Source organism: Schistocerca serialis, chromosome 6 (assembly GCF_023864345.2).
Source record: "Schistocerca serialis cubense isolate TAMUIC-IGC-003099 chromosome 6, iqSchSeri2.2, whole genome shotgun sequence".
NCBI lineage: Eukaryota > Metazoa > Arthropoda > Insecta > Orthoptera > Acrididae > Schistocerca > Schistocerca serialis.
The window spans coordinates 252,745,787-252,817,875 of NC_064643.1; positions in this window are offsets into that span (position 1 = coordinate 252,745,787).

The following is a 72,089-nucleotide window of genomic DNA, read 5'->3' on the forward strand; positions in this document are numbered from 1 at the left end:
ACTGATATGCATACAGACTGCCGCATCATGTATGACGTTTAAACAGGCCTCGAATTTATGTTTGGTAGCATTAACGGTGTATTTGATGTACAAAAATGCCGTAGTAGGAAGAATTCATTGAATTATATAACCAAAGCAGATGCTGAACCTATTTCCAACTGTAATGAATCGTCATTGTCATTTAATGTACGATTACGTCGTTGGGCGGAACGTACCGAGTTTATAACATCATAAACAAAGAGACAGGTCAAAAACTAAAAACTACTGCGTTCTGCATGATGTTTAAGTTTATTACGTCATTGCTGCCAACTCTATTCGCAACACATTTTGCAGAGAATATCCATATACTCCGCTGAATGTACCCTCAGTATTATACCATTGTATAAGACATAGATCAGGAGATGTGACTTCATAAACACTGATATGCATACAGACTGTCGCATCATGCATGACGTTTAAATGGCGTTTAAATGTATTACATCTCTACAAATAACTCCATTTGCAGTTTATTTCGCAGGCAAAATCCGCATGTGATGCTGAATACACCTACACAAATATATCATTGTGTGACATGTAGTTCATGAAATAAGACGTTATAAACACTGCAGTGCACATCCTGTATGTAGTTTTTATATGTTTATTCTTTACTGATGAGACAGTCCTATAGTCGAATCAGTTTAAGGAAATCTTTGTCACCTGATTGCACTTTTAACAGCTTTTAACTACGAAGCGCAAACGGCTGTAGATGAAAACGATAGCCGTCAAATGAGCTATGATGAAGCGTTGTCATAGAGTAAAGTTCCATACCTTACATGTACGTTAGCGTTTCGACACATCGATGTTGAAACGCTACTTATGATGGTTTCAAGATGGCGGCAAGTGAAGTTATTCGTAGGAAGTAGCTAGTATCTCTCGAAATTACCTGTAAGCTTCGCACCAAACTTACGAATAAACTTCGGGTGAATCTCACTTCTCCCTTATTCGTGCAGTAGCTAACCCGATGACAAGGCTTTTGGCAGGAGGGTGTATACTGAATATCGGGTGAGGAAACAGACACCCGAATGTTGGGTACAGAAACAAGTATCTCTTATTAATCGTTTACAGACATCCAAAACGCTAATGAGGGAGCTATCTGCTGGGATCGGAAATGATATTCGAATGTAAAATCAATTTCGGATTACTTTTGTGCCACTTTTGAGGTCTATACAAAAATGTAACACGTGTATGCGTGCTGCTACCTCAAACTGACGCGTGCAATTCTCATACTTGTATTAAAGTACAAGATCCATTGCAAATATCTGGCAACTGGAGACATTACCATCACTGCAATACACGTATCGCATTCCGAAGATAACTAATTCTAAGCTTTTACTTTAAGTGCTTCGATGCTATCTACAGCATCTACTCTGTTTACTTTATTAAAAATAAGTGAGTACAAGGAATTGATGAATGCTAGAATGATATTTCTATGGAATAGTTTAAGAAAATTTTACCGCTTTAAAATGCTTTAATTTACTTACTTTCAGACTAAGCCCAATATTTCCGCATAAAGCTAACTTAGCACTCACATAAAATAGAGATTGAGAGACTGTTGAGCGAACCAGAGCAGCGTGGGAGCCGATCCACCTAGCGAAACTTGCTGAAACTCGTAGGTAATGGTGATGGAAGTGACAGAGAGCAAGAAAATTAATCATTTCTTCGCCTTCGTAACTTAAGTGTAGGTTAGCACAAAAGGGTATTTTCACTAGTAAGTTGACTTACGAAAATGGTGGTGGTATAATGCAGATGTAAATAATTAATCCCAGTGAAAATCCAGTGTAACGATATGTTCTGATTAATCACGAAAGAGGCGTGCAATGAAGTTTAAGAGGGAGAGAGATTTATTTAATTTATTTAATCGTATGGCAAGGCCCCCCCGTCGGGCAGGCCGATCGCCGGGTGCCTGTCTTTCAATTTGACGCCACTTCGGTGACCTGCAGTCGGTGAGGATGATAGTATGATGATAACAGCACAGCACCCACTCCCTGGGCGGAGAAAATGCCCCGACCCAACCGGGAATGGAACCCGGGCCCAGAGGATTGACAATCCGTCACGCTGACCATTCAGCTAACGGGGGCGGACAAAGAGAGAGAGAGAGAGAGAGAGAGAGAGAGAGAGAGAGGTGTGTGTGTGGAGGGGGGGAGGGGGGGGGGGAACAGGCGGTAGGGAGAAAGTGGCTTACGGTGCAAGCCAGTATATGGACTTTCCATGACTTCTGCACATATCGTTCTCCCTATACAAAGTGAAGACAAAAACTAAATAGTAATTCTTTTCTACGAGTTTGTGGGTGATAGCGACTGGTTCTGCTGATAATTTTCTATTCCAAGAGTTCTTGACTCAAATTATCACCCAAACAGCCAAATGCCGTCCCTGCAGAAGGATCATTAAGGTCAACTTCCTAATATTTGTAGACGCTATTCATCAAATGGTTCAAATGGCTCTGAGCACTATGCGACTTAACTTCTGAGGTCATCAGTCGCCTAGAACTTAGAACCAATTAAACCTAACTAACCTAAGGACTTCACACACATCCATGCCCAAGGCAGGATTCGAACCTGCGACCGTAGCGGTCGCTCGGTTCCAAACTGTAGCGCCTAGAACCGCACGGTCACTCCGGCCGGCGCTATTCATCCAGTCGGTGATTTAGCAGAAGCAAAGAGTCAATGTTCGAACGTCAACATACGTTGCAGAGTTGTTACAAGGAACGAGAAGTGGTGTTATGGCTATGATCTCGAAACTAAAACAATTTAAATGATCTTACAGAGAAAAACAGGTGATAACCAACGTGGTAACAAAGCTGATTTGGTTTCTCAAGGTGCAAATAAATTACGATTAGTTTTGCCTAAGTTACATTTCTTCCAGTTGGTATCCTTGCCTTGTTTGGTGGTGGGGCTTGCATGGTGAAATGATATTGAGATCTGCGGCGGTAGTAATTTTGCAACTGGTAGGGTCTTCCAATTCAGGCAGGTAAAAGGATCCAGGCTAAATGAGATACCCTGGTTCTTCAGGTTAGGAGTTCGATGTGGGGTCAACTCCCATACACCGTAAAAAAGACAATCATTACGAAAAGCCAAGAGACAGCCTCGGATTCGACATCGAACAACAATGTAAACGACCCCATCAGGCCAAAAGTGAAGTCTAGAATAACAAGCACCAATTACATTGGAATGTGAGATCACCCTACACACCTGGAGCGGTAAAGTTGCTGGATGTAGATTAGAATAGTTACAGGATAGACATACTGCCAATAGATAAAATGGCCCAGAGGAGGGACGCATAAGGATAAGTTTTATAGCTGCGTCTATAGGCCAAATAGAGAAGGTAAACATCAATTTGCAGTTGGTTTTACTGTAGCTAACTAAATAAGGTACATTATATGTATTCGCAGCTGCGAATATGGATAAGCGTGAGCTGTGTAACGGAAAGACGACAGTAAAATTTGTAATTTTTGATAACGTTTTTGGAGAATATCGATATTCTTGTCATAAAATTATTTGAAAACAGTCTTGATCGCACCCGATATTAACTTCTGACCGGTTTCGGCCTTTTAATAACGGGCCAGCATCAGAGTTTGCACCATCTGGATGACGGCGATGGCGCCTGATCCGCTGTGGATGCCTCAGTCACTATAACTGATCAGTTACAGCGACTGAGGCATCCACAGCTAATTCGCCCGTTACCAACAGGAGGATTGGCCAGAGTCCACCATAGGGTTCACGATAACTTTTCTCATATACGTGCATCACATTTTATGAATCAGCCATTATTGTGAGAAGAAAGGAAAATCTTTTAGCCACACCAGAACATATAACTGCAGACTGAAATGTCTTTTCTGCTCTTTCTTTTGGGTTCATAATGGTATAAAGTTGCCTTGTTTCCGAAAGTGCAGCCAATAAGCGGCATCTGGTAAAGTCAAAACGTGTGAAATCTTATTGGACTTAATTGCTAAGGTCATCAGTCCATAAGCTTACACACTACTTAACCTTAACTATCCTAAGGACAAACACACACACCCATGCCCGAGGGAGGACTCGAACCTCCGCCGCGACCAGCCGCACATTCCATGACTGCAGCGCCTCAGACCGCTAGGCTAATCCCGCGCGGCGGTAAAGTCAACTAATGGGTCATGGCCTGCCTCCTTCCGCCCACGCAGACTGGTTGAAGTCCGTCTTCGCATAAGACAAAGTGCTATGACGCGTAGCTTCATGCTTCGTTGAAACTCTCCATTGTGTAGTGCCTGTAACTTACAGATTTTAGTATTCAGTTTTCGTATCCAGACAAGAAGGCAACAGCTATTTTACCTTCAGATTTGCCCCTATTTTAACTGACAATAATACGAATATGGTACAATTTTTAACGTTTTGTGAAATATCTGATTTGCTCCGTAAAATTTTAGAGATATGTTTGTATCATGTTCATGTGTGGGTGGTTTATCACAGTTTTTGGTAAGTCGTCAGGCAGCTTGACTCTTGTCCTACTTGGGTTCCAATTGAGAGATATAGACCATTTGTTCAAATTTATCGTGAAGGATGTATGCTAGTGAGTCTTAGCGGTAACCGTGAGTGAGAGATGGAGAGTGGACACAGTTTTACGTAATACTGACTTTCAGTTGTTTTATATTAGGTTACACATTTTCACCGGATTCGTTTCTGCTGCATTTTGTATGAGCGACGATAACTTCGTCGTTGAGCGCCCATAAGCCACCACACACACACACACACACACACACACACACACACACACACACATACTCGAAGGGGCATTTGTGTAACTCTGTTATTTGCATGTACTCAACTCGAATCCTTCATCTCGGTCGAGGGAACAGCGATTGCTACGCGACGTCAGATGTGTGTGTTAAAACTACGGAATTCATCCGCTTAAATGTAGCATCAGTTCGCGTAATGACCACCATGTGAGCGATTAATCCGGCGAGAGGATAGCGGTTTGAAGAGCTTACAATCGTATCCTGTATTATCTCATGAAGCGCTGTTCCGCACAGCACTGTGTGAATCGTTTTTCTGATTTTGGTTCTCAGTGTATGGAAACTGAGAAATGTTCCGCTACAGAGACTTCCAATTTATCTACACTCGTTATCTTGGAAGCATAAACACAATTTACAAAATATAAATTACACAATTAAAGTATACACTAAAAATGAAGATCCACTTATTGCGTATTGCTGCTCTCAAAATTTCGCAAGACATTCCACCGCTGCATTTGGGAAACCAAGTCTGAAAGGTTCGTGTGTAACCCACATACGTCAAACTCCACGAAGTGTTGCGTGAGTTGCATTTGACCCTATAATACGGCCATCTTGTAGGCCCCACATCAACTTGTATGTGTCAACTTCCTTCACCACTCCATTCAGTGGCATTCGCATTTTCCTAGTTGCAACCACTTTGGTTATGAGAAATGATCGTTTTGCAGTTACGAAGCTTTGTGTCTGTGTCGTTTTTTAAACTGCACGTGCTCCGCCTCATGCAATACTGTAATAAGTTAATTCGATATGTTTAACTCAATAACTAATTGTATCAAGTATCATTGTCACTATTTAACATTAGTGACGTATTTTCGAAGGTCAGGAAAAAAGAAAAAGAAAAAAAAAACTGAGGCATGTATCGCCTCCTGATATGGATTGATTTGCTTTTTTTACTGCGGTCAATCGAATTTCTTTCTCTGTTTCTATACCCGAGATTTAATTACATTGGGATGCGACTGATTTGGTGGCGTGTCGTTTTGCATGCCATCCACGCGTCATTATCTTCAGATATGCACTCAATGAAAACTCGAATTTTACAGGCAAATTGCTTGTCGCGAAGCCCAATCAACGATTTTAGTATAATGAAAATCATTCTGTCACGTCGCACCTCATATTATCGCTGCCTGCCGTCACAAAATTTATCTGCCCCCCAACAACGACTATGAACCAGACAACTACGAAAGCAGATAACGCTAGACCAGCAGTAAGAATATTAAGGATTGAACGTCTTATACAATATACTCCCACGTTCTATTTCTGCTGTGTTCACTGTGATGTATCCCACGTAGGACCAATTAGCTGTAGGAAGAATGTAACATTAGCATTTCTATTACATTCATCCTTATTTATTTTATGGGATATATTACACTACCTCGTAAATCCATGATTTGATTTTGACATCTGTAGTTCAGTGGACTGCCTCAGAAGAATCATCTCGATAACCAAACACCATAAAATCTGGAATCTCTAAGGGGTCAGCACCAGACCCTTTGGCTTCTTCCAAGATGTAGGTGGTAGCTGCATGATTATAATTCTTGATTTATTCCATCGACCTAAGGACGTGCACCAATCAAGCATATGACAGACTCGACTCTAAAGCACATATAACTAGCCCAAGTCCGTACAGAATTACTGCAATCACTTTTGCTGACCTAGCTGTAGGCATTATTAACCACTTATTTTATGCTGATATCCTGACACACATCTTACTCACCACATCCTATATCATCAATTACTATCTGCAAAAGTCTGCTTCCTTGACGGATCCTACATGCACTAAGGGATCCAAGAACATTCTCTAGTGGTACGCGGCAGTCTATTGACAGACTAGTGAGTTTCATGTACAAATCATAATTTGATTCATAATCTTGTAAGGACACGTTTAAGTCAGAGGAAAGGGAGGATTATTGCTAAGAGGACATTGGAGGCCTCTATGAGCGGGATGACTTGGCGTGATAGAAGAAGAAACAAGAGTCGAAAGGGAAGAGGTAGGGGATCCAGGATTACAGGCAGGATTTACGAGTAAAAGAGCTGTGGACGACTTAGGCTCATATAAGACAGAAGGGATAGATAAAATTCCATCAGAATTTCTAAAATCATTGGGGGAAATGGTAACAAAACGATTATTCACGTTGGTTTGTAGAGTGTATGAGACTGGCTATATTTTGTCACTTTCTGAAGAGCATCATCCTCACAATTCCGAAGATAAAAGGAGACAACAGAAGCGAAAATTACAGCACTATCAGACTAACATCTTATGCATGGAAGCTGCTGACCAAAATAATTTACAGAAGAAAGGAAAAGAAAATTGAAGGTTTGTTACAATTTGGCGTTATTAAAAGAAAAATGCTCCATGGAGGAGGCTCTGATTTTGCGATTGATAAGGGAAGCAAGACCGAAGTCTCATTCACACTATTTGCAGATCTGGAAGAAGCGCTCGACAATGTTAAATGGTCCAAATTGTCAAAAAAGCATGGGTAGGATATATGAAAAGAGGAGGTATACATAATATGTAGCAGAACCTACGAGGAAAGCAAAACAGTGTTCGGTTTTTAAACTGTGTAGGACAGTTGCGTAGCCTTTTGCTGTTACAGTTCAATCTATACATCGAAGATGCAATGACAGAAATAAAAGAAAGGTTCAAGTGAAGAAGAGCTACGTGATATGTTGAAAGGAATGATCAGTCTGATGAGTACCGAATGCAGACTGGGAGTAGACGAAATTAAGGAATTCTGCTACATAGACAGAAAAATAACCCATGATGGATGGAACAAGAAGAACATCAAAAATATCCTGGCACTGGCCACAGGGCATTCCTGGCCAAAAGAAGACTACTAGTATCAAACGTAGGCCTTAATTTGGGGATGAAATTTCTGAGAATGTACATTTGGAGCACGGTATTGCATAGTGTCCTGGAAGAAGCATAACCAATCACCAATCAAGTGTGTACTAGAATCGCAGATGTGTAGCATTCACGTAAACGGTGTACTGTCTCTCCGTATTCTCCCCCCCCCCCCTCCCCACTTCCGTCTTCAGCGCCTTTAAACTTGGTCGTGATAAGAGAATGACCTGCTGCAGCGTTACTGGAGACCCAGTTAGGTTGAAAAGCGAGAAACTGATTGTGAGTTGACGGAACCTACGAACATGAATGCGAAATAAAGGTCGTGGTAACAGATAATACATTCGTCTGAGCATAGCCCGGTATCTGTGTTCGCTATATGTTAGACATACTTTTCTTCACAAAAGCTAAAACTACATAATTAATTCGGGAAAGTTGTATTACATGACAAACCCCCGGCGAATACTTTAGTGTAGTATAACGCATCAAATATGAAACATGTTGGCGGTGTAGTTGGGGGGCGGGGGGGGGGGGGGGGGGGAGGGGGGGGGGCCCAGTCGTAAGGGGGCGAGTAGCTAATCAAAAGTTTTACTTGTCTCTACAGCTAGAAAGTATCGTCTTTGGGTTTCTTCTTCGCTTGCTATCATAGAGTACGAAGCGCAATACTATAATTCTTTCCAATCACATCTTCCACATTTCCCAGTATTCGTAGGTAGTAGGTAGTGCAGTCTACCTAAATTTCCTTTCCACAGAACCCGCTATATAAGAAAACATCTATTTTGTACACCTATAATTTCGTTTTACGTCTGCCACTATCATTATTATTATTACTGCCGTTATCATTATTATCACTATTACTACTATTAGCGCCAGCAACAGTAGTACAAGTAGTCCCAGTATCAACTTTCATTTCCATAGTCAGTATTAGCTACTCACCCTGTCAATATAGGCACGACATAATTTAAATAGTATTTGTCGGATTAAAATGGCAACCTCTTAGGTAACTATGATGTAAAAGGTACTGTAAGTGTAAAACCTTGGCCCTATGTAAGAGAGGCTGTCGTGGCCCTAATCAGATCAAGTTAAAACATATATAAAAATATATTCTTACACCTGAGATTGATTTGGTGATGACGTGGTGTTCCCTTTGACTCATCATTTCAGTTTGTTAATTTTTATTTATTCCTCCTCGTTGTCAGCTAGATCAACAAGCCAGAAGATCGGGACCATGTATGGTCTGCAATTTAAGCAAACTCGGTCCCATGGCACGTATTTTCTTGTTCAGCAACATTCAAGTTTTCTCGTGGAATGCGCAGGGTGTAGCCTGGAATCTCAGAGTTTGGCTGCTAGACAATGTAGGTCCCTTGAGCGGAAATCCGGGGACAGAATTAGGGTGAATGTCTTTGGGCGGTTTTAGAGGTGTTGGGGACAAGCAATGCAAGTTGCTCCCTCCTCTCCCCCCCCCCCCCCGTCCCCCCGAGATGTTCTCGACATGACGACGCCCTCACTGCCGCTAGGGCGGTGCTTTTCCAGTGTTCTGCTGCACTGTTCCGGCAGTCATCTGGGTGTTGTCTGCTGCTGGCTCGACATCTCGTTGTCCAGCGACTCGCTCTCCCTGCGGTACTGTCCAGCTTTATCGAGCGAGGCTCGCCTGAGCTGGTGCCCACGTTACGCGTCACTGGCGCTCTCACTAGTGGGATCTTGTGCTGCTCGCTGGAGGCGCAACTTCAGGACTGTGAGTGTCTTTCGGATCGAATACCGAACGACATCGGGCTGAGATTTTACTTCTAGGGCGTTTACAGGTCACGAAGTAGGTAATGATAATAATAAGAAACCAAGCCTGGAGCTGCTTAGAGTATTCTTATGTCGTGAGAGATCAGTGATTATTGTGTAAGTTGTGAGGTTGCATCGGCAGGCAGCAATGAGGTTTGAGCTGACTGTTAACTCCTGTTTGCAGCAAATGCATGTATATGTTTGTCGGTAACTTATTTCAGATATTAATGTCTGAACATGTCTTGTACATCTAAATTGTGTGTGATAGTGGCACTAGAACGTGGGACCTTTACCATTTCAGGGCAAGTTCTCTACCGATTGAGCTATCCTAGCATACGTTAAGATACTGCTTTTTCCAAGAGTGGTAGTCCCGCAAGGCGTGCATGGGGAGTTTTGTGAAGTTAGGAAAGCTAGGAGATGAGGTACTGCTGGAAGCAAAGCTGTGCGGACAGATTATGTGTCATGCGAGGATAGCTCATGCCTGCATACCTCAGTGGGTAGAGGACTGGCCCACGAACGGCAAAGGAGACAGATTCTAGGTACCTTCCGTCACACGGGTTTAATCTGCCAAGGAGTTTCAAATCATCACATCATCTGCTGCAAAGTGAAAATTCCTTCTAGACGGTTAAAACTGTTAATTATTACTTCAGTACTGTTCCAGGTTTATGAGAGAGTAATGAAAGCTGATTTTAAATGGAACTGTGAACGTTTTTACTAGTGTACAGTCTCTAAATACCTCCCACCCTGAGACTGAAGTTCGCTCTCGTGTTCGTGTTTGCTTACCAATAAATTCGTTTGTGGGTAGGTTCTGTCATGAGCAAACAAAGTTATTTCTTCTTTAACCATCAAGACAAGTCGATGTAGCAAAGTGTTCCGTAGCAAGTTGTCACAAATGACAAATAGTGAAAGAAAAACAGCTATAATGCAAAGTATAGTAAGCCATACAAATCACCCCATGTGTTAAACATCATCATCATCATCATCAGTGTTCTGCCAAAAGGCAGGTTTTCACATGGTAGTTCTCCAGGCTGTCCGGTCTTCTGCCATCCTCTTCAGGTCTGCATAATTTCCTCTTCCTTTCATGTTGTCTATTATCTTGTATCTCCATCTTCCTCTCAGTGTTCTCCTTTCTCTTACAACCTTCAACAGACATTTTCTCTCACCAACCCCTTCCAGTACTCTTTCATTACTCACTCTTTCCACCCAGCTTATTCTCTCCATTCTCCTCCACATCCATATCTCAAATGCTTCTAACGTTTTTTCATCCTAACGTCTCAGCGCCCATGTTTCTGCCCCATGTAGTGCCACACTCCAGACAAAACATTTGCCAAGCCTTTTCCTTAGTCCTTTACCTAATTTGCCACATAAGAGTCTCCTCTTTCTGTTGAATGCCTCCTTCGCTATGGCAATTCCTGGCGACATTGCAAGTCTTCAGTTATTGTGCTTCCGAGATATTTAAATTCACTTACGTGGTTAATGGTAGATTGTCCTGTTTTAATATTGGACAGTCTGCGTCGTGTACTGATGACCATACTCTTTGTTTTTGCTGCGTTTATTTGCATCCCATATTCCACACAAACTTCGTTCAGATCTTTGAGCATGCTATTCACTGTCCGCTCACTTTCTGCCACTAATACCATGTCATCAGCAAATCTTATACAATCTGTTCTCTTTCCACCAATACATATTCCTCTTTTCCCATCTAAGCTTTTCGCAATAATCTCTTCAAGGTATACGTTAAACAACTGTGGGGAAAGGCAACAACCTTATCTAACACCTCGTCCAATGCTGCTTCCCTCTGACATTTCATTTCCAATACATATCCTTACATTCTGGTGTAAATACAGATTCTGTATTAGTCGTCTCTCTTTCCTATCTACTCCTTTCCTCTTCAAAAGCCGGCCGGTGTCACCATGCGGTTCTAGGCTCTTCAGTCTGGAACCGCGCGACCACTACGGTCGCAGGTTCGAATTCTGCCTCGGGCATGGATGCGTGTAATGTCCATAGGTCAGTTAGGTTTAAGTAGTTCTGAGTTCTAGGGGACTGATGACCTCAGATGTTAAGTGCCATAGTGCTCAGAGCCATTTGAACCTCTTCAAAATATCCATCAGCTTGTTCCACAGAACTCCGTCAAAAGCCTTTTCTCAATCTATAAAAGCAGCAAAGATTTCTCTACCCTTTTCCATATATCTTTCCCCTATAGTTCTTAGCAGGCCAGTAGCATCTGTTGTTCCTTTTCCTCTTCTAAATCCGAACTGCTCATTTGAAATCCCTTTATCCAGCTTGCCATTTAACTTGCTATTCAATACTCTCAAGACTTAAGCTGCGTGAGTAATTAGACTGATGGTCCGCTGCACTTCACATTTTTAGTGTTTCTCTTTTTCTCTGTTGGTATCGTAACTGTTGCAACTAAGTCCTCAGGCCATACCCCTTTGTCATATATCTCGTTACAGAGGTAGACTTTTTTCTTTTCTTGCCTTGTTTTCCAGACTCTTCAACAATTCAGCTGGCAAATCATCAATTTCACATGTCTTCCTATTCTTCATCTCCTTCAACGCCTTTTCTACTTCAGCTTCCAAGATGTTAAATCGCTTTCCATCTTCCAGCACATATTGCTCCTCTTCAGCCTTAATTTCCCTTTGCATTCCATCCCCCTTATACAGACATTCAATATATTCTTGCCATCTCTTCAAAACCTCCTGTGGTTCTTCTGCTAGAGTACCATCCGCTCTTTCTGTTTCCTCGTTATTCCTCTTTCTTTTACGTTCAGAAACTATCTCACTAGCCAGTCTATACATCATTTCATACTTTCCCCCTCTCTCCATTTTCTCTATTTCGTCGCATTTCTCTCTCATCCATTTTTCTCTTGCTTCTTCAGTTTCTCTTCTTAATTCATTATTCAGTTTCCGGTACCTCTTTTTGCCTTCTTCAGTTTCTACACTTTTCCACTCTTCCATCTTTTTCAACATGTTTTCTGTTATCCATTCTTTCCTGGTGCTTTGGGATACTAGTACTTCTTTGGCAGAGTCCATGAGTCCTTCCCCCATTTTTATCCACATGTCATTAACACTTTCATCAACACTACCTCTTTGCCATTTTTCCATAAATCTTTTCTCCAAATATGATGCCTTTCCTACCTCTTTGAGTCTTTCTATGTTTAGTCTTTCCTTTGATTTACCTCTCCAGACTTTTTTCAACTTCATTTGTATTTCTCCCATCACAAGGTAGTGGTCTGAATTTATACCCGTTCCTGGATAAGCTTTAGCATTCTTCAAACAGTTCCTAAAACCTTTTTTGTATCATGGTGTAGTCCAGCTGATATATTTCCCTATTCAAATTTGATATCCATGTGTAACATCTCGTTTTGTGGTGTTCAAATAATGTGTTACCTACTACTAATGAATTTTCTTTACAGAAACTAATTAGTCGTTCACCTCTCTCATTTCTTATTCCTAATCCAAATTTTCCTACTGTATCTTCATCTCCTCCTTCACCCACCACTGCATTCCAGTCCCCCATGATGATAACGCAGGCATTTCTATTTTCCTTCTCGATGAGTTCTTGTATTTTCTCATAATATTCTTCCACTTCCTCATCTCTACGCTGGCTGGTTGGCATATATACCTGTATTAATACCAAATCTTTGAACTACCCTTCAGTCGTATCATCATCAGTCTTCAATCAATATATTGTACCTTCATTACCTCATTTTTCAATTTTTGCCCTATCAATATTCCTACTCCGTTTTCACCTCTCTTCATTTCCCCTGAGTAAAAGAGCTTATAATCTCCTCTTCCTATTTCCTCATTCTCTCCCCATCTCATTTCACACAAACCGAGGGCATCTAATCTGTTCCTTTTCGTCTCCTGTTTTGCATTCTCTAGCTTGCTTGCAGTAGTTTCCTCACATTCCATGTTCCAATCCGTATCTTTCCTCCCTCCACTATCCCTTTCTTCCTTTCAAAAACGTCTACTCTCAATGTGTTCTCCTCCCGGAGATCCGAATGAGGGGAAGTTTTAACTCCAGAATCTTTCACATGGAGAGACATACCACGTACTGCTTGGGAATGTAATGTGGTAGTTCCCCGTTACTTTCCACATAGGCAATAGGATGACCAGCCTCAAGTCAGCCGCTCACCATGAGTCAGACGCTGTCTGTAGCCGCCCCTCTTGGGTTCTGTTGTTACTTGTACTGTTTTTGTACCCAAAGAGAAAAGATGCCTCTTCCACCTTCTCCGCCGTACCGAAGTCCATCTTCTCCGCCTTCGCTGCCGTTGAGGTCGTCACCATATCCCTGGCAAGGGACCCTCAGGAGATACTATCACCCGGGCCTGGTGAACCAAGGTTTTTTAACGAGGTGTTACTCATCCCCCTCCTTCTTTTTCAACCGAGCATCTGTTAACAAGGTGTGTGAAATATTTTCAGTTTTCCAGTTTGTGAATATCTGATTAAAAACTGAAATTATGTATGTACGAATAGTAAAAAGCCATTTTTCCTTCTACATCACAGAAATTAGATAAAAAACCACTGATGATGCTATAACTTCAGCTAAACATGTCTGGACGGAAAAGAAGAAAAAGTTGTGCTTGCTCAAAACTAAACATAAATGCCTAGGCTTCCGCGGCCAGAGTCAGTCGACATAAAAGTTTTCTGGGTTTGGTACCGCGTCATAATGTATAAAAATACTGCTGTTGGAGAAAAACCAACGTTTCGGCCACGGTTGCAGCGGCCTTCTCCAGCAGTAGTATTTTCATACATTATGACACGGTACCATACCCAGAAAACTTTTATGTCAAAACTAAACAATTCATAAACTAGTGTACACCAGCTTCTTATTTGGAGAGGCGTATTTCAACCGCTTGAAGTGCTTCATTAGGCGTCGCTGGTGATTAAGCACCTATCTGACTCGTCTACACTCTTAAAACTCGCAGACAGAGACCATGATATTGATTCCGTCAACAGTATACTAAAAAAATATTTACTGTCCGTCTTCATTCTAGACGTTAATCAGTCCAGAAAATTGAACATTTCAGGATGAATGCTGTTTTTATTAAGAGACTGTCTCATGCTTTCTGTCAAATCAGATTGAAAGAGTTCAATCATTTCTGCTGATTTATTAAGAAATTTCTCTTAATGAAAGTCACATCAACTTAAGAACAAATCTCAGTCTTTAGTAACGGTAGCCATTGTTCTCATCATCGATGAAAATACATAGGCCCATATTTACTTACGATGCAAGTAATAATGTTCTAATGTAATAATGTTCTAATGCTAGGGACTTATCTAAAATCTACCAGAAAAGACGTACCAATTTATGTGTATGTATATCGCGCTCCTGTGAATAAACGGATAAGCAGATCGTCATGAAAAGAGCAACGTCAAGTGACTGTAAAGAGAGCAATGGAAATAGCTTACCAATAATTCCATCTGTTGAGAAGTTACATAAATTACTAGCAAGTACAGCTCTGGTGTAAAGTAAACAAGGTTCGACCTTATTTACCCAGTCATTTATTGATCATATTACGACCGAAACAAAGAGCAGTACGGAAATGCGAAAACGGTTATTTCGATTTCCAAATTTTAGTCACTGAGGAAAATAGTATACTCTCCCTTCCGTCAATCATCTTGTGAATGCCGAAATGATAGATGTTGCGACAAGTGACAGCGGAATATGAAAGTAACTAAAAATTCCTTAGCGGCGACTAAACCGGTGGGAAATCCATACGAATCTATACATGAATGGATTATTTGAAAGAATTTTGTCTCCTACTAGCAATGATTTACCGCAGGGCGCTGAAAGAACTAAGCACCCCAAATGCTCATACAAATCCCTCAGGTAAGTGTGTCGAACAGTTGTGCTTTACTGTAGGCCAATACTGTTGAGGTCAAAATATTCTGTGGCTGCGGAAAACTTTTTATATTGCCATGCTTTGATCGTATCAGACACATACTGTAAGTTTTCTTATGAGGATTCAACACGTGCGGACACACTGTCGGGAATATTATATAGCCATTACTTTCCATACTTTTTTGAATAATCAGGCGCTGTGTGTAGAAAATCTACGTGTCAAATTATTTCAAGCCAATGACGCACGACGACAAGCAACGGCCGTACTTATTCTCATTCAACGTTCATTTTTATTAATTGGGAATTATAAAATTACAAAGTTACACTTAAATCAAAATGATCTCACTAATGCATTTATGTAAAATATTATGTAGCATTTCACTGTAATCAGCCCAAGATTTTTTCACCATCACTATATCGTCTACATACAACATTACTCACCTTCCCAAGTGTCCAGAAAGTTAGTATTTACTCACGAGTGGAAGCAACAATTGAAAAATTTAAATGAGATGAAATTATTCTGCACTGGTGACAAGTTCCTAAACATGGACATGCAGGTTGTAATTCAGTGTGCCAACAACTTAAGCGTATGTCAAAGGAGGAAAACACTTTCTTTGCATGAATTTCTAATGTCGATTTGTTTCAGCCAGGATTATAATATTAAAATTCCTGAGTACAGCCCTAGTCTAATCAGCTTATCTCGAAGTAGGATAACCAATGGAGTGTTATTACAGGAGATAATAGAATGTTCCCCTATACCTTGTTACAAAATTAAGATAACTTCTGCAACTTTGATTATGTGACCTATTGGAATGGGATAATGTCTGACGTTAAATTCTTGTGTCCCTTTACCACAATTTAAATATTAAAAATCTGGAAACGTAAGCATGCACCTTGTACTCTCCCTCCTCGTTCCTGATTCCATCTATTGTCCATTTTAAACAATGTCCAATACAAGTAATTAATAAGAAAAGTCTTTTATGAAGACTTGAGAGGAGCGAAAATTATAATAAACTTTGAAGTCAACTTAGCTTGTCATGCTGAGACGGCTTCAGTTCTTCTTGTCTAAGGGTCTGATTCTTGAAGTGGAAATGTCACATCAGGTCCGGACGGTTGATTTGAACTTAATAAATCTGAAGATTGTAGTAGCAGAATAATTTTTAGGTAAATGTATTTTCTCACATTTTAGTATATCAAACAGTATTTTGATTTTTCACATTAACAACGAATAGATTACATTGTTCGCATGAAAATACATAAATACATCCGATCACATGAGAGGCATACTTACGATTCACACACTCTGCGGAAATAACCATACCATTTTTCTTAACAAATGAATTTCTACTAATTTCCATTCTATTATTGATTTCGATTACTATTTCATAAATGAATCCAGAAATAAACGCAATAAACAGTACAGAAATGGGTAATTAAAATTTTAAGTGTGCCAATAATTCGTAATTTCAAATGTTTCTTCTGTACATTCAGAAGTAGTACTAATAGATTCTAACATCGAGATTAAAATATTTTATAAAATAACTCCTTTTCATAAATTTTTATTGAAATATAGCATACTTTTTATAAAATATATTAAAATTTTCAGAAAAGCAACGAGATATTACTAACCTATTCAAAATTTGTAAAATAATACTGATATCGCAACTACTGCTGAATAAAGGTAATGGAAGAGGACGATGCCCCTTTACAACCTACAATATTTCAATCAAATCCACCTTATCACTATGGCTAAGTCCTCCACACTATCAAAACACTCTCGAATAATTCTAACAACAGCCTCAAGTCATCCAGATGCTGACAGTGAAACACCTGGCGTACTCACCCACTTAACAATGGTGTCTTATTCAACTTGAAGCTCTCATAGAGAATTGCTAGGCAACTCATTTGTAGAAAACGTTTAATAAATCAGTAATCGAAACTGAATCCCACAGAGATTCATTCTATACAAAGAATAAGCCCTTTAAATTACTTCAGCCTTCAGTATTGGCACAATCAGTAAATTAAATTCAAGTCTATATCCCTGACACATAATATCACTCTAGTCAGCTTTTTAACCTAGGCACTTTTACCTAAATCCTCCGTTTCGCCGTGGTCCATTACAATGGTAGTACAGTCTATGTGCTCAGTAACTCACATTTTCGAAATGACACCACGCTGATTACCGACACAGGGCTGCCCATGTCTAGAATGAACGACATTGACACTGATTCAATAGAAACTGCAATTACGGGACTCACAACCGAAATTTCACTTGGCATAAATCTTCATAAGACATACATCTGCAAACAAGTGGCCTCATTCGCAAAGCAGGATTTCCTCCGAAATAGCCACACACGAATTCAAGTCTGTGGCCAATTGGTCACTCCGATGAGAGTGAATAGTAAAACTATTCAAGTCAGGGTGAGGGACGGATGCCACTGGGGTAAACTTTAAGCTTTAGCACTGACGAAAAATGTTTGTATTCAGCTACTGTCGAGGAGATGAGATCATTGACATTCCTGTCACAATCCTAATCACCCATTGTGCAGTACTTATTTGAAATATATACAGGTTTGCCTTCGTGACCTGAATCATTTCAACAATGACGGTACTCATGAGAGGCTTCTCCACACATACCACCTTTATCTTTTCGTTTCGCGTATGTGTGCCGTTCATGTAAATCATGGCCTCTGCTCAACTTCCACAATTGTGATCTCATCATTTGTTTTCGCATTTTTTTGACTCGTTTATCAACTTCATTTCATCACAAACGCGAGTTGATAAATTATGAAATTTCTGTTCAGTACTAATGCTTATTTCATCAATTTATTGCCTAGATTATTTGCTGTCCTCCAGCAGTATTTTGCCTGGATCTCCTATGTATTAGCAAGTTCCTCAACTTTCTCATATAATCTTTCATTTCATTCTTTAAAAATTTGGTTTCATTGTCCTGTTGTTCTCTTCTATGTTGGCAAAAGTTTGTTCAAGCATGCCACCTTAAAATCAGTGTTTATAACGCACTATAAGGAACAGTCTTCACACACAGTTGTGTCTTCACAGGAGTTGTATTCATCGCTGACTTCTGACATGGGCGCTGTGCACTATGATTTTCAGCAGACCGTATTATGAAATAGCTCCGAAATGCTGGTAGTGCCTGGTACCGCAGAATCTCTTATAGTAGCTCACTTTCCTGCTGCGTAGAGGGAGACACCATCTGAGACAGCCGGGATATCTGACAATACTAACTCAATGTCACTTTCACAATCCCTTAATTTTGCTACTGAAGAACTATCAGTTCCTTCGACCTTTACTCTCGTGTGTGCAGAGAGTCGTCTTAATTGCTTAAGAACACACACAAGATTGACGCAATAACCCACAAAACACTAATAATACCCAGCGAAACTGTTAATAACTAAAGCCAAGAGTTTCGTTCTAGGATCACTAATATGATCGACAACGTAGTTACAAGAGGACGTAAAGTAGAAAACTGGTCATAGTCAACCACTGTAGTACCAATATACTACAGTACAGGACCAAAAAATCAAAAATGAAATCACAGATCCAAATGCGGTGAAGTCGATTGTGGAGAGCGGCGCAAGATGTATCGACCACCACAGAGATACTGCACAGTAAAGCTGTATCACGAGGCGCCAATGAGACGCTAGGAAGAACCCCTGCCTCCCATAGCTGCAAGGCGCCACCGCCGCGCCTCTGCCCCGAAATAGCGTCGGCAGAAGCCAGGAGGGCAGTTGCATTCGAGGTCGGATCCTGTTGACTTCGAGGAAGTTCCTGTCGGCGTAACGTCCTCGTGCTGCTTGCTCGCCGTCGGCGAGTGAAGAGACTTCCGTATCCAGTGAACTTTGCCTATGCACCAGCGCTATCAGCACTGTGTCAACAAGTGTCTACGAACTTATGTCTTCTTCTGATTGTAGTGAAGCCACAGTACGGTCATTCTGAATTTGTATCAGTCCGCTACTGAGTATCCGTGGCTCATTTAGAGTGTACTGAACCGCAAGTCCACGTCCGAAGTTTCATAGTTACACCACAACCTGGCAAGAAATGTTAAGTTTTGTAGTAATTAGAAAGGTATTGCTTATTCAGAGTGTTCTAGTTGATTGTACTACTGTCAGCTTCATCAGTCAGGCAGGAATCGGACACAAGAAGCAATGCGACGCCGGTGATGCAGCTCGCGATTAGCTGACTGTGGCATGTTGTGTAACTAACCCTCTCTTGCAACATTGCTAGTTTTCTGTTTGTGCGTGTTGTTATACTGAGTGATCACGATCTGTCGTCCGGAAGTGTGTTTAACGCAAGCTATGCAACTGCAGGGACCCATGACTGAACAATTATTACAAGCATTGCATGGAAATGCTGCAGCCGGCCGCGGTGGCCGTGCGGTTCTAGGCACTTCAGTGCGAAACCGCTTGACTGCTACGGTCACAGGTTCAAATCCTGCCTCGGGCATGGATGTGTGTGATGTCTTTAAGTTAGTTAGGTTTAAGTAGTTCTAAGTTCCAGGGGAATGATGACCGTAGAAGTTGAGTCCCATAGTGCTCAGAGCCATTTGAACCTTTATTTTTGAAATGCTGCAGCACCAAGTCCCTCACCCCAGGCTGTGCAATTGAAAACAAATTAACAAACAGATCAATTCAGAGAGCTTCTGGGACAAAGCGATGACTTGGCTGATTGTGTTGCGTAGTTGATGGCGCACTTCAACGCCTACGGCATAAGAGCGATCCAGGGTATTTACTATTTTCTCTCCACAATAGGCTCAAATGTATTCCGGTTGGTAGTAAAACAGTTTCCAGATCGCCAACCTCATGAGATCATCTACGGCAAGTAAGTTGACAAATTGTCAAATCATTTTAAATTACAAGTGCATGTAGCAACTGACCGTTATCTGTTTATCAAAAGATTGGTTTAAATGGCTCTAAGCACTATGGGACTTAACATCTAAGGTCATTAGTCCCGTAGACTTAGGACTGCTGAAACCAGTTAGCCTAAGGACATCACACACATCTATGCCCGATTCAGGATTCGAACCTGCGACCGTAGCAGCAGCGCGGTTCAGGACTGAAGCTCCTAGAACCGCTCGGCCACAGAGGCCGGCATGTCTGTTTTGCAAATTAAAACAGCAACCAGGACAGTCTTACAAACAGTGGATAACAGAATTTCGTGGCCTTACCCGACAGTGTAAGTTTCAGTGATCATGTGGGTTAGTTTCAGTGACATTATGATGAGAGACGCTACAACTCAGAACGTGTCTGATTCACGTTGTCACGCTGCCATACTGAATCATTCAAACCTTGTCCTCAGTACATTATTGTCAATTGCTGAATGACAGGACATTTTCGATGTAACTGAGCATGAAATTAAATCATCTGCAATGTCTATTCAGGTCAGACGCCATCCGTCGTATGGGCCGCGTGCCGCGACGCAGACCGCGCTATCGCTGAAGTCCTGCTCGGATTGATTTCAAATATGTGATAAGGGCACAGTGCTTGTGCCTTAAAGCTAAGTGTTTGTCATGTGGCAAAGAAGGCCACGTACAGTTGGTAAGTTTAAGTATAGATGACGTCAAGCAGCTTTCACATTCCATATCAGACAGCGATTCAAAGAGGTGCTGCACAACAGTCCGTCGATCCTGCTGTTGTTTCATCATATTGACAGTACACAAACTCTGAAGTTATTAAATTAGCAATCCAATAAATTTTATGTTCAGTTCCGTGTGTTAAAAAAGTGTGTTAATGTCCAGTTAGATACTGGTGCTACTGTTACACTGCTCAACCGCTCTACTTATGAATGATTAGGTCGCCATCAGCTTCATCAACAGCTTAACTCGCTGTCAGCATACAATGACAGACCTATTCCAGTGCTTGGAGTGTGCAGTTTACCAGCCACGTTCCTCGGTGCTACTAAAACAACGTTATTCCGTGTGCTGCGCTCTCGCGAGGCATGAATAGCTTTGACCTTTTCGGATTGTCCGTTCACGGGAAGATGTATTAATTCATCAGCGTTTCTGGTCAATTTATTTGTTAAGTACAGTTCTCTGTTCCGTGGTAAATTTACCCAGTGGCCAAGTGTTCGAGGCCTTTAACATTAATAGACAATGCGAATCCCAAGTTTTTTTCTTGCTCGTCCTATCTCTTATGCTTTACGCGACCGGGCTGCTGCAAATTAGCGACGTTTGCAGGACAGTGACGTCATAAAACCAGTGTCAGCCCGCAAATGGGCGTCACCCCTGCTAGTCTTTACTAAATTACTATGCAGGTTGAAACTTTTTAAAAATATTAAATTCATCATCAACCCACAAACTGTTGTTGATTCTATTCCGTTGTCCCGCGCTGCAGATCTGAAGGACAAATTACGTCAGAGTGTTTTTTTCAAAAAATTGATCTCCAGGAAGCCTACATTTTTTTGTTCGTCCGTCTTCTGACTGGTTTGACGCGGCCCGCCACCAGTTCCTCTCTTCCTCTTCATCTCAGAGTAGCAGTTCCAACCTACGTCCTCAATTATGTGTTGGATGTACTCCGGTCTGCCTTCCTCTACAGTATTACATTTCTACAGCTCCCCCTGCTGTCGTGGAACTCATTCCCGGTGTCTTAATACAGGTCCTACCATGCTGCCCCTTCTCCTTGCCAGTGTTTTCCACATATTCCTTTCCTCTCAGATTCCACGCAAAACATCCTCATTCCTCATCTTATCAGTCCACCTAATTTTCAACATTCGTCTGTAGCACCGCAAATGCTAATGCTAGGAGTCTCTTTTCTTTCAGTTTTCCCACAGTCCTTGTTTTACCACCATACAGTGCTGTGCTCCAAACGTACATTCTAAGAGATTTCTTCCTCAAATTACAGGCTATGTTTGATAGTAGCAGACTTCTCTTGGCCATGAACACCCTTTTTACACTGTTAGTCTGCTTTTGATGTCGTCCTAGCTTCGACCATCAATGGTTATTTTGCTGCCTATATAATAGAACTCCTTAACTTCATCTACTTCGTGACGATCAACCCCGATGTTAAGTTTCTCACTGTTCTCATTTCTGCTATTTCTCATTCCTTTCGTATTTTTTCGATTTACTCTCATCCCATATTCTGTGCTCATTAAAGTGCTCATTCCATTCATCAGATCATATAATTCTTGCCCGCATCTCGTGGTCGTGCGGTAGCGTTCTCGCTTCCCACGCCCGGGTTCCCGGGTTCGATTCCCGGCGGGGTCAGGGATTTTCTCTGCCTCGTGATGGCTGGTTGTTGTGTGATGTCCTTAGGTTAGTTAGGTTTAAGTAGTTCTAGGGGACTGATGACCATAGATGTTAAGTCCCATAGTGCTCCGAGCCATTTGAACCATATAATTCTTCTTCACTTTCACTCAGGATGCCAATGTCATCAGCGAATCGTATTATTGGTATTCTGTCACCTTGAATATTAATTTCATTCCTGAAACTTTCTTTAATTTCAATCATTTGCTTCTTTGATGTACAAATTGAACAGTAGAGGCGAAAGACTACATTCCTCTCTTACATCATTTTTAATCCGTGCACTTCGTTCTTGGTCGTCCACTCATGTCATTCCCTCTTGGCACTTGTACATGATGAATATTATCTGTCTCTCTTTTATAGCTTACCCCTATTTTTCGATGAATTTTGAACATCTTACACCGCTTTACATTGTCGCACGCTTTTTCAGGTCGACAAATCATACGAATGTGTCTCGATTTTTGTTTAGTCTTGCTTCCATTATCAACCGCAACGTCAGAATTGCTTCTCAGGTGCCTATACCTTTCCAAAGGCCAAACTAATATCTAACAAATCCCCAATTTTCTTTTCCATTCTTCTGTACATTATTTCAGTAAGCAATTTGAATGCATGATGCGTTAAGCCGATTGATCTACACTCCTGGAAATTGAAATAAGAACACCGTGAATTCATTGTCCCAGGAAGGGGAAACTTTATTGACACATTCCTGGGGTCAGATACATCACATGATCACACTGACAGAACCACAGGCACATAGACACAGGCAATAGAGCATGCACAATGTCGGCACTAGTACAGTGTATATCCACCTTTCGCAGCAATGCAGGCTGCTATTCTCCCATGGAGACGATCGTAGAGATGCTGGATGTAGTCCTGTGGAACGGCTTGCCATGCCATTTCCACCTGGCGCCTCAGTTGGACCAGCGTTCGTGCTGGACGTGCAGACCGCGTGAGACGACGCTTCATCCAGTCCCAAACATGCTCAATGGGGGACAGATCCGGAGATCTTGCTGGCCAGGGTAGTTGACTTACACCTTCTAGAGCACGTTGGGTGGCACGGGATACATGCGGACGTGCATTGTCCTGTTGGAACAGCAAGTTCCCTTGCCGGTCTAGGAATGGTAGAACGATGGGTTCTATGACGGTTTGGATGTACCGTGCACTATTCAGTGTCCCCTCGACGATCACCAGTGGTGTACGGCCAGTGTAGGAGATCGCTCCCCACACCATGATGCCGGGTGTTGGCCCTGTGTGCCTCGGTCGTATGCAGTCCTGATTGTGGCGCTCACCTGCACGGCGCCAAACACGCATACGACCATCATTGGCACCAAGGCAGAAGCAACTCTCATCGCTGAAGACGACGCGTCTCCATTCGTCCCTCCATTCACGCCTGTCGCGACACCACTGGAGGCGGGCTGCACGATGTTGGGGCGTGAGCGGAAGACGGCCTAACGGTGTGCGGGACCGTAGCCCAGCTTCATGGAGACGGTTGCGAATGGTCCTCGACGATACCCCAGGAGCAACAGTGTCCCTAATTTGCTGGGAAGTGGCGGTGCGGTCCCCTATGGCACTGCGTAGGATCGTACGGTCTTGGCGTGCATCCGTGCGTCGCTGCGGTCCGGTCCCAGGTCGACGGGCACGTGCACCTTCCGCCGACCACTGGCGACAACATCGATGTACTGTGGAGACCTCACGCCCCACGTGTTGAGCAATTCGGCGGTACGTCCACCCGGCCTCCCGCATGCCCACTACACGCCCTCGCTCAAAGTCCGTCAACTGCACATACGGTTCACGTCCACGCTGTCGCGGCATGCTACCAGTGTTAAAGACTGCGATGGAGCTCCGTATGCCACGGCAAACCGGCTGACACTGACGGCGGCGGTGCACAAATCCTGCGCAGCTAGCGCCATTCGACGGCCAACACCGCGGTTCCTGGTGTGTCCGCTGTGCCGTGCGTGTGATCATTGCTTGTACAGCCCTCTCGCAGTGTCCGGAGTAAGTATGGTGGGTCTGACACACCGGTGTCAATGTGTTCTTTTTCCATTTCCAGGAGTGTATAATTCTCGCACTTGTTGGATCTTGCAATCTTTCGATTTGTGTGGATGATATTTTTCCGAAAGTCAGATGGAATACCGCCACACTCATGCAATCTACACACCAACGTGAACGGCCGTTTTGTTGCCACTTTCTCCAATGATTTTAGAAATTCTCTTGCAATGTTGTCATCCCCTCTTCTTTTACTTGATCTTAAGTCCTCCAAAGCTCTCTTAAATTTTGATTCTAGTACCTGATCCCATGTCTCTTGTAAATCGACTCCTATTTATTCTTCTATCACATCAGACATATCTTCCTGCTCATAGAGGCCTTCAGCGTACTCTTTCCACCTATCCGCTCTCTCCTCTGCATTTAACAGTACAATTCCCATTGCATTCTTAAATTTACCACCACCGATTTTAATTTCCCCGAAGGTTGTCTTGACTTTCCTATATGCTGTGTCCGTTCTCCAGCAACCATTTCTTTTTCGATTTCTTCACATGTTTCATGCAGCCGTTTCATCTTAGCATCCCTGCACTTCAGAGTTTAGAACAGTCGTCTCTAATTTTTTTATTGTTTGCAGGAGGAGAATGAAATACTTTGTGAACACACTTGGAACATTTAGCTATAAGTTGGTATATAAAAGCATTTTTTTTTTTAATTTACAGGTGAGCCATAATGCACCGTGAAGTAGATGTCAGGTTGTGACAACGGTCACTGATGGAGGTCCTCTTCAAGACCGGCGATGACTCTGCCACATCGATTCACAGGAAGTTGTTCTCTGTTTATGGGGAGGACACAGTGGATTGCAGTAGTATCCAGCGGTGGTTGCAGAGGCTTAAAGGAGGTGGTTTCTCTCTACAGGATAATCCACGATGCGGTAGACCATCAATGGCAGTGAATGATGTGAATAAGGAGACCATTTATCAAATCATCCAAAATGACATATGTGTGACGAGACGACAGCTTGCAGAAATGATTCGTTTGCCATTGGGTAGTGTGGTATTGCTGGTACAGTCATTAGGGTACAGAACAATATGTGCACGGAGGTTGCCTACATCATTGACATGAGAAATGAAAACGATGAGGAAGAATGTATGTGAGGGTCTCATGAAGACGTTTACTGAAGAGTGGAAACGGTGTTTTGACGGCGTCGTTACTGAGGATGAAATGTAGTTGTTTTTGTCCGAACCAGAGAGCAAACCCAATCCCCGGAGTGCCATTATCCGGGTTCCTCTCGGAAAAAGAAATCAAGATTTTCACGAACAGCAAGCCGAAAGGTGATGGCCTCCTTCTTATGGGATCAGTGTGGTGTCATTTTCATTGACTTTTATGAACTGCCTCCACAATTAACCAGAACCGTTACTATTTGTCATTGGATAAGATGCGACGTGCCATCAAAACCCATAGACCACAGCTTCAGGGTCAGCTCCTTAGACTACACCATGACAATGCCAAACCCCTTACAGCCCTTATGACGTAGGAGAAAACGAGGACAATGGGCTGAAAAACTGTTCCTCATTCTCCCTACAGTCCGAACTTGGCTCCATCTGATTCTTACCTCTTTGGTCGTCTGAAGGCCCACCTGCAAGATAAAGCATTTGACAGTGAGAAAGACCTTATTTCCAGTGTCAAGCGGTGGTGTAATAGTCAATCCCCAGAATTTTACATCACGGAAAGAACGTTGGTCCAGATGCGTCACAGCTGATGGAGGCTACACTGAGTAGGCTCAATGTATAGCTAAATGTTTCAAGTATGTTCACAAAAAATTTCATTCTCCTCCTACAAAAAATAAAAAATTAGAGACGACTGTGCAAAACTTTTTGAACGCCCGTTGTATTCCTGTATTCCTGAATTTCTTGTACTACGTTCTTTCATCGATTAACTGAAGCATTTCTTCTGTTACCCATGGCTTCCTGGAAGTTACCTTCGTTGTAACTGTGTTTTTCTTTCCAACTTCTGTGAGTCTCCTTTCTAGTGGTGTCCATTACTCTTCAACTGTACTGCCTACTAGGCTATCATTTATTGCTACAGCCTTAGAGAACTTCAAGTGTATAACGTCATTCCTTAGTACTTCCGTGTCCCACTTCTTTGCGTATTCATTCTTCCCGCATAATTTTTTTTTTAAACTTGAGCCCACTCTTCGTCATTACTACATTATGATTTAAGTCTATATCTGCTCCTGAGTACGCCTTACAATCGAGTATCTGATTTCGGACTCTCTTTCTGGCCAGGATGTAATCTAAGATCTTCCATATCACCCAGTATTTTCAAAATATATCTCTTCCTCTTGTGATTCTTGAACACATTATTTGCTATTATTAGCTGAAATTTATTACAGAACTCAACTAGTCTTTCCCAAGCCAATATTCTCCTGTAACCTTTTCTTGTACTCATTCCCCTACAACTACATTCCAGTCCACCATGACTATTAGATTTTCCTCTCTCTTTACACACTGCATTCCCCTTTCTGTATCGTCATATACTTTCTCTATCTCTTTTGCTACGTTGGCATATATACCGGAACTATCCTTGTCGGTGATGGTTTGCTGTCTATTCTGATAAGAACAACCCTGTCAGTGAACTGTTCACACTAACACACTCTCTGCCCTCCCTTCCTATTCGTAACGAATCCTACTCCCATTATACCATTTTCCGCTGCTTTTGATATTACCTTACACTCATCTGACTAGAAATCCTTGTCTTCTTTCCATTTCCCTTCAATGACTCCTACTATATCTAGATTGAGTCTTTGTATTTCCCTTTTCAGATTTTCTTGCTTCCCTACCAGGTTCAAGCTTCTGACATTCCACGTTCCAAGTCGTAGAATGTTATCATTTCGTTGTTTACTCATGCTTTTCCTCATGGTCATCTCCCCCTTTGCAGTCCCTTTCCATAGATAAAAATGGGATCTATTCCGGTATCTTTTGCCTACGGAGAGATATCATGACACTTTTTCCAGTACAGGCCACATGTTCTGCAGATCATATTATGTGTCTTTAATGCAGTGGTTTCCATTGCCTTCTGCATCTTCATGCCGTTGATCATTGCTGATTCTTCGTCTTTAGGGGCAGTTTCCTACCCGAAGGACGAGAGATTGCCCTGAACCTCTGTCCGCTTCACCGCCCTCTTCGACAAGGCCGTTGGTAGAATGGTTGTGACTCCTTACGCCAGAAATCTTCGACTGCCGATGCTGATTATTAATCAAAATTTAAGTAGACGGCGCATTTCGATCCAGAGACCGAGGATGTTCTGATAATTAATCAAAGACGCTACTTTTTTTTTTTCTTTTTTTCGTCGTTGATCGTTGTAGTTGGTCGTTGCGAATGTTACATGACATCCGTTGAAGTTTATTGTTGATCCTTTCACTCATTTTTTTTTTATTACAGAGGCTAACCAGCTCACTGACCGAACACGCTGAGCTACCGTGCCGGCGACCCTTAGACCACCGGTGCTGCCTGTGAGTGCATTTGTATGATGACTTAAAGAATATTTTTGTAATCACCACACTCAAGGGATTATGCTAGTTTCAGCGGTTAGCATTCAAAATTGCTTCTGCACCAGCTGTTTTCCAGAGATATCCAGAGCAAATGACGTCTTTTTGTTCTAACTATTTTGATGATATTGTTGGCTCTGATCGTACGCCAGCAGAAGACTTACACAATTTAGAGACATTGCTTTAATTGTTGTCCGAAGCGGCAGAATCTTGCAAACGTTTTAAGCGTTCCCTCTTTCTCACTGAAACTGATTATCATGGCCACGTGATTAATACGCACGGCACCCGTCCGTTACAGTCACACTTAGTGGCCATACGCGACTTTGGGTCAATCAACGTTTCAGAATTGCGAGCTGTGATGGGGAAGCCAACCTATTGCATCCGATTTATCCCGATTGCCACTCAGATTCCGACACCTCTCAATTGGTTTCGCTGCATTCATATCGTCCGCGGAATTTCAGATCACTGTCGAGTGGCTGAAAGACTCACTACTAAGTGCTCGGTGTTTGGCTCACTTTGACCCCAGCAAGCCCGTCATCTTTCAGTAGACACCTCATCTTGTGGCACTGGGGTGGTGTTGTGACACGGAATGGACTCCAACTGTGTTTGCGTCAGACACATTGACCAAGGCCCAACGCAACTACTGACAACTTCAAAATGAGGTGTTGGCTATCCTTAATGGGGCCACGCACTTTCATCGATAACTGTGCAACCGCTGATTTTCTCTAGTTTTAGACCACAGACCATTGACGACGCTGTTCGAGCGTCTCAGCTTGTCCCAGCACATATAGCACGTAAGTTACTGGAGTGGGACAACTTATACTGATAATTGGACAAGAGAAGTACAAGTTGTCATAGCCGGCCGGTGTAGCCGAGAGGTCCTAGGCGCTTCAGTCCGGAACCGCGCGGCTGCTACGGTCGCAGGTTCGAATGCTGCCTCGGGCATGGATGTGTGTGATGTCCTTAGGTTAGTTAGGTTTAAGTAGTTCTAAGTTCTAGGGGACTGATGACCTCAGATGTTAAGTCCCATAGTGCTCAGAGCCGTTTGAACCATTTTTGAACAAGTTGTCATATCGGACCACTACCAAACACTCTAACACTTACCTCCCGCCAAGGCAGCCTATTTGGCTGCATTGCTGCACTTGATTCGTCTGGGGACTCTTGTCGTCCCAGTGACTCAGAAGAAATCCGAATTTGGGGAGAGTTTCCCGTCATTTGCCTTCACGTGAGGCAGTGGATGGCATTGAACCTGGTGTTGCAGATGGTGCTCATCTTTGCGCTACGGAGGTGGCGATGAAGTCTGAAAGAGAGCTAACGCCCGTTGTTCCATCGCCACTTTGCTCATCGGCGTGTTGTCTCTGCACAGTTGGGCACCCTCCTAATGCAAGTTGAAAGTGGTAATGTAAGAGGCATGGTCCGTCAGTTCCTCCAACTCGAAGTTCTTCAGCTGTTGCACGAAGGACATTGGAATATCGTCCACACCAAGCAGTTGGCGACCCCATACTACAAGGCAGGGAATGGATGCATAAGTATAGGCCATCACTCCTCAGTGTGCAATGTATGCAGACTACCAGTCCACTCCCCCATAGTGCTACTTTGACTGGCCACGCCCTGACGGACCTTGGTAATGCCTGCACTGGACTTTTGCTGGGTAGTGGTGTTCGAAGTGTACACCAAGTTTCCCTTCATCGTTCGAATGAATTCTAGCACATCAGTCAGTATAGTACGAGCTCTTAGCCGATCATTTGTATTGAAGATTACCTGAGACGATAGTGTCGGGTAATGAGCTGCAGCTCACGTTCCTGGTGTCTGAACAATTTTGTGCAGACAATGGTGTTCAGCATGTCCTTACAGCGCCCTTTCATCACCAGTCGAATAGGGAAGCCGAACGCTTCCTAAGGAACTCCAAATCACAAATGGACAATATGCACACCACCCACACATGCAAACCTTACGATGTTTTTCTGTTGTCGTTTTGCTCCCTGTCCAAAGATGGAAAGTCTCCAGCGGAACTCCTGATTGGTCGCCGTCATAGGAATCTCCATTTCACACATCCGCCAGAGAGACCTTAAGCCCCTCTGTCTCAGTCACAGTTTCGGTCTCGGCACCCAGGGTTCTTTCGTGCATTTGGCAGGGGTCGAAAATGGGAAAGGGGTGTGTTCTCTGAGGTGCCGTACCGTTCCACGTACATCAGCCACGGTCCGACGGGTTTGCGCCGACTGCATCGTGACCAGTTTCGGCCCGTCCACTTGTAAGATACTGCCGTCCCCATGTTATTCACAGATCGAGCACGTGGCCAGGACATGCAGCAGCCACCGTCACAGTCGCAGACGTCGCCTCCGGCAGCACGGTAGTCTCCGCAGTTGGAAGCGTCCACGGACGTTGACCTGGCGTCGCTGCCAGCGTCGCTGGCAGCCATTGACGCAGCCAGAAATAAGGTCGCACTGGGTCGCTCAGCCGGACGCCCCGGCGATCTCAGACAGCCCACCGCATTGTCTGCCTGCCGTGAAGCGTACCCTATGGTTGATATCCGGTTGGTTGGTTTAAAGGGGGTGGAGAGGGAGTTGGTTTCCGGTCGGCGTTTCCAACCACGTGTAGGGTCGATACAGTGGTAGAGGTGGGTGCTCGGCGTCGACTGAAGTTTCGGCACCTACCTGCGCAATTTTGTCGGCGTCTGTTTCCTCCCTTCTGCTTCCCTCGCTGGGGTCCCCAGCACTATACCCGACGCCAGCTACCACATTCGGAAGTAGCGTGCCTAACTGATAAGCCTCTGTTACTAATATTAACAGAACTAGATAATCAGCTTACTTGCATTTCATATGAAATCATCTCTCACTAGCAGGCTATCATTCCATTATTTCATAAGTGTTAACTACCAGCAGAGTAATAAACAATAGCTAAACGAAAGGGCAGGCGAAGCACTTCGAAGATCTTCCAATTGTGCCTAACCTGGATGATGGGCGAAGTGGTTCGGCAGTAAGATCAGAGATGGATCGGAAGTCTCAGAGGACAGTCATGCTGTCGGCGCGGTCGGTTTCAGTTAAGACTTAATTAAGCAGTGTTTGGATTGTAAAGATAGTGGCTCGATAGGTAGTCTCGGAGGACGAACATTTTGTTTTCCGCAGTCAGTTTCAGTTAAGACTTAATTAAGCAGTCTTGGGTTTGTAACGGTAGTAGCTCGATCGGTAGTCTCGGAGGACGAACAAGTTGTCCTCCGCGGTCTGTATTGGTTAAGAATTTAACTAGCAATCTCTGCTATTTTTACGTATAACAGGATTAGCCGAGCGGTCTAAGGCGCTCCAGTCGTGGACTGTGCGGCTGATCCCGGCGGAGGTTCGAATCCTCCCTCGGGCATGGGTGTGTGTGTGTTTGTCCTTAGGATAATTTAGGTTCAGTAGTGCGTAAGCTTAGGGACTGATGACCTTCGCAGTTATGTCCCATAAGATTTCACACACATTTGAACATTTGTGAAATAGTTTGATAGTAATTACACCAACAAGCAGTTAATTCTTTTGTTTATTCTCTGTGAGAGTGTCAATAATGGAAATTATTTCCGATTCGTAACTGTGTCGTCTTTCGTATTCTGCTACCAAAGACCAATTCAAAATGTAATTATTTCTGGAATACTAGTTCCTCGCTAACAGCTCTTTACACCCTCGTGACGGCGGACTACCTATCTGTATGGTGTTTCCTGCGAGTGGGACAACCATTCTAGAAAGCTGCAGGTTTGTTAACATTATTCACAACTAATGCTTTACACTTTGGGTGGTGGAAGCAACCAGGCACTCCGCGTGTACTGCAGTCTTAGTACAAATGAGATCAGATACACGACATCTGTGGTAGGCTGTTGAGGGATGAATGGAGGAAATTTTTGAGGAAAGCGATTATAGTACACACATAATTTCCTCTAGCCCAGTCTCTCTCTCTCTCTCTCTCTCTCTCTCTCTCTCTCTCTCTTTCACTTGCCATACATGACATCACTGACGGAAAATCTTTTAAGCCGATATGCTTCTATCTCTTATCGGTGAGAGCTGTAAGTAGGCTCGGAAACGTGTTTGAACTGCTCCTGAGCTTTAGTTTTTTGTTACCTTGAAAGTATTGTCGTTATTGCAAGAGGCGACCGTTGGGAGGGCGTGAGTATAGTTGGTTCTATGTCAGGAGGCACTACACCACATCGCTCCTTGCCAGTTTCCTCAGAAGGATCGTAGTGACTGAAACCTATAATTATGGATAAAGGGGTGAAAGCCGAAATGTTAAGACCCTTATACCATCATGTGTCATTACATGTTACTACCTTATTCACATAAATACATCTGAAATAGTTAGGTCTTTCGCAGTAACAATTTCAGTTAATTACAACACAGATTGAGCAAGATATCAGATCTCAATAATAGAGTAATAAAAAGACAGTAGTTGGTTAATAAGAATTTCAGCTAACACAAATCAGGAAAGAGTTCTTAATATCATTAAAAGGGAATGGCCACGACTTCAATAATAACAGCTTCAGTTAAGTATAATTACCGAACAAAAGACAGGCAGGCCGTCAACAGTAACAGCTTCAGTTAAGAAAAGTCACCAAAGTAGAAAAAAAGGCTTTAAATTATGAAAGCTTCTGCTAAGGAAAGTTACAAAATACAAAACAGCCAGGCCTTCAAGGACAAGAGCTTCAATTGAATGAAATCACCATATTTAAAACAGGCAGGCCTTCAATAATAACACCTTCATTTAAGAAAAATTACCAAATACCAGTTTCAGTTAAGTAAAATTACCAAATACCAAAAGGCAGGACTTCAATAACAACAGCTGAAGATAGTTAAAATTTTCAAAATTGGAAACAGCCAGGCCTTCTTTATCAAAAGGTTCCATTAAGTAAAATTACCAAACAGATAACAGGCAGGCCTTCAACGATAACAGCTTCAAACAACTAAGACTTCCAAACAAAAAACAGGCAGGCCTCCACAAACAACTGCTTCAGTTAAGTAACCAAGAGTATGAATAGCCTCCTCACAAGGTCTATGAAGACGGGTCGTGAGTGGTGCTGGGTAGCTGTTGGCAGAGCACATCCCCGCAAAAGGCAAAGGTTTCGAGTCTCGGTCTGGCACACAGTTTTAATCTGGCAGTAAGTTTTAAGGGGAAGGTTAACTAACGGGTTTAAGCTGATGAAGATGAATCCTGAGGACCTAACCAGTGGTCAGATGCCCGATAAGCAAGTTATCTGGACCCAGAGTTTTGATGATAGTGCATGATCCTATGAAACGAGGAGTGAACTTCCTGAGCTTAGCACCACCATCACCCAACTGGCACAGTTCTTCACGAAAACTACATCTCCTACCTTGCCCTGATAAGGGCGTCTATTCGTATTATATCGTCCTGACTACCATCCATGGCCTAACCTAATGGTATTCCAGGTCCGTTCCCAATTTCCCCTAAGATCTTAGGGAGTAACGGAGGAAATCAGGAGGTTTTTGAAATTCCATAAGTAGGTTAGAGGATAACTGAGAGCGAGAGGAACTGCCTTCCATGTTTCGTGCTGCGCAGTGTAAATGCAAAACTGAGCTAAGGCAAGGTGGAGACTTATGATGGTAAATAATCAAAGCTGACTTCAGGCTGCAATTCACTCTCTAAAAGATGCGTGGGGGATAATTTGACGTGGTAGTTAGGTGCTTAACAGTATTACTCAAGCAAAACTGCATAAAGTGTATGGAAACAAACGCCAACGAGAGCCTTAGAGGGTCCAAACCTGGTGACGATGTTGGCCAGATGCGTAGTGATGATAGCCACTGTGGCCCCACGACTAGGGATTAACAATACTTATCTGAAAAGTGGACCAACAACCACCAGAATATATCAGTTCCCCTTCTTGGTACATGGAAGAGGCTCTACGTAATTGATAAAGAGTTTGTCTATAGGGTTCGCCTCATGACTGGATTGTAACTACTCCTTTGGAGCACTATTACTTTGTTGAACCTCCCTACAGGCTTTACACTCACCCACTAATCGCCTAATATACTTGTAGAACGTGGGCAATGTGAGGTGAGTCATAATCTTTTCGAAGGTTCTATAGAGGCCCAGCTGTCCTCCCATTGGAGAATTATGAAAATAATGGAAAACGGGGTACACCAGCTCCTGAGGAAAACAAATTTTGAAGTCCCTGGCATCTTCAAAGCGTTTAGATAGAATGCCATTCCTGATGGAGTAGTCGCTAACCCGACCACCAGATGAGAGTTGTTTTCTTAACGGGCACCAAAAGGGGTCTTGAGGTCCACAAATCACTGGATAACTTCAGCTAAAACGGTACACACAACCGATTGAGACTCACTAACGGCCTTATTGTCAACAGCCCTCTTCTCCTGAAACATGTCACGGAGAGCGTTAGCGGCTTGGTTGTCAGATCATTGTATAGGTCGCAACTTGAAATGAAGCGTGAAATTGAGGACCGCCCGCCTAGCAATCCTACCTGTTTTCCTGGGTCGAACTAACCCCCAACATAGGGTATGATTGTCCATCTTGAGATCAAACTCCCTATGCGGAAGATAGAGCTTTTCTTCTGTAAGGCGAAAATCGCAGCTAACGCCTCGCATTGATGAATGGAGTATTTCATCTCGGAACCAGACAATCTTCTAGACGCGAAAGCTAATGGGCTTTTTATACCTTGATTCTTCTGCAACAACACTGCAGCAATACCGGCATGAGGCATCAGCTTGAACGATAAATTTTTTGCCGAAATCAGGGGCGACTAAGATCGGCGGGCTGGTGATAGCGATCTTGATTGGTTCAAAAGCCGTCTTTTGGCTCTCAGACAAAACTTTCTCCTCCTTCCTACATAGTTTATTCAGGTGAGCGGCAACCTGGACAAAATCAAGGACAAAACGGCGAAAATAATTCACCATCAAGTAAATCTGGCTGTCTCCTTCCTATGTCTGGGCTAAGGAAATTTTTTCAACAGCTTACCTCGTTCCTGGTCAATCCTAATGCCATCCTCGGAAATTAAATGGCCCAGAAAGGTCACCTGTTTCAGAGTAAGTGTAATCTTGGACGACTTAAATAATAACATTAAGGTAATTAAAAACACGAGAAAACTTGAAGACACCGAGGATAACACCTAAAAAAACGATAAAAAACATCCGCCGCAGTGGACAAGCCGAACGGCACCCGGCTGAGCTCATAAAGGTTCGAAACAACGGAGAACGTGGTGACATGTTTAGAATTCGAGGTAAGAGGAATCTGGCTGGTTGAGAACAGATGAAGCGAAATTACCAAATAGAAAACAAGCAGTCATTCTTTAATAGCAGCTTCAGTTAACTAAGACTACCAAAGAGAAAACAAATAGGCCTCCATGAATAACGGTTTCAGTTTAGTAACAAAGAGTTTCAACTGCCTCCTCACAATGGGTGCACCAGAAGGCATATATGCAAGCAGCACAAGGCTACACCAAATAGGAAGGTTAAAACGAGAAGACCAGCCTTCCAAGGCCTTTTCTTTGGATACAGACGCGCAAAACCAATATTAAGACAGTAAGCTTAATTACGTTGAAGCAACAATAACTAGCCATCAACACTAGACATGATTGTCTTAATGGGATTTCCGCGATCGTTCTTTTAATAAAAATATGGCATTTCAGTCTTTCATTACTACTTTTTATTTTCGGTGACCGGTTTCAGGCTAGCTGGCCATCTTCAGATCATATTTACACTTACAGAGTAACTTGTCAGTACAGAACTATCGGTTCACAGTCATCGGTTATGACAGTGAACCGATAGTTACCTACTGACAAGTTACTCTGTAACTGCAATATATGATCTGAAGATGGGCAGCTAGCCTGAAATCGGTAATTGAAAACGAAAAATAGCGACCAAAATTTTATATGCCATATTTTTAATTTTTAAAATAACTAGCCAGTCGGTGTACCCGCGTCGCAGCACGATGCCGTGTCTACAGCGACGGCAAACGTCCGAAAGAAAACTAGGATGGCAAACTCCATTACAAAGCATAAATTGCAAATTTTGAGACACAGGAACCTCCTAAGCCAATATAATTAACAGAGTGATTATATGTGCAATTCCTGAAGGTATCTCGAAATCGGCACCTGGTTGTATTACAAGAGAAAGGTACCTATCTCGTGTTCGAATACGTTAGGCAGGACGGTCAGCTAAAGTCCAGCCATCAAGGTACCCTGTGACAACGGGTGAGTGTTGGGGGAAGGGGGCGGGGGGATCCGGCCATATCATAGGAGAAACATGTTATTGCTCCGGCTCAGGAGACACTATCAGCTCATTCAGTTTCAGGTATGCTGTTAACATACAACCAACGCCAGTAACGACTCAGGAAAAGCAAGCAACAGCCATAATGCAAGGAACCAATTGGTGGTGAAATAGATCAGCTAAGAAATCGCAAGGGTCGCAACAGACCTACGGGTATCAACTAGGAAATAACATTTAAGATCTCCAAATCCAAAACTTAAGTGATGTTCATGAATCTAAACTAAAGCTTGCGGTTCCAAATGGGACCCATAATTCAGCACAACGAACCTGGCTCTCGTCAGAATGCCACGTGCCAGAGCCGACTGGTCAGGCTACGCTCGAAGACGGCACTTGAAGTCAGCAACGGATTCAAATCTCCCCACAAATATGCCCAGCAGCCACTCGCCGTAGTCCGTGCCCAAGACGTCCGCGCGAATGCTCGGCTTTCTCGCCGGGCGGACTTCTCACACAGTCTTCCTTGGTCCGTCACCACTCCCCATCTCGCCACGCCACACCACGACCTGTCTGCCATCAACCACCTCGGGCGAAGGTCTTAGTGACCTGAAACAGGAGGGCCATCAAAAGACAGATCGAGCTTCTGGCGCCAGGAATTCGAAAGGCGACGGCAGCAACCCCGCCACGGCTCGATGAGCTGTGGTCTATGGCAGGTGCAGTAAAAGAAGATTCAGATTAGTTTTTTATTACCATACAACTACAAGTAACATATTTCCTCGGTGTTGGCATCGTATGTGAGGAACTGCATCGTAAGCAGCCTTCAGCCTGCTCATGGCAGCTGACACTGCACACTTCATTCCAGCCGTCTGCTGCACTGGCGGTTCGCCGCTTGGGGTGGACCTCGCTCTGCCCATACCACGACGCAGCAGCAGTGTATGACGGGACGTGCGTATTGAACCTCTACAGACCAATCCGGAAGGTGCTCTGTTCGCTCTCGCACACCACCATTCTTCGTCATGCATCATACAGCAATGCTGGTTGCCGTGTAGCCATACTGTTCGACGGTATTGGCTTGCCGTCCAGGTAGGCCCTACTTAGTGCGCTAGAACTTCAGGAACATCAGTGTCGCGATCCTGGTGGAACGAAAAGAATATATACAGTGAATTTTCTTGCATTTCATGTAAAAGCAGCTCACACTAGCAGAATTCACTCCATTATTCCAAAAGTGTTAATTACCAGCAGAATACTAATCAACAGCTAAACGAAAAGGCAGATGAAGCACCTCGAAGATCTATAGATCGTGCCTACCTTGGATGGCGGGAGAAATACACACATCATACGAAATTTTTCATCACTCTGGTTCCCAGAACTCCAAAAGATAAACGTTGACTGTGGATACTGTATGACAGACACAGTCCCTTTGGCTGTTCAGAGATGTCACTAAGCCGGCCTGAGTGGCCGTGCGGTTCTAGGCACAACAGTCTGGAACCGAGCGACCGCTACGGTCGCAGCTTCGAATCCTGCCTCGGGCATGGATGTGTGTGATGTCCTTAGGTTTGTTACGTTTAATTAGTTCTAAGTTCCAGGCGACTGATGACCGCAGAAGTTAAGTTGCATAGTGCTCACAGCCATTTGAACCATTAGATGTCACTAAACCCGCCCAAAGATGTCAAAAACTATGCATGAGCAGCGCCTATTAGACGGAGGGGGTCCGATAGCCTATCAGTTCCAGTCATTCCACCAGGAAGGAGGTACACGGCTCGTGTCGTCTGTAGTTCAACCATGCCTAGACGGTCAATTCCGCTGTTTCGAGCGCGTCCGCATTGTTACTTTGTGCCAGGAAGAGCTCTCAACAAGGGAAGTGTCCAGGAGTCTCGAAGTGAACCAAAGCGATGTTGTTCGGACATGGAGGAGATTTAGAGAGACGGGAACTGCAGATGACATGTCTCGCTCAGGCCGCCCAAGGGCTACTACTGCCGTGGATGACCACCACCTACGGATAATGACTCGGATGAACCTTGACAGCAACGCCATCAGGTTGACTATTGCTTTTCGTGCAGCCACAGGACGTCGTGTTACGACTCAAACTGTGCTCAATAGGCTGTATGATGTGCAAGTTCACTCCCGACTTCCATGGGGAGGTGCATCTTTTCAGCCACAACACCATGCAGCGCGGTAGAGATGGGCGCAATAACATGCGTTCAGGATTGGCATCACGTTCTCTTCACCTGTGAGTGTCGCATATGCCTTCAACCAGACAGTCGTCGGAGACGTGTTTGGAGGCACCTGGTCGGGCTGAACGCCTTAGACATACTGTACAGCGAGTGCAGCAAGTTGGAGATTTTGGGGTGGCATTATGTGGGACAGACTTACGCCACGGGGGGGGGGGGGGGGGGTAATGGAAGGCGCCGTAAGGGATTTACAATACGTGAATACCATCCTCCGAGCGATAGTGCAACCATATCGGCATCATATTGGCGAGGCATTCGTCTTCATGGACAATTCGCGCCCCTGTCTGTAATGTGTCTTTCTGCTATAAGTTATATGAGGATTCTATTAAGTTCGTGAAGTTAAATTTCGTAAAGCTATCTTTCATAAAACCTCGTAAGCAACAATTACATAGAAGCAATATTATATTGCCAGGCTGCCAAATTAATCTTTAAATTCTGATCGAAAACGAGCGCCGGGCTCCCTACAAATATCAGATGCGTTAGCGTTATAAAATTCATGCAAAGAGGCACCTGACCTATAATAAATTGTGACACAAAAAATCTTGCGATTTGTTGCTAATTAATATTGATAGTATTTTTAAAAAAGTTAATCTGCTCCGTCTTCGTCGTATTTCCTGTGGAAATAAAAAGTTTAAACGCGCCGCGTAATGGCGGTCAACTTTCTTAGTCAAAGATGATAGCAGCTAGCTCCGTAGCAGCTGCAAAAAATGCTACACGAACTCTTACGTTACAACAAATGAGGAGTGGGTTCCTTAAATGGATTACTCCAGATTAGCTTATTATATTTTCGTAAATCTTTTACATATCAATTATGTTCTAGTAATTAAACGAGAGCAAGACAAAAGCTATCGCAATACAAACATACCTTCTGGACTCAAACAATAGCTAAGACACAAGAAAACATCAGAAGACGACTAAGTTCACTGTCTTTCAGTCCTATTATAATACAACAAAGATTATAGTGCGCAATTCATTAGTTTACACATATGATCTTATATCACGGAGAATAACGTCTTTTTTCTATTATCGGAATCGATAAATTGTCTTTAAAGTCATGTCGTCTCTTTGTTCGTATCACATTTAGGCATTAGAAAGTTCACACAACATTACGCATGTATAGTTCTATTGTAGTTATTTATATTGTTAATGTCAAATGTATGGAAAGGGACACTTCATCGCCCCCTGAGCTACATGGAGTATACTTATACATTTTTGGTCCTTGTAGACCACAAGTGTCACTTTTAAGTTGTTCATTTCTCACATTCGCTTCACATTACAGTTTCTTTTACATATCATGGCTGGGGACAGGTATATTACATTCAGCTCTTCCATTTGGACAAAGGCCGCAGGGAAATCCCAGAAATATCTCGGCAGAGCTATTGATCTTTACACACTACACGAATTTCAAAAGGTGATCATACATATTACATCATTATAAATATGTACATTGAAAAGAAATAGTTTTCCTGCAAAAGATCACATACACAGTGTTGTATATGAGTGTTCTTTGAATTTTATGCTGTTGTTTTTGAAAATAATTAAAAAAAAATAATCATCGAATTTCTTGTTTCATTTAGGTGGTGTCACTGGCGTTGTATTGTGCCGTTGCGATGTCTCCTGCCTGTTGTCACGCATTATCGCCTGGGAACGTTGTTCCTTTTCTTGCCTCTTGAGCTTGATGTTTCGGCATTGTTGCATGGTTACGCATCGATCGCTCGCATGGTTAGGATGGGAGAAGACGTTGTATCGTACTGGGCATGCAGCAGATGTACATACGTTATAGTCGTGGATTTTACTTAGTGTTATTGCTGTGGGTAGAAATTGGTTAATAGACAATATTGCGTCATCGAGGCAAAGGCTCTGTCACTTGTTAGTATCGGTGTTTTTGCTCTTAACGTGTGCTGCATTGTGTAGGAGACGTGATGCCTAATAAAGCACTAAATATGCCTGTTATCACAATTTCGCATGAACTGTTCACGCTTCTCATCTTTTGGTTTGATGATGATCCACCGTAGCCGTTGTCATATGAACGTTCTACTACGCTGTTCACGGTATCGTATATTTATTGGCGCACTGAGACCTTCATTTATTTCTCGTTTGTTGTTCGGGTTATTGTTGTTGTATGTGAGTTGACCCCTCTCGCCGGCCGAAGTGGCCGTGCGGTTAAAGGCGCTGCAGTCTGGAACCGCAAGACTGCTACGGTCGCAGGTTCGAATCCTGCCTCGGGCATGGATGTTTGTGATGTCCTTAGGTTAGTTAGGTTTAACTAGTTCTAAGTTCTAGGGGACTAATGACCTCAGCAGTTGAGTCCCATAGTGCTCAGTCATTTGAATTTGACCCCTCTCTTCCCATGCCTATTTCTTGTTATATGGCGTTTTTCCATTTCCATTTTTCCTGTTTTGTTCGGTGTATTGGTCTGGTTTTCCGTTACCATTATTTCCAAAATTGGTATTGTTATTAGTATTGTTATTGTTATTACGATTTCCAAACTTACAAGGCAAAGGATTTTCATTTTCACGGTCCCTATTTGACCAATTTCCCTGATGTGAAAGATCAATTTCATCCAACACAGATAGGTGTCGTTCCAAGTCATCATCTGGTACAATTATCAATTTGTCACGAATATAGCTGGGTAATCGTAATTTTAATATTCGGATAACATCCCACGTTGATATTGGTTCATCCCAATATCGGTTTTTATTAAGGTTTTTCTCAAAATACTTGCAAAGTGTGCCTTGTTTCTGGTTATAGATTTGTGGGCTATACGCTTCAGTTCTCAATCTTTCCTGAATTGCTTTCGACCAGTACCGTTCCAAAAAATTTTTCTCAAACTTCGGTACACTGTGGCAATTATCTACGACTTCATTGGCCCATATTGCAGCGTCACCTTGAATGTGTGTGATTATGAATTGTATTTTCATCCGTCATTCCAGGCAGTCACCAACACATTACGGAATCCTTTGATAAAAATTACTGTATGTTTGGTTTTCTTTTCGGCGTTGAACACCTGAAATTGTCGGTGTTTGATTAAGCTTTCATCAACGTTGTTTACGGAAGAAGAAGACGTTGCCCCCACCTGATTATGAATCGGCAAGCTTACCTCTACTGGTACATTCTCTCTGTCCGAATTATTGGTTTGTTGATACGCAATGTACATATTACGTTCATTAGCGTACATGTTCCGGATGGGAGCGTCTAACTCGCTTTCGATTACGCACAGTATTTCGCTTCGCTTTTTTAACCTGCGAGAGGTAGCGTTTCGATGTAGTTTGCTTGCCTACCGCTGCTCCGGTAATAGCTTGTTGCATTGCAGCCTGTACCTAGCTTTCTACTTGTTCGGAGATTTGGTTTTCCTTTTCGATTTGCCAGTCTTGGAACTACTTTTCGACCTTTTTTGCTTGTTCGTTTAAATGTTGTTCCATTGTCTCCTTCTGAGCTCTTTCTAAATTATCCATGCGATTAGATAGTTTCTCCACGTCTTCCTTAATGACTGTCTGCGTAGTTTACAGCGTTTGAACATCTTGCGCTAAGTTGCTGACAATCTTAGGTAGTTTGGCATGGGCATTCTTTCTTTTGATCATCTCCAATTGTTTCTTTTCAAATTGGTTATTCGAAATATTAATACTCTCCATTAAGATTCGATCTTTTTTTGCCAATTCCTGTTCCCTTAATCTCTCTCTTTCTTCTAACTTCCTAAGAAATTCAGCAAATCGTTCCGGTATTGGTGAACATACCGGTGTGGTAGTCATCCTACTCCTTGAAACATGAACACTATCCCTCCTGGTAGTTGCTACTGGTTCTAAAATTTCAGTACGCTGGCTACTTATTTGCATTTCACTGGAAAATATAGTGCATATGTTCTCTACTCGTTGCTCACTATTAATGTCTAACATTTCGTTACCTCTGACCATTTGAGGCAATAACTGAAAATTATCTACAAGACTCGTCCCAACATCTGGTTGCAGCTCCAAAACTTGTCCAACATTCCCCATAATGATAATATATTCATTTATCTAACTACTAAACCTATAGTGAACTATAAATGCGTACTATGTTCACAAATACGAATGTTACTACTTCAGAAAATTACAAAACTATCACTTGGTTACTATGGTTGTTACCAACACAAAATATATTCTATCTCACTAAACACCATGTGCCATCTATGATACTGCACTTTGATGATACTTGTCTGTATAGCAAGATAAGATTTTCTCATCTTATTGCTATCTGCATCGTCTGAGGTTATAGTCAGTTCTTCTCTGCTGCTGTCGCTCAGGATGTTTATACAGGAAATGAAATTTATTTTCTACTAGAACACAATAATAGTTAATGAATACCTAAATACATACATGCAGAATTATTAATATTTCCTCTTCTCGAGCCCCTCGTTCCGGGGCGACATTTATTTGCAATGTCTCTTTCTGCTATAAGTTTTGTGAGGTTTCTATGAAGTTCGTGAAGTTGTAAGTAGGCTGTTTAGGTTTTTTTATTGGTAACGCCACCTCTGTATGAAAATCACTGGCTGTGCTGTGGGCAGTCTGTGTCTGCTTTGCATTGTTGTAATACTCGCCATTGTAGTGTTGGGCAGCGGCAGCTGGATGTGAACAGCGCGTAGCGTTGCGCAGTTGGAGGTGAGCCGCCAGCAGTGGTGGATGTGGGAAGAGAGATGGCGGAGTTTTGAAATTTGTCATGAACTGCTATATTTATATATGATGATATCAAGGTAAATACATTGTTTGTTCTCTATTAATATCTTTCATTTGCTAACTATCCCTATCAGTAGTTAGTGCCTTCCATAGTTTGAATCTTTTATTTAGCTGGCAGTAGTGGCGCTCGCTGTATTGCAGTAGCTTGAGCAGCGAAGATTTTTGTGAGGTAAGTGATTTGTGAAAGGTATAGTTTAATGTTAGTCAGGGCCATTCTTTTGTAGGGAATTTTGAAAGTCAGATTGCGTTGCGCTAACAAAATATTGTGTGTCAGTTTAAGCACAGTCATGTATAATTGTTTAAAGGGGACGTTTCAAAGTTAAATTACGTAAAGCTATCTTTCATAAAACCTCGTAGAAAACAATTACAGATAAGCAATATTATATTTGCTGGTTGCCAAATTAAACTTTAAATTCTGATAGAAAACGAGCGCCAGGCTCCCTACAAACAATATCAGATGAGTTAGCATAATAAAATTCAAGCAAACAGTCACCTGACCTATAATAAATTGTATCACGGAAAATAGTCACTTTATGATAAAATAAATCTTGTGATTTGATGCTAATTAATTTTGATAGTATTTTTAAATAAATTCATCTGCTCCGGCTTCGACGTATTTCCTGTGGAAATAAAAAGTTTAAATGCGCCGCGTAATGGCTGCCAACTTTCTCAGTCAAACATAATCGCAGCTAGCTCCGCAGCAGCTGCAAAAAATGCTACACGAACTCTTGCGTTACAACAAATGTGGAGTGGGTTCCCTAAATGATTACACATCAATTATGTTCTAGCAATCAAACGAAAGCAAGACAAAAGCTATCGCTAAGACACAAGAAAACATCAGAAGACGACTAAGTTCCCTTTCTTCCAGTCCTTTTATAATACAACAAAGATTATAGTGTTCAGTTCATTAGTTTACACATATAATCTTATATCACGGAGAATAACGTCTTTCTTCTATTATCGGAATCGATAAATTGTCTTTTAAAGTCATTTCGTCACTTTGACGGTATCACAATTAGGCATTAAAGTTCACACAACATTACGCATATACAGGGTGAGTCACCTAACGTTACCGCTGGATATATTTCGTAAACGACATCAAATATTGACGAACCGATTCCACAGACCGAACGTGAGGAGTGGGGCTAGTGTAATTGTTTAATACAAACCATACAAAAATGCAAGAAAGTATGTTATTTAACAAAAACCTACGTTTTTTTAAATGAAACCACGTTAGTTTTGTTAGCACATCTGTACATATAAACAAATACGTAATCAGTGCCGTTTGTTGCATCGTAAAATGTTAATTACATCCGAAGATATTGTAACCTAAAGTTGACGCTTGAAACCTCCGACGTTCAGTTGCGTGTTGTAACAAACACGGGCCACGGTCAGCGAGCAGCATCTGCAGGGACATGTTTACGATGACGACCGTGTTTACGAGTGTGGCTGTAGCGCACTGTTGTGGTTTGGTCTAGCTGTCGCAGTGTCCGCATGTAGCTCTTGCTGCTATTGTTATTCGTCTCCGCACGCAGATCAACTGTAGTACACCGTGTTACCAGACGTCTGTGATAGTGTAGTGTTGTAGGACCATGGTGTATTCGAACTCTGAAAAGGCGGAGATGATACTCATCTATGGTGAGTGTCGACGAAATGCAGCTGAAGCCTGCACGGTGTATGCAGAACGGTACCCGGACAGAGAACATCCAACGTGTCGCACATTGCAAAACATCTACCGCCAACTGTATGCAACAGGTACGGTCGTAGCACGCAAACGGGTCCATAACATGCCCGTCACAGGAGATGCGGGTGCAGTTGGTGTGTTAGCAGTTGTTGTCTTGAACCCACACATGAGTACACGGGACATTGCGAGAGCCGGTGGACTGAGTCAAAGTAGTGTCATGCGCATACTGCATCGTCACCGCTTTCACCCGTTTCATGTGTCACTACATCAGCAATTACATGGTGATGACTTTAATCATCGATTGCAATTCTGTCAATGGGCATTAACAGAGAATGCGTTGCAGTTCTACCTGTTTACCGATGAAGCGGGTTTCACAAACCACGGGGCAGTGAATCTACGGAACATGCATTACTGGTCCGTGGACAATCCTTGCTGGCTCAGACAGGTAGAGCGACAGCGACCGTGGACTGTAAATGTATGGTGCAGAATCATTGGCGACCACCTCATTGGTCCTCATTTCATTGCAGGGACCCAAACAGCTGCAACATACATCTCGTTTCTACAGAATAATCTGCCAACGTTGCTCGAAAATGTCCCACTGGAAACGCGTCGACGTATGTGGTATCAGCATGATGGTGCACCTGCACATTCCGCAATTAACACTAGGCTGACCCTTGACAGGATGTTCGACGGGCGTTTCATAGGACGTGGAGGACGCATAAATTGGCCAGCCCGTTCTCCTGATCTTACACCTCTGGACTTCTTTCTGTGGGGTACGTTGAAGGAGAATGTGTACCGTCATGTGTCTACAACCCCAGAGGATATGAAACAACGTATTGTGGCAGCCTGCGGCGACATTACACCAGATGTACTGCGGCGTGTACGACATTCATTACGCCAGAGATTGCTATTGTGTGCAGCAAATGATGGCCACCACATTGAGCATCTATTGGCCTGACGTGTCGGGACACACTCTGTTCCACTCCGTAATTGAAAACGGAAACCACGTGTGTACGTGTACCTCACCCCTCATGGTAATGTACATGCGCGTCAGTGAAAAAGACCAATGAAAGGGTGTTAGCATGTGGACGTAATGTGCTGTTCCAGTCTCTTCTGTACCTAAGGTCCATCACCGTTCCTTTTGGATCCCTACGTAATTCGGTGCTCTCCGATACACACGATCGAACAGCGGAGGAGTGGTACTCAAGCGTCAACTTTAGGTTACAGTATCTCCGGATGTAATTAACATTTTACAATGCAACAAACCGCTCTGATTACGTATTTGTTTATATGTTCAGATGTGCTAACAAAACTAACGGGGTTCCGTTTAAAAAAACCTAGGTTTGTGTTAAAAAACATACTTCCGTGCATTTTTTTGTGGTTTGTATTAACCAATTAGACTAGCCCCTCTCCTCACGTTCGGTCTGTGGAATCGATTCGTCAGTTTTTGATGTGGTTTACGAAATATATCCAGCGGTAATGTTAGGTGACTCACGCTGTATAATTCTTTTGTCGTTATTGTTCATGTCAAATATATGGAAATGACACTATATGTCCTGCACATCTTGTGAATGACTTCCTACAGCCGGCCGGAGTGGCCGAGCGGTTCTAGGTGCTACAGTCTGGAACAGCGCGAACGCTTCGGTCGCAGGTTCGAGTCCTGCCCCGGGCATGGATGTGTGTGATGTCCTTAGGTTAGTTAGGTTCAAGTAATTCCAAGTTTCAGGGGACTGGTGATCTCAGAAGTTAAGTCCCATAGTGCTCAGCGCCATTTGAACTTCCTGCGGGATAACGACATCACTCGACTAGAGGGGCCAGCATGTTCTCCAGACATGAAATCTATCGAACATGCCTGGGATGGATGTAAAAGGGCTGTTGATGGACGACGTGAACCACCATCCTCTCTGAGGGACCTACGCAGAATCGTCGTTTAGGTGTTGGACAATCATGACCAACAGTGCCTTGATGAACTTGTGGGTAGTATGCCACGACGAATACTGGCATGCATAAATGCAAGAGGACGTGCTACTGGGTATTAGGGATACCGGTGCATACCGCAGTCTGGACCACCACCTCTGAAGGTCTCACTGTATGGTGGTACAACATGCAATGTGTGGTTTTCATGGTAATAAAAAGGGCGGAAATGATTATCTTGATCTCTATTCTAATTCTCTATACAGGTTCCGTAGCTCTCGGAACCAAGGTGATGCAAAACATTTTTTTCTTGTTTGTAGTTCTGCTGTAACACCAGAGCTGGATCGGCAGTCTCGCAGGACACATGTTGTCTGCAGCGGTCGGCTTCAGTGAAGACTTCATGAGAAATCTCTGGCTTGTAAATGTAGTGGCTTGATCGGTAGTCTCGAAGGAGAGACATCTTGTTTTCCGCGGTCTGTATTGGTTGAGAACTTAATTAGCAACCTCTGTTTCTCTCAGACATGTAATTGAGTACTAATTTGACAGTAATTACCACTGTCTAATACATACAGTCATGACACTCTCTGGAGCGAAGTTGTTACCGTTTCACAGCTGGAACGAGCGGAACGCTCCTAGCAGTGAGAAAGCAGCCACATACGTCGTAAGGATAATGTTTGCTTTTAATCATTTGCTGCTTAATTAACGCTACAGTTGTTATATTTTTGCTTTCCAAGCGTTAATAAGTCACCAGAGACATGAAGTAACATGAAATACAAGTGAAAACAGCAGAATCATAGTGATTTAGTGGTATAAGCTACAACTCATTCGTGAAGAAAGACTTTGGAATAAGCCTATATTTGTAGCTTGTTCCGTTTAGAGCAAGGAAATATAAACACATATCATGCATGAGTAGCTTGTATTTTTGTTGTTGTCTCTTGTTATTGTTATGGGAACTTTCCTTGACATGAAATTTTTTTATTTGGAGACCAATGATTCGACCTTTCTTTCACTTCACTCGACTTCCTAATACACGAATATTTTTGTAAATGTAATTACCTTTGCGAATATGTTGAAGATTCTTGCTGCATGTGGCTCGGATTTAGAACTTTATAGAACAGTTTCTCCTTTGTTGGGAGCCAGTTTTATTGCGGTTGACGGTTTATTATCAAGCCTGTGTAGCTTTCCTTTGAGCTGCGGTTGTTGTGGCTTATTTGATGCGTTAAATAATGTAGGTATCACATTCCATACAGGTTTCCTACATACCACATTCACGGCTATGTAGCGAATAGATTTCCGCTTTGTTGGATAGGTACAGGGTTATTACAAATGATTGAAGCGATTTCAGAGTTCTACAATAACTTTATTATTTGAGATATTTTCGCAATGCTTTGCACACACATACAAAAACTCAAAAAGTTTTTTTAGGCATTCACAGATGTTCGATATGTACCCCTTTAGTGATTCGGCAGACATCAAGCCGATAATCAAGTTCCTCCCACACTCGGCGCAGCATGTCCCCATCAATGAGTTCGAAAGCATCGTTCATGCAAGCTCGCAGTTCTGGCACGTTTCTTGGTAGAGGAGGTTTAAACACTGAATCTTTCACATAACCCCACAGAAATAAATCGCATGGGGTTAAGTCGGGAGAGCGTGGAGGCCATGACATGAATTGCTGATCATGATCTCCACCACGACCGATCCATCGGTTTTCCAATCTCTTGTTTAAGAAATGCCAAACATCATGATGGAAGTGCAGTGGAGCACCATCCTGTTGAAAGATGAAGTCGGCGACGTTGGTCTCCAGTTGTGGCATGAGCCAATTTTCCAGCATGTCCAGACACACGTGTCCTGTAACGTTTTTTGCGCAGAAGAAAAAGGGGCTGTAAACTTTGAACCATGAGATTGCACAAAACACGTTAACTTTTGGTGAATTGCGAATTTGCTGCACAAATGCGTGAGGATTCTCTACCGCCCAGATTCGCACATTGTGTCTGTTCACTTCACCATTAAGAAAAAATGTTGCTTCATCATTGAAAACAAGTTTCGCACTGAACGCAACCTCTTCCATGAGCTGTTGCAACCGCGCCGAAAATTCAAAGCGTTTGACTTTGTCATCGGGTGTCAGGGCTTGTAGCACTTGTAAACGGTAAGGCTTCTGCTTTAGCCTTTTCCGTAAGATTTTCCAAACCGTCGGCTGTGGTACGTTTAGCTCCCTGCCTGCTTTATTCGTCGACTTCCGCGGGCTACGCGTGAAACTTGCCCGCACGCGTTCAACCGTTTCTTCGCTCACTGCCGGCCGACCCGTTGATTTCCCCTTACAGAGGCATCCAGAAGCTTTAAACTGCGCATACCATCGCCGAATGGAGATAGCAGTTGGTGGATCTTTGTTGAACTTCGTCCTGAAGTGTCGTTGCACTGTTATGACTGACTGATGTGAGTGCATTTCAAGCACGACATACGCATTCTCGGCTCCTGTCGCCATTTTGTCTCACTGCGCTCTCGGGCGCTCTGGCGGCAGAAACCTGAAGTGCGGCTTCAGCCGAACAAACCTTTATGAGTTTTTCTACGTATCTGGCGTCGTGACCATTTGTCAATGAATGGAGCTACAGTGAATTTATGAAATCGCTTCAATCATTTGTAATAGCCCTATATACGATATGTTTCTGTGAAAGGTCAAGTCTGGCTTTTACTAGCAATTTTTTGTTATTAAAGGAAAACGACGTTATTTAGTAAATATCTGTATGTTACAAAAGAATCGTAAATAAATTGTCCTGTACTGCAATGTTTCGCGTCTCCTAGGGTCTTTAGGAAACTAAATAATCACAAATGTGGTCTAATTTTTCAGTTATTGTCGATTTTCATGGAATTAACTGTAAAAACTATGTTAAAAGTGAGTGTAAAGGTTAGTACAAGCACTCATTCGAGATCGTGGCTTGCTGGCTGCTTGAGGCACTGCAATCGCTGGGGTAGCGTAACCTTGACGTAGTGTCGCGACTATTATGTTAGACGGTGATAATTATGCCAACACGCAGTTCATTGTTTGGAAGAATGGAAATTACTTGTTATTCATGAAGTGGACTATAATTGTGCAGTTTCTCCTACTTTGCTATTAAAAAGCGAATTGCAACCCGTTTAAGCAAACCAGCTAAAAATTTACTTATTCTTACAGTACCAGTTCCTGACTAACAGTTTACAGCCTCAAGAATCATATTCACGACCTACGTGTCGTTTCTGCGCAGGAAGAACATCTACAGAAACCTGCAGGTTAGTGAACGTTATTCATAACTTACGCATTCCACTCAGGGCCGTGGAAGCAACTAGCACCTTGCGTGTACTGCAATCCTAGTACAAATGAGATCAGTGACACGTCATCTGGGGTAACATAGAGATAGTGTGAAGGGAGGAAATTTCTGAAGGAAGGGGTTTAGCATGTACACGTAAGTTGTCTCTCTTTCACTTGCCGTAAGCCAAGCTTGGCGAGCAAAGATAAGTTTTGTTGTAATTAATAAGATATTACTTATTCAGAATGTTGTGATCAACTGTTTGTTGCTAGTCATCTCTCTGTCCATGAGGTTGGACACAACACCGAGCACAAATTTTCCACAACTATTGGCCGTAACCAGTAACGGAATAGGAGAAAAACTATACAAAGAGAAAACGCAAAAAGTTTCAAGACGCACAGAGAAAACGAAATGTCCCTCACTAACCACAACTATTGAGCAATAAAGACATACAAATAATCTATACTTATTACAGCCTACGTTTCTTTACAGCATTCTACACAATAAGTATTTCAATAATAACAGTCTCGTTTACAGTATTTCGAATAATCTAGGAACAGTAAAACAATAATAGGGGAGTCATTATAAGACTACAAATTTAGAAAACGTTCTTATAGGGAGTGCCAAGAGAAAACCTTAAAACATTATGGGTTAACTAATGAAGTTTGTTTCTTATGCTCATATGCCTAATGAATGATAGAGATGTAAGTTGACTAATGCTGACTGCAAAAAAAGGTTTGAATAAGAATGATAGTTTAAGCACTTGTGACTCATGGAAAATATGCAGACGCAATGGACTGATATACACCGCCGACTAATAATTTATTTAGAAAAGCAACGGACTGCTAATGAATATACATCTAACTTGACGAATATTTAGATTTAGTTTACTGTTATTTAAACGAAAGTACACATACGAATAAAGTTTCTGACTACACTAGAGACAACTGTAGTATCTGTTCCATAGTTCTCTATCCACCCAAGCTTTAAACACTATCAACACTTTTGGCGTTATCAGATAAATTACCGCTTGGTTGTGGTCTTGATCAGAGAGGATTCCATACCAGAACATAATGCAGAAAGAAAGCAATGTTGTGGAATGCCTATGGTAGGAAGTAATCGTGTAGAGGACTTACCTTGTCCTGATCACGAGGTCATAAAAATTTTTGCAACGCCTTGTGTACATCATCTTGTACTAACTCTCTGAGCATACTGTCTTACTATTTAGAAAAAAGGTCTGTTTTAATAAAAAAAACCTGGGCTGTTAACACAGGCCACACATAATGAACAAATGTGTAACAAAACAATATATTCAGGTTGATAAAACACAAGAGGAAAATACGTGTACTTTATTCTCAAGAAGTGAGTTTTCTACTCAAAATAATTAAAACAAAGGCACACATGTTCATCACATCTGGCTCATTGATTGCTCCTCGACAAACTTTTTCACTTGTATAGTAAACTCAAATAAATTGAATTAACAATGGAAATTGCACCGTTTATAATATCCAGATAATACTCAACGGAGACCCTTCAGAATGTCTCATTTTATTCACACTTGCCAGGAATGCCTCGGTTTTTCGAAGTTAACCAAATGAAAACTCCTCGAAGCTGACTCAAGTAACCACAATTCCTGAAACCATATGAATGGGAATTCTTACCACATAAAAATCATTCTGGCCTTATTAATCAATAACTCATAAAACAAAGGACTTGCATCTCAGTAGCCACCACAAGGCACACAAAATCTCAAGTTCACCAAGAGTGCAATTACTTGCACATCGCGCATATCAACATAACTAATTCCCGAAACAGTTTCGATGTGCATGACCGAGAAGCGACTACAGTAACAGAATGTGAATTCATACATATGAACTAAAGTCTCGGTATATTAATTTACGAAACGTTTATGTTCGGGAACACATAAGGAAAAGTAAAGCAGTAATTAAATAAATGTGCAAGTTATTGATGTATAGTAATTCGGCTTGGCACTAATTGATTCCTTGTTGGATATTGTGATAATATCTGTCCAAATGGCGTCTTAAATTGTCCAAATCCCGAACCTAAGGAAAGCACTGCCCTAATGTTCCAAGCTCTGTCGAACTTGCTGACCCAGGCAGGGTTTGGAAAGCACGAAGACAGCCAATAGAAACCCTCGCAGTGTATGGGTGGACATTACCTCCTGATCAGAATTTCTCTTGACATTCCTCAGGAGGATATCCAACAATCCGTCAATCAGTGGGAAGCCAAATACCTACCTGAGCAAGAGCCAGATATGGATCAACATGTTATTGACTTGTACAATGTGTGAAACTCTTTCTCTTGAATGAAGCAGCAAATTTTCGTGAAATTGTAATCATTTGTTTGTCTGTAAATGTACATCACATCAAACAATTTCTGTCGCGTTCGGTAATTCCTTCGTTGTGCGTCATTTCTTTCTGTCGTGGAATGTATCTGGTTTGCGCGGCATATTGGTCGCAAGTACATTTACATCTACATGGATACTCTGCAAAACACATTTAAGTGCCTGGTAGAGGGTTCACCACCTTCACAGTTCTCTATTATTCCAATCTCGTATAGCGCGCGGAAAGAATGAACACCTATATCTTTCCGTACGAGCTCTGATATCCTAGTCCATAATTACCTTGGAAGAAACACTCCGTAATTCTATAGAGTGAGATGGATCCAATAACTGGATTATCGTCCGATTTCAAGTTTCTTATCGACAGCTTTGGGTGAATTCTAAGAATTTTAATCTAGCAATGTCGTGAACATCTGATTTGTTATTTCTGAAATTTCGTATATGTGTAGGCTCATCCGGCTCGGAGACGTTATTCTAGTTCGTGTAAAGCCTACCCTCTTGGGTTGATTCTCAGGGAATTCCATCCACAGTGTTTGGCGTTAAGGTGGCAACATAGTAAAAGTCTGTCGTACCAAATATTCTAAATAAATCTTCTTCTCCTTCTAAGGGGCTATTTGGACAGATATGCTGCAGGTAATGTAATTTTCCCATGTGAAGCGTGACATGTAGTAGCTTTCACCGCAAGAGCGACAGCGGTAGTAGTGTCTGTTGAATGTGGGTGATGTAATTTTCGTACGAAAACTGGTGCACCGTCAACGCGCCGTTTATGTTGTCAGTTCTATAGCTAATCAAGTGCTCAAGTTTGAAGGTTTGCGTTGGTCTCAGATGTGTTCCCATTAGAAGAAAAATGTTAACCATCCGTGTAGCTGTATTTTATTATTATTATTTTTTTTAAGTCCTCCGTCTTCTGACTGGTCTGACGCGACCCGCTAAGAATTCCTCTACACTGCCAAACTCTTGATCTTAATGTAGCACTTCGTACCTGCGGTCTTAGTTATTTTCTGCATCTGTTCTATTCTCTATTACTTGTTACCCTCTACAGCCTCCTCTAGTAGCATGGAAGTTATTCCCTGACGTAGTAATAGCTGTCCTATCATCCAGTCTATTAGTCTTGTCAGTGTCTTGCCACATATTCCTTTCAAGTCTGATTCTGCGCAGGACGTCCTCATTTCTTACCTTACCAGTCCACCTAATTTTCAACATTCCTCAGTAGTACCACATCTCAAATGCTTCGATTTTCTTCGCTTCAGGTTTTCCCAAAGTTCATGCTTCACTACCACATAATGCTGTGCTCAAAACCTACATTCTCAGAAATTTCTTCCTAAAATTAAGGCCTTTGTTTGATACCAGTGGACTTCTCTTGACCAGGAGTGCCCTTTTTGCCATTGCTAGTCTGCTTTCGATGTCCTCTTTGCTCCGTCTATCATTGGTTATTTTACTGCCTGGGTAGCACTATTCCTTAACTTCAATTACTTCGTCACCATCAATCCTGATGTTAAGTTTCTCGCTGTTCTCATTTCTGCTACTCCTCATTACTTTTGTCTTTCTTCGATTTACTCTCAATCCATATAATGTACTTATTAGATTGTTCATTCCACTCAGCACATCATGTAATCATTCTTCACCTTCACTCAGGCTAGTAATGTCGTCAGCGAATCGTATCATGGATATCCTGTCACCTTAAATATTAAACTCATTCCTGAACCATTCTTTTATTTCCATCATTGCTTATTCGATGTACAGATTGAAAAGTAGGCGCGAAAGACTACATCCCTGTCGTACACCCTCATTAATCTGAACACTTCGTTCTTCGTCGTCCGCTCTTATTATCCCCTATTGGCTCTTCTTGTACATGCTATATATTACCCGTCTCTTTGAGCACCTTACTTCATGTTTCCTCAGAATTTCAAACACCTTGCACCAATTGATATTATGGAACGCTTTTTGCAGGTCTACAAATTCTATGAACGCGTCTTGATTTTTCGTTACCCTTCCATCCATTAAGAACAGCGATGTCACAGCTGCCTCTCCGGTGCCTGTACTTTCCTAAAGCCAAACTGATCGTGATCGAACACATCCTCCGTTTTCTTTCCCATTCTTCTCTATATTATTCTTGTCAGCAACATTGATGCATGCACTTATTAGCTGATTGTGCGACAATTCTAGTCCCTGTCAGCTCTTGCAATCTTTGGAATTGTCGTGATGATATTTTTCTATCAGTCATATGGTGTAAATCCACATATTAGTGTGGACAGTCGTTCTGATGGAATGTTATCTATCCATTCTGCCCTATTAAAATCTAATTCTAATCCTGGACCCCCATCTCTTCTGAATCCACTACTGATTCTTCTTCTCTCACGTTAAACAAATCTCCACTCTCATGGAAGCTTTCAACATACTCCTTCCATCCATATCCTCTCTCCTCTGCCTTTAATAGTGGAATTAACGTTGCACTCTTAATGTTACCACCGTTGCTTTTCATTTCACTGGAGGTTTCTTTCATTTTCCTATTGTACTTCTTTCTTTCATCTGTCGACAGAGAGTATTTCTACTGGTATCTATGGTTTCTTCGCAGTTACCTTCTTTGTACCTATGTTTTTCTTTCCAACTTCTGTGCCTTTGACGGCCACTGTGTCCGACCGGTTCTCGGCGCTTCAGTCTGGAACCGCGCTGCTGCTAAGGTTGCAGGTTCGAATCCTGCATCGGGCATGGATGTGTTTGATGTCCTTAGGTTAGTTAGGTTTAAGTAGTTCTAAGTCTAGGGGACTGATGACCTCAGATGTTAAGTCCCATAGCGCTTAGAGACATTTGATTTCCTTCTGTGCCTTTTCAGAGATGTCGATTCCTATTCAACCGTACTTCCGACCGAGCTATTGCTATTGCAGTATCTGTAGCCGTAGAGAATTTGAAGCGTATCTCTTCATTCCTTACTTCTGTATGGCCCTTCTTTGCCTATTGATTCTTCAGTCTACTCTTCATTACTACTCTGATGTGATGTGAGTCTATATCTGCTCATAGGTACGCATTACAGTCCAGTATCTGATTTCGAAATCTTCGCCTGATCGTGATGTTATCTAATTGAGATCGCTCGCATCTCCGGGCCTTTGCCAATTATACCTCCTCTTCTGGTAATTCTTAAACAGAAAATTGGCTATTACCAGCTGAAATTTTTTACAGAACTCACTTAGTCAGTCTGATCTCTCATTCTTAATACAAAGCCAAAATTCTCTAGTAACCATTTCTTCTACTCCTTCCCCTACAGCCACATTCCAGTCCCCTATGAGTATTAGATTACCATCTCCCTTTGCGTACTGAATGACCCTTTCGATATCCTCGTTTACTTTCTCTATGTCTTCATCGTCAGTTTACGAAGTCCGCTCGTATACCTGAACCATGGTTGTCGGTGTCGGTTTGTTATCGATTCTGATGAGAACACCCCTATCATTGAACTATTCCCAGTAACACACTCTCTGCCCTTTCTTCCAATTCACTACGAAATCTGCTCCAGTTATAAAATTTTTCTGTTGCTCTTTATATTATCCTAAGCTCTTCGGATCATAAATGGTGTGTGGTGTTTAAATTTCACCTCAGTGACCTTCACTACATCTAGACTGAGTATTTGCATTTCTGTGTTCAACTTTTCTAGCTTCCCTATCACGTTCAAGCTTCTGACATTCCATGTCCTGACTGTCTGGTTATGTCTTCTTACTGTATACACCACTAGCGTTTAGCATGCAAAATATCAGGCTCTGCGCCCTGCAATGCCTACTGACAATTAGTTGGAGCATACGCCTTCATAAATTGCTCAAAGCGAATCATAACTTGTGTCAAAATGACTGGGGCGTTGTTAAATTTTGTCACAGTATCTATGAAATATGCAAACATATTTTCTTGTTGTTCTGTAGCTGAAATGTCATTACTGTTGATATGGCATTTATAGCTTCTGAATAACCGAAGAACATCTGTGTTGCTTATGACGTGTCATTTTGTTTTTGTTGCTGAGTTGTTCCACTATTTTTATGCTATTTGACTGGGTGATTTGATTAGCAGTGTAAGTAAAGGGATTTGGCTGCGTTCGTAATGCTGGGTAATGTTGTTCGTTAATATTGATTGTCTTGGTAACGGTTGCTCTTTGGTTTTTATGATTAATGTTTGCCTACACCTGGGATTTATCCATAGTATAGCGTACTCAAATGCACTGCATCCACTCCATAAGGTTGAATGCCTCGTTATAGTTCACTCGAGTCTGTGGATGGTCACGAGGTTTAGTGCTACTTTGCGATATGTTGCGTACAAAATGGATAGGTGAAGCGAGAATTGTGTTTTCAAAGGCACACTGATACCCTCTAATAATTATTAACAACTGAATTTACACGAGGTGATTACAGATTATCAAATATACTAAGTATGCACTTCTCAGTTTTATGTCTTAGTGGACGAATTAAGGAAATGTCAAATTATAACAATTGACAAAGGCCTTGGATTCCAAACTACGACTGATCTCTTCAGGTTTCTTACAATTCTCTGGTAAGGAGATTTTAAAACCAACAAAAACCATTTAAACATTATCAGTATAACAGGTCAGGGTATGTGACTAGTGAGAAATTAAATAACATCAGTAATTAGTAACACTATTTAAACAACTTTCACATAAGGAAGACAATTACTTTAAGTTATCCTGGTGTCAAGTAACAGTGACATAATTAAAAGCTTTAGGTAAAATGACGAAAACTTAACAGTCCGATGTGGCCGAGCGTTTCTAGGCGCTTCAGTCTGGAACCGGGCGACAGCTACGGTCGCAGGTTTGAGTCCTGCCTCGGGCATGGGTGTGTGTGGTGTTCTTAGGTTAGTTAGGTTTAGGTAGCTCTAGGGGACTGATGACCTCAGATGTTGAGTCCTATAGTGCTCAGAGCCATTTGAACCATTTGAACTTGACAGTCAATAATGTAGTTTCTCATAAACGAAGTTCGGCCAACACAGTCGAGATGCCCCAGTCAGCTGCAGAACCTGTAACTTAACGGCCGTCACTCACCGTGCCATGGTAAATGGCGTCGGGTTCGTTCTACTGACAAAATTTACAGGGTATCCAACGCGCATCAAAGAACATCGTATTTCGGACAAATTTCTTTAGATAATCTGAAAACATTAGTAATTAGTTCCTGGAAACCAATACCACTTACAGCTGATAGGTAGAGGAAATTACCAAAGTTGCAAGACAATTACAGTGTCAGCGTTGACGAGGATAACCTCTTTCTTAAGTTCATTTCCTGCACTAATAGCATCATGCCTTACATCATAAATTAAGCAATAATAAAACAACACGTCATTTACATAAGGTCGTGCATGCATCAACATACAGAGTTTCGTCAAAAGACATCCGATGATAATAGCAATCATTTCCGTCAACTTCCACCTAATTTAATTGTGACGATTCGACTTTAGCGTACTCAGAAACAAGTTTTATGCACACTGCGTGGAGTACTTGCCAATGTAACACGAACTTTCAGACTAACGGTCCATGTGCCACATACAAAACACTAAACGCCGTATCGGTCCCCCAAGATGTGCACTACGGCTTTCATAACATTCAGAAACGGTCTGTCGGAATGAGAAACCTTCTGAGCTAGCACCCTTACAAAACCTGATAGTCATACGGTCAGTTCAGTGGTACAATCATGACCATTTCAAGGCTAAGATTTTAAAAGCGGAATAATTTATTCACTACTACTATACACCAATCATTGAGTAACCGGAAATGCAGGTCCCATAGAACATAGAAGACCCACAGGGCGTAGGAATAGACAAGTGGACGTACCGCTTCAATCCTTTTCTGGATGTAGGTTTGTCACCAGGCTACTCCCGTAAGGAAACCTGCTTATCTCTGGCTGAAGCCATCGTTACAAGACATTCCCATATGCAGATTAAGCCATCAAATCGGGGTAAGCATTGACGTATCACAAAATAAACTCAGTGCCGTTCGCCTGACAAGAAAGTTCGGAATCCCCAGCACTGTGCGTACCCAGCGGACAGCAACTGTCTTTCCTTACCGAGACTCACCCACTAACACACACTCCACTTCTCTAATTTCGGCCAGCGATGGCGCAACCACCGAGCACCAAAGAGGCAGATGTGCCACTGGTCAGCACAGTGGTGCCCAACACACTTTAAGCATCTCGCTGTGAGTCTGCAGAAATTTAAAGTGTGAAAAAACTATTGACATCTTTTGCATTGTGGGGGTCTTTTCTTGTTTCTTCATGTTCCTGATGCTACTTTGGTGTACTGTAGGTGTTTGCTGTCGTAAACAGATTCAGTTTCTGGTACAGGGTTTGGGGGCGGGGGAAGGGAGGCGGGAAGGATGCTTCAGAGTGAGGAGTAAACTGGTAGGTGTTCTCAGAATTCTCTTATCTCGACTTGAATTGGAATATTTGTGCTTATTTGAAGATGAGGTGGTACAATGCTTATTCGGCTACTTGTTTCTTAATTTCACGGGGTAGGTTCTTTATAACCATCTTAAGCGATAGCTCAGATGATGGTTCACTAGGTGCTTCATAAGCACCATAAGCGATAACTCAGATGGTGAGTGACGCGTGCAGAACATAATTTTAGCCGCGTGAAAGAATCGTAAGGCATCTCACTAATATGGTAAGAATTAGAATTAATATTTAAGACAGTTCCTTTTGTAGGTGGCTTTAATAGGAGATTTTACACGTTGTTGGAGTTCAGCACTTACTATTAGGTTGTGTCGAGACTACCGGACGCACTGAACTGTAATTGGTGGAATTTTTATGAAAAATAATTCCCTTTTTTATCTGCCTGGTCTCGTGGCTTGTTCAATATTATTTGCACTGGGCTAAAAGTAACACCCATTGCTTCTGTTTCGACTTGCAGCCGAATGTATTTGTTAGATGTTGTTAGAAGGATTTGTCTTTAACTGTTTTCGACAATTTATTGTGATGTTTTCTTTTCGGACCAATTCGTTTGCTTATAACTAAGTTTTGGTCTGTGCATTGTCTGTTTTTATTTGCATTTTGTTCAGTGTCAATTGCATCAGAATTTTTTGAGTTATCGGTGCCACAGTGAGAAGCTGAATCGTTGTTATTCTCTTCATCTGATGTATTAATGCCATCGTCATAATGATTTTCTGTGTAAATTAAACCACGTCAGGCGGCGAGTTCTTATTCGCCCTTTTCCCTATCCTGATTTGTAACTGTGTGTGTATCTTCTTGCCTCGTCTGTTATGTCTTCTGTGTAGATGTATGCTTGTGCGTGTGTCTGGTTGATTGTGGCAGTCTTAATCACAATACTTGTTCTGGAATTATCGGATGACTCTTACGTAGAGGCCCTCGGGCGTTCCAATCGAGTGTTGGGTGGGAGGAATCTGGCACTAAGCACATCCTATTTTGTTCGTCTGCATCTGGCTAACTCAGAGTCGACGTAGCCCGATGAGTGTCAGATTGGTGGGCAGCGACAGTTTTGCTTCCTTTATTTCTACATTCCTGACTAGGGAAGGTTAAACGATCTGTTTTCTTTTCTTCGCCGCTTCGTATGAGCGAAAAACAGCGCTTTCGAACTGTTCAGCCGTCGACTCTTTTTGTCCCAGCTTGGATTCAAACCCGAACGTGCAAATTCCGTTACGTGAGCCAAGATATCCCATTTGACAAGTGGTCACAGGTAGTGTTCTGTAGGACAGTCATTTGTGTTAATGAGTACAGCCGACGTAACATCTTTTACCACACGAATGCCAGAGTACGCCCAAAAATGAAATACTGTTTATGATTCAAAGAAAGTTCTCTCTCTGCTGGTGTATGCTAAATAAATAATACATGTGACATGGATTAAACTAGATATTAATTCTAAAATGTCACATTAAAATCAAATTTTACGTTGTTAGTAAGTCAGCCGCACCTAGTAGTGACGTTCTAATGGTAATAATGATATTTTTTAGCCGGCCGCGGGGGTCTAGCGGTTCTAGGCGCTCAGTCAGGAACCGCGGGACTGCTACGGTCGCAGGTTCGAATCCTGCCTCGGGCATGGATGTGTGTGATGTCCTTAGGTTAGTTAGGTTTAAGTAGTTCTAAGTTCTAGAGGACTGATGACCTCAGATGTTAAGTCCCATAGTGCTCAGAGCCATTTGAACCATTTGATATTTTTATTTTCACAGCATACCCTAGGTTTTCAGTTGTGGTTGCGCCTGATGAAAGATCTCTTCGACTTTTCTTCGAAGTACGGCACTTAATCGACACGATTTCGTAATAATTAGAATAAATGCTACGAAGATGAAAGGAATGGCGTGACATGAGATGATATTAAGGAAATGGTTTTGGAAGTGTAATGAAAAGATCATGATACGTTAAAATATGTTTCTTATTGATATTAGCACCCGTATCTCATGCATAACACAAATAGGTCCCTTTATGATTTGCGCTACTCGGTCACGCCTCCAGTAGCGACTAAATCCGCTTTATTGTGGACCGAGTCCAATATGGATTCCTGTTGCTCGCATGACCTAGATGATTGAGGTGACTGCTCGTAGTAACCAGAGAACCTGGTTTCAAATCACGATTGGATAAGAATTTTGATGACAGATTTGTTATATTAAGCGTTCAGCACAATGAACGTATTTTAGTAGTGTCTTTACACGTTCATGTGACTCATTCCATTCCATTTATTTCACTTCATTGTAGTGAATTCTACATGGATCCACACCTTAGGATAAGCCACGGTAATCTACACAGGACTTTCTCCCTTGTGGTGATATTACCACATATTCCGAATGAGAATGGGTCATTAAAATTGAACTTTGTACCATGCAGGCACTTTTTTGGACAACAATTAATGTGGTTTACTTTTGTACTGCGATAAGTTTTCACAGGGAGAGTGCGTTTTTCTGGTTATTCAAGAAAAACCTGTGAAAGTGATATTAAATGCATTCTGTCTTGGTAACTGTTGGGATTAGGCATATGTCCAAAAAGATTTTAGTTCAAAATCACTAAGCCTATCACACGTGAGTGTATGCTCCTTTCCTCCTGGATCACCTTGTACCGGGATTATCGACTGATTCTTGAGAAATGCATTTTCAGAAACTAAGATGAGCTTGACTTGTAAAATGTAACATCGTTCATTGTCACTACAGTCTTGAACTACGACTCAAAGCACAATAAAATTCTTGTCAAATCTTACAGCTGATATGCCTGTATGCAACACACTCAGCAGAGAAAGCCAAGTGTTGATCGGTTCTGTAGCATGCAGGATAACGTGTCTGGCTAACTAAGAATCTAGGCTCGATTCCTCAAAGGAACGTAAATGTCTAAAAGTGAATCAGTGGATTCCAGTTTAGAATTCTCGCAGGGTCGTAAATTTTTTAAAGTGCTACACGAAAGTAACGTGAGCGAGAACTCAGTGTGGTAGTTGTTGCGATGACGGAATGTATTTTAAATAGCTTCTCAGTAATTTTCGTCAGTGAGGTGGACAATTCACTGTTTTAGAAATCCTTGGTAGCAGTGTAGATTGCACGGCACGCTCGCAGGACGACGAGGTGTGGGACGATGAAGTTTTGTTATGTGGTGAGATATAAAGCATGTACAACATACAGGTACCACAAACGTAAGTGCTGCGATGTTTGGGAGTGGAAACTAAATTCAGTGTATGAAATAGACTTACTTCTTCTCTGTTACAGATGATAAATCTTTAAAGATCCTAGTTGAACGGTAAGAAGATGAAAATGGTTTGTTTCTGTAGCTGCACCACCGTTTAAGTTGGGAAAACGTTAGCTTCATGCAATTTTTCTGAGTACACAAGTCACAGGCAGGTGCGGACCTGTTGACAGTAATTTACGCTACCAGCGGTTGCGAAGTAGAGTGGAGGCCACAGGGCCGTAGACTTGCTGAAAGGAGTAAACGCAGTGGTTTGCATGGCGCAAGTTACAGGTAGAAGGGGCCCACTGGCCCACCTAGATGTTATATGACTCGAAGCAGCGCATTAGCAAAACAGAGACGCACAGCCACTTATAAATAGGCGCCAATTCACTAGCATAGCATTCAAATGTTGTAGCTCTTCTGGACTGCAGGGCGTGTCCCACCACTGGCTCCACGCAGCAGCAGATGGGGCGCCAGCGTTCCAATCTATGGCAGGTCGCTGGATCGACTCTCTCAGGCCAACACGGGGACCGCAGCCAGCCAGCCGTGGGCCACGCCGCCACTCGCTACTGCAGGCAGTCTTGTTGGCTCCCAACATACGCCGGAGGCATCCTGAGGCGACGACCGCTGGATTGCAGGTGCTTGTTGTCGCCACGATCTTAGCCATGCTGGCGAGGAAGTACCACATGGGCCGCCCTGCAGCTCCCAACGGGCGGCGATGAGGTGGCAGAGATGGAGATCACTAAGTCTACTGCCGGCCCATCCTGATGTCATCGCAAGTCCGCAGCCATACAAGGCTGACACACAGCAGGGGTCACTGAAGCAGCCATTCCGCGCCAAGCCATTTCACAGACAGTGAAGTGGTGTCTTCAGAATTGTGGGTCGCCGTGGCGCAGACCAAGAGGAACGGGGGCACTGTAGCTGGAAATAATAAATCACTTGGGGTATTCGGATGAGTTTTTACATAGCGCATCCTGACAGTTACCATCCACATCCAACATTCCTCTACATTTACAATAAAGTAAAAAGTGTGTGGTCACATGAACTAGAAATATTCGTAAAGGTGACATGTGTGAACTGTGACTGAAAATGTAAGGGCATGTTATCGGAAACAAAAACTCACAAATATTATGTGTCTAATAAGTGTTGTGGTGTTTTGTAAATGTGATTCTGTTTTCAAATGGTTTAAATGGCTCTGAGCACTAAGGGACTTAACTTCTGAGGTCATCAGTCCCCTAGAACTTAGAACTACTTAAACCTAACTAACCTAAGGACATCACACACGTCCATGCCCGAGGCAGGATTCGAACCTGCGGCCGTAGCGGTCGCGCGGTTCCAGAATGTAGCGCTTAGAACCGCTCGGCCACTCCAGCCGGCTGATTCTGTTTTCATATGAGACGACTGTTGAGCCGTTTACAGATAAGTTGGCCTGATTTGAACCAGCAGTCTAAGGGTGACTGCTTATAAACCATTACAGACCACCGCTACTCCAACTAAGCATCCGAAGGGTACTTGTAAAGTTATATCTAACGACAGTCAGCTCTTAACAATTTTCGCTGTGCGTTTAATTTCGTAGAAATACGCTGTCCTTCCTGGGAAAAATTGGGGAAAGTGTATCTCAGAAACAAATTACTGTTAACTTTAGAGTGCAAGATATCCTTTATTAAGTTAGGGAATTTGTACATCGACGTGGTAGCATTTTGCTGGTGTAGTGCAACCACATTTTATGCATCTTCTCATTCTTCACAGTGTTCTGTGAAATAATGTATGTGCACAGTGTTGTACTACACTCCATTTGTCACTGATTTTCTGAAACGTAAATTTCAAAATAAAAAAATCACTGTGAATGATCTTTACAGCATCACATGAGCAAAAAGGAGCGCTTTCATTGGCTTGCTATTTAACTGAATTTCATATCGGTTTTTTCTTATATTGAAATGCAAGCGCAAGAAAATAAAAAAAAACAAGGAAAATTTTGTGAGCTTAAAATCAAAAAAGTCACAATTGGGACTTTGCTTCAGAGATGAATTAGTTGAATCAGACCTTCATCATAAATTTGTTTTGATTTTGGTCATTCCAAGGTCACATGGAAATTTGGGAAATGATTCTGAGTTCATGCTCATTTCACTTGCATACATTCTGTGATAGTTCTGTGAGTCGTAAAGTATATCCTTTCAGGAAAATTTAATATGAGTTCATAATAAGTGATTTGCGTGATTACCGATAGGCAAGATATCAAGCATCCGTTTGTACACTGCTTGTACCGTGTTTGGAGACCATCCGGTAATATGAAACGCCTCAAACACTATGTCCCACTTGTGTAACAAGATAGTGGTGAAGCGATCTTCTAGGTTGGCATTACATGGGGCCACCACACACTTTGAGTGGCTGCTGAGGACCGTCTAACTGTTCTACGGAAGAGGGACGAGGTTCTGCAGCCAGTAGTCGGACCGCATTGGCCATATTTTGGTGACAATTTCGACTTGGTGAATGATAATTGCGTGCTAATCGTGCCCTTCTCTTTAACACAGTACTAACAGCATGCTACCATCACTAGAATGGAGCGGCCTGCCTGTTTCCCGGAAATGGAGCTAATCGAAAATGTATCGGTTTGACTGAAACGAGTTGTTTCTGGATGCCGACAACGACCACGAACTCAGCATGGCTTGCTGAATCTTCAATGAAATATGGGAAAATTTGAACTAGGGTTGGATTTATGGTCCCATTGATGGTAAAACACGACGGCTTCAAGCTTGCAGCCGAAAAACGGGATGTTCCACCGTGTCCTGACGTTCCTAAAGAGTGCTGTGAAAAAATCCTGAAGGGAAACAGAAGATTTTATCGTCACATAAATGGTTCCTTTCTATTTTGATCTGCTGATCTGGACGCATTACAAACTAATGTGTACCAATGCCTAAGAGCCTTGTTTTGTTTTGTTGTGATAAAATCAATGTCGAAAATTTAAATTAAATCGAAATCTAAGTGCACTTATAAATGTAAGTGAATAAAATTTGATATACACAAATAAAAAAAAAAAAAAATTAGCATCACCTCGGTTCCGAGAATTTCGGAACCTGCACAGAAAATTGGAACGGAGATGAACATAAATATCATTTCCGCCCTTTTTATTGGTCATAGAAACCACACATTGCATGTTGTACCACCATACAGCGAGACCTTCAGAGGTGGTGGTCTAGATAGCTCTACACACCGGTACCTATAATACATAGTAGCACGCTCTCTTGCATTGATGCATGCCTGTATTCGTCGTGGCATATTATCCACAAGTCCATCAGGGTACTCAATGGCGATTCAGCGTAGACCCTCAAAGTGGTTGATGGGTCACGTCGTCCATAAACAGCCCAGGCATGTTCGATAGTGTTCATGTCTGGAGAACATGCTGGTCAGTACAGTCGAGCGATGTCGTTATCCTGAAGGAAGTGATTCACAAGATGTGCACGATCGTGGTGGGAATTGTCGTCCATGGAGAAGAATGCGTCGCCAATATGATGCCGATATGGTTGCACTATCGGTCGGCGGATGGCATTCACGTATCGTACAGCCGTTACGGCGCCTTCCACGACCACCAGGGCGTACGTCGGCCCCACATAATGCCACCCCAAAACAGCAGGGAACATCCACATTGCAGCACTCGCTGAACAGTGTGTCTAAGGCGTTCAGGCCGACCAGATGCCTCCAAACGCGTCTCCGACGATTGTCTGGTTGAAGGCATATGCGACTCTCGTCGGTGGAGAACGTGATGCCAATCCCGAGAGGTCCATTAGGCATGTCGTTGGTCCCATCTGTACCGCGCTGCATGTTGTTGTGGTTGCAAAGATGGACCTCGCTATGGAAGTCGGGAGCGAAGTAGCACATCATGCAGCCTATTGCGCACAGTTTGAGTCGTAACACGACGTCCTGTGGCTGTACGAAAGGCATTATTCAACATGGCGGCGTTGCTGTCAGGGTTCCTCCGAGCCATAATCCGTAGTTGGCTGTCATCCACTGCCGTAGTAACCCCTGGGCGGCCTGAGAGATGCATGTCATCGACAATTCCTGTGTCTCTGTAGTCTACTACATGTCCGAACAGCATCGCTTTGGTTCACTTCGAGACGTCTGGACACTTCCCATGTTGAGAGCCCTTCCTGGCACAATGTAACAATGCGGACGCGATCGAACAGCGGTATTGACCGCCTACAACTGGTTGAACTACAGACAACACGAGCCGTGTACCTCCTTCCTGGTGGAATGACTGGAACTGATGGACTGTCTTAGCCCCTCCGCCGGCCGTGGTGGCCGTGCGGTTCTGGCGCTGCAGTCCGGAACCGCGAGGCTGCTACGGTCGCAGGTTCGAATCCTGCCTCGGGCATGGGTGTGTGTGATGTCCTTAGGTTGGTTAGGATTAAGTAGTTCTAAGTTCTAGGGGACTTATGACCTAAGATGTTGAGTCCCATAGTGCTCAGAGCCATTTGAACCATTTTTGACCCCCTCCGTCTAATAGGCGCTGCTCATGCGTGGTTGTTTACATCTTTGGGTGGGCTTAGTGACATCTCGGAAAGTCAAACGGACTGTGTCTCTGATACAATATCCACAGTCGACATCTAACTTCAGAAATTCTGGGAACTGGAGTGATGCAAAACTTTTTTTAAGTGTGTAATTCAAATAAATATTATAAAATTAATTTGTATTGGTTTAATTTTTTTGCTGTAGAGCAGTAGCGCTTTAACAATGTTATGTACGGTAGGTATTTTATACAGTGAAAATCTGTGCAAATAGTATATTGTAAATTTGTGTTAAGATCTTATGGGAGAAAACTGCTTCGGTCATCGGTCCTTATGCTTAGTTACTACGTAATCTAACGTAAACTAACTTACGCTACGGACTACACACTCACACACACACACACACACACACACACACACACACACCTTTTCCCGATGGGGTACTCGAACCTCCGATGGAGGGAGCCACGCGGACCGTGACAAGACGCCTCACACCGCGCAGCTACCCCGCGGGGCTAAATATGTGTGGTACGGAAGAATAGAAAATAAAATGAAATTTTAATCAAAGTATGTCAGCAAGTGCAAGACCTTATTGTCAAACAGAAAGTTATTTCTTTTCTTTGCAACTTCATATGTTTCGATACGCATTAGTCAGCTGAGTAAGTGATAAACAGAGGAAGAACTAGTACGGATATGCGTAGGACGAGAAGTAGGTGTAGGAGCTTTGCGCTGCCACTCCTTCCACAGATCCCTATTTTGTACCCCTGATACAGAGGTGGCCGATTTATAAATTGCCTGTTGCCCCTGGCTTCGTCGAAAAGACTTTCCCCTCGCTAATGAAGAAAAACTGCTCCCAAGTCACGTTCCGGCCAGGTCTCGGCGGCCCTTGCGAGTGACGAAGGCAGTCGGCACGCAGCTCGCAGCCAATATAGCGCGAGGCTCTGGCTCTCGTTCCGAAGGCGGTGGGAGCGGTAGCGGGGGCAGAGGGGCGGTAGGCGGCAGCTTCAAGAGGCGTTAAATTAGACAGCGCGTCCGCCGCGCCGCGCGGAGCTGTGATTGATAGTCTTTAGCCGGCAGCTTTCTGAGCGCCGTTCGGATCGGCCCGCCGGCGCTCGTCTCTCTTCGGATCGGCCGGAAATTCAATTAAATGAGTCTCGAGTCCTCGTAACGCGAGAGGCGGGGAGGCGGTCCATCAGGTGGGAGCCGGCGCTTTCCGTCTCCGGTAAAGAGCCAACTTTTCCCGGTCCTGCCACCCCCTTCCAACCCCTACCTCCCCCCAAGCATACTGGTGCTGAAACGTATCGCTCTTGTAAGCCAGCGAGATTTCCCCTCCAGGGCCTCCTAGAGAGAATACTACATTTGCTTCTGGGGATAAACTATCACCCGGAGTAGCCAGTTCATCTCGCGACTGCTGAGTGCCCTCAATCAGCGAAGTTCTGAGGTGCTGTTAGTACAGAATGGCTGCAACTACAAGGCCATTGGTTATGAAAGTAGGTAGGTCAGACGTTTACGCCGCCTCAACGTCGAAGCTGTTTATGACAGAGTGCGATGCACAAGAAAAGCTATCTTCTTTGCAGAACGATTTGGCTATTTGCACCAAGTCCGTTTGTAGCAGCTATATACTTAGGGAAAAAATCTTGTTGATCAGACGGTGATGTGCAACTCCCTCCCTTCGAACATAAGGCCGGTGTATCAGAAATAAAACACGATATTACTGTCGGGGCCGTGTGGGCTTTAATCGTCACGTGGTTGGAACGAAACTCGTCTTTCTGAAGAGGAGCTCTCTTTGTTGGGAAACACTACACTCATTACAATGGATTTTCTTCTTTTTCAAGATAATACATGTGAAACATACTCTCTTGAAACATGATTCCAGAATTCATTTTTAAATTGAAAGAACAATAAGGAAAATTACGATAAAAATTTCGGTCTTATGATTTGTCCACAAGTAATAAGTGAAATAGAATCGAGAAACATTTGACGGGCCTCGTCTGCTGAACATTGTTTTGAACGTCATTCAAAGGCTAGTGAAATGTTTCTCTAAATTATGTTATTTATGATTTTTAGGAAAATCATTTCACTACGTGTCTAACAGCTATTTTTCAATTTTTTATTTTTTATTTTTATTTTCAAGTTTCGTTCAGAAACCGTGATCTTATTGACACCTCATTTGCTTTCCTACCGTCATCTGTTCTCTAAAGTTCCTTAATTTACTACTTGATTCGAGGGAGATTATTTTGACACCTAAGTATCATTTACTAATTCATTCGAAGGAAGCCATTTTAAAAACCTCATATCATACGAATGCAACTTTTTTACCCGACATAGCAACGCCTATAATAGATGAACTTTTTGACATCTCATTTTCCTGCTTAGCGTCTTCCGCTCTCGGTGTGTCCCAAATTTAGTACTTGCTTCGAATAAAGCCCTTTTGATAGTTAAATTGCATACCTACGTAACTTTAATGACAGTTCTTAAGGAGATGAACAGTTTGAAGTTTCAGTTACATAACTTGCAGCATCTGATAGTGAAATATTTCTATTTCATTTCAAATTACTTAATTACTCTCATTATTTTCAAGCATTTTTTTATACTAGAACTTCTGCAGGACAATTTGTTTCCCCACTTGTCCGTTTCCAACACTTCGTTAGACTATGAAAATTCGAACACAGACATTTTATGTATTGTGTGATGTACAATGTTTACGCAACGCTCAAATATCCCATTAAAAATAAAATAATAAACAAATTATTTAAAAAAATTCATGTACTGCCTATAAACGTGGCAATAAACTGCAGTATCTCTCCTCAGTTAGTAAGAGTCAAACTAAAATTAAAAAGGTTCGGTGTTCAGCCCTTTCCTCCGTCATTTATTGCTTTATCTCCTATGGTAGTGATTGTTTGTGTGAAAAATGGCAAGCTGCACCGTTGTCCGAACTCCACAAGAGACTATAGTTCCCCCAATAACTGAATAAATCAGTTCAAAAACAAACCAGGAGAAGGTACTTGCATATTATCCTCTATACAGCTATGCGCAACAAAGCACTACTGTGTTCCAGGCAACCTTCAGAGAGGACGGAGACAAGACTTTGTTCAGGCGATTTGCTGTACCGACTGACTGTAGGAGAGACTTGATATCTCCACCGAGCAAGTAAACCCACATGATTGCACGCAAAGTCTGTGACAACGAAATATAAATTATACAGCTATTGCTAGAGCCATAATAGTTGCTACTACTATAAGAAAATTGCGCCAGAATAAGTTATACCATCAGTTAAGACAGCCACAGACAATTCGAAAAATGAATTAGAATTCCGGAATGGGTAATTTATCTACATACGAAGTCCCAGGAGGAGGCAATTGCCTCTCTTGCCTTTGTTTTAGAACGGCTACGATCTGTGACGGCGGTCGCTGATGGTCTACTGCGGATCAGTGATTGTCTACCAGAGATGGATGGGGGTGCAGCAGAAGATGTAAGCCTGTGGATTCAGTTCTCCTTTATTGTTTATTATTCACGAACATTCAGTCCTGTTCTGATTACAAAGACTCTCCCAGCGTAATGACTGATGATACACTTCTCAGATGTCCAGCAAAATAATGCTGACATCTTGACAGGATATTTTTGCTGACCAAATGGCCACCACCTGGAAGTGAGCAAGCTTATGCACAGTCTCGCCTGAACCGACTTTCCAACGGAATCTGTGGTCCTTTATACATCGCGGTCGGCCCACTGTACGTGCAATGAGCAGCAGCACTGCTACCCTCTAGCACAAGTGAACAGACAGTGCACCACAGGAAGAAATAGGTGAAACGATGTATCGCTAGCTCAACACTAATTGATAGAATTCACTGGACAAATTGAAGATCGTTGGTATCAAAAATAAAATCAGATTCCACGTATTACTTAAAGGCAAACCCTTATCGCTATTAATAATATTATCAGACAATCTGTTTTCAATAAAAACCTTTAAATCACACTCCCACTAGCAGGAAGCAGGAGCGATAGTTTGTGTCTCCTAACGCGGCTAACTGAGACATTGTTCTGCCACAGCTGGAGCAAAACCAGTTTGGCAGTGATGTTCTACACATCGCTCCTGAATACTACGGATACTTGGCCCATGTAAGCTATCACGCAACGACAAGAAATTTTGCATACTCTGGATTTCCTCAGTCTGAACTCATCTTTTGTCGATCCAAGAAAGTCTTTAATCCGAGACGGTATGAATACAATTTTGATCTTGTATCTTCTTAAAATTCTTGAAATTTCCGAGGATATACTCCCACCTAAAGGTAAAAAGGCAACATATTTGCACATATCGTCTGAAGCTTTCTCCGGGGGTTTGAACTGAAGAGCACAATAGATTTGTCGGACAGCATAACCACTATGCTTAAAAACAATTTTGTGCTAGTCCACTGCCTGTATCAAATTTTATGCATTAGAAATGACATAGCTTTCTTTATCTGAATCTGCAAGAACCCCTGTGTTAGAGTGATGGATGATAGCCGGTTGCATAAAGATAACGATCAGTATGCGTAGGTTCTGACACACACCTTGCCCTAATGTCATTTCTGTGAACCAAAATATGAAGAGAAGGAAGTTTGTCATCCTTATCAAATACCATTGTAAGCGTGATATTACGTCGAGAGAAATAAAATTATCTGAAGAACGATTCAAAGCATCAACCCCTGGAGGTCAAACCATGAAAGTATGGTCATTAAAAGCAGATGTATTTAAGAAGCAAAGTCCTGAGCACCACGTCTTCAAAATCTTCCATAAAAGATTGGTGGCTGTTGGGGAAACGGGACTCTCATAGCCACTTCCTCAGTTTGCTCGAAACGTATCATTAGACAAGAAGCACGTCGATATCAGCACATGACGACATAACTCAGTGGTTTCATCATCGTGTTTCTCAGCAACAACAGCAGGGACTCTTCCAGATGAACCCGGTTAAAAACCACATCGAAACAAACAAGCAAATCTGAAGGACCAATGCACAAAGAGTTACATCGCCGGGTAAATAACACTGAATTAGGAACATGATGTTAACACTTTCCAACATGGCGGCAGAGATAGGAGCACCCAGACTGCACACAACTGAAGAGGAATTCCATGCCGGTGAATCTTAGACAAACCATACACCTTGGAGGAACAGCAGATCAAGGGTGAAGCACCTCATTACGAAAGGAGCTATTCTTATGTAGTGAAAGAGCTTCCTGTTTTATTCGCTTCGTAGGTAATTTTTAGTCTTCGATAAGCCGAGTCCTCCAATGAAAGATCCATTTAAGCCAAATAATCTCCACCTGAGAGAAGCACCGTGGCAATGTCTTTGTCGGCTGGGGATTAAGTAAATCTTGATGTACTCTCAAGGACCGGATGGCCGCCATTTCCCGAGATGAAATGTTGCGTCTTCGATGTGGTGCTCGGTGAAGTTTATAGGACATCTCCAGCCTGATTGCCTCCACTTGGTCCTCAGGGGTGTGGGACACGGCTTGCTCTGCTGCACAAATGAAATCAATAATTCGAACACTTCTACG